The 69,609-nt window shown below is 52.0% G+C and overlaps 3 protein-coding genes and 1 long non-coding RNA gene across 9 annotated transcripts; 2 read left to right on the top strand and 2 right to left on the bottom strand.

The window, feature by feature from the left end:
• The first annotated feature begins 255 nt into the window (after positions 1-255).
• On the top strand, positions 256-5,207 carry PRR15L (proline rich 15 like). The gene is made up of 2 exons (XM_007085743.3): positions 256-509; positions 4,652-5,207. Exon 2 carries the CDS (start codon positions 4,681-4,683, stop codon positions 4,981-4,983), a length of 303 nt encoding a protein of 100 aa, XP_007085805.1. The 5' UTR covers positions 256-509; positions 4,652-4,680; the 3' UTR covers positions 4,984-5,207.
• A 3,555-nt stretch (positions 5,208-8,762) lies between these two features.
• On the bottom strand, positions 8,763-15,064 carry PNPO (pyridoxamine 5'-phosphate oxidase). Its single transcript, XM_007085742.3, is given in 8 exon segments — positions 8,763-10,420; positions 10,652-10,722; positions 11,021-11,149; positions 11,377-11,430; positions 12,289-12,388; positions 13,791-13,915; positions 14,814-14,892; positions 14,894-15,064. Coding segments are annotated over 8 exon segments (783 nt in total). The 5' UTR covers positions 14,950-15,064; the 3' UTR covers positions 8,763-10,251.
• Positions 15,065-15,265: 201 nt separating this feature from the next.
• Positions 15,266-21,025, top strand: LOC122233462. Its single transcript, XR_006210987.1, has 3 exons — positions 15,266-15,380; positions 15,949-16,198; positions 20,324-21,025. It is a non-coding gene; the product is annotated as an uncharacterized LOC122233462 (long non-coding RNA).
• A 448-nt stretch (positions 21,026-21,473) lies between these two features.
• On the bottom strand, positions 21,474-52,274 carry SP2 (Sp2 transcription factor). Of its 6 annotated transcripts, none has more exons than XM_042965644.1 (7): positions 52,121-52,274; positions 35,177-35,256; positions 33,486-34,460; positions 26,386-26,698; positions 24,525-24,699; positions 24,088-24,281; positions 21,474-22,718 (listed from the first exon to the last, which is right to left on the bottom strand). In XM_042965644.1, exons 2-7 carry the CDS (start codon positions 35,237-35,239, stop codon positions 22,618-22,620), a joined length of 1,821 nt encoding a protein of 606 aa, XP_042821578.1. In that variant the 5' UTR covers positions 35,240-35,256; positions 52,121-52,274; the 3' UTR covers positions 21,474-22,617. The 6 variants fall into 6 exon arrangements, with proteins under 6 accessions (XP_042821578.1, XP_042821577.1, XP_007085799.1 ...); XM_042965643.1 differs by having other exon boundaries at positions 35,177-35,253; positions 52,121-52,155; XM_007085737.3 differs by lacking the exon at positions 52,121-52,274 and adding an exon at positions 48,966-49,039.
• Between the last annotated feature and the right edge of the window lie 17,335 nt (positions 52,275-69,609).

Genomic DNA, 69,609 nt, shown 5'->3' on the forward strand with positions numbered 1-69,609 from the left:
CCCTCTTTGGGGCATGAAATGGGTGACGGTGACCTTGGCTACAGCTGGGGGGTGCAGCCAGGCCCACGAGGGTGGGGAAACTGAGGAGAGAGGCTCCCTTGTTCCTCCTGCCCCAGACTTCCCTTGGGGTTTCCTCTTCCTGCCTAGGCGATCCCCGGAGGACCCTGACTTCTGGGTGGGTGCAGGGGCACTGGGATTGGATTTCTGGGGTAATGAATATTCATCAGCCTGATCCGGCCTCTGCTTCTGTTTACTTAGCCGGGAGGGGCTGGGTTTCAGGTTCACCTTGACTCCTGGAGCCGCAGCGGAGCAGGTACCCGCTCCTGCACCTGTTTCTCTTGCACCTGCCATCCAGCTGCTCCTACCCAGCTCTCCTGGCCTGAGCCTTGCCTGGCGCGGCACCCTGGAGGCACCCCTACCTCCTCCAGTCTCCCTCCCGGGCAGCTGCCACGCTCAGCTCCTTCTCTAAGGAAGGTCTCACCTCCAGCCCGGAGCAGCCAGGATTACAGGTACAGGCAGAGGGTGAGGGGGTGGGGAAACCAAGGCACAGAGCCCAGTCAGGGCACTCCGTTCCACTTCCATGGCTGACAAGACTAACTGGGAGGGGGAACCCAGGCGGGCTGGTTCCCATCTCTCCCCTAGGTGGGCAGGCAGCACTCGAGACTCATCCCACTGGCTCTTGGAGTTAATCCAGGCCTCCAGCAGAGCTCTTTCTGGGAAAGTTTCCCTCCAGAGCAGTTCTGTATTAACTCTTACTAAGCTGGAGCCTACCCACCCCCCACCCCCACCACCAGCCTGGAGGATGTTTCTGGCCGTCTGGTAGGAACATCTCTCTGTTCCTATCCAGGGTAGCCCAGTCTTACCCAGAGTGCACAAATGGCATCAGGGGCCCTGCAGAAGGATAGGGTCTGGGGGGTTCTGGGTTTTGTCTTCAAGCATAGAAGCTGACTCACTTCCTCAAGTCCCCTCCACTCCTCCACCCCCAACACTGTCAATGGTTAACTTGTCCCAGCTCAGAAGGGGCCTGGTTCAGTCTGGACAAGGCCCTTGGAACAGTTCATGGAGCTCAGCTAGGGTGGTGGGGCCTGTCCTAGGTGGCCACAGGCCCACCAGGGTGCTGGCTGTCATAGGCAGGGTGGGGGGTGGTGGCAGGCTATCCTGTGAGGCCCTTTGTGGGCTCCAAAGCTGTGCAAACAGCGGAGATGCAGCTAACTCGCGTCCTCAGGGGTTGATTTCTATCATCCCATGGATTGCAGGGCCCCAGGGCGAGGGCCCAGCCCTCAGCTTGGCCAGCTAAGGGCCCTGCGTGCGCAGACCGCATAGCCCCACCACATGTCACCAAATGCTGGGTCTGCTTGAAAACCCAAGGACACCCCCTGCCCCCCGTTTCCTCTGACCTTCTGTGATTAGGCGTGGGCATGTGGCTCTAAGTATATCGCTCTTTCCGATGTTTGATAGCTTTCGATATCACATCATTTTTTTTATGTTTATTTATTTTTGAGAGAGAGAGAGAGAGAGAGACAGAGCATGAGTAGGGGAGGGGCAGAGAGAGAGGGAGACACAGAATCCGAAGCAGGCTCCATCCGGGCTCCGAGCTGTCAGCACAGAGCCCGACGCGGGGCTCGAACTCACAAACCGCGAGATCATGACCTGAGCAGAAGTTGGACGCTCAACCGACTAAGCCACCCAGGCGCCCCATATCACATCACTTTTTTGATTGAAAGCAAATCAGATTTTACACTATCTTGGGGTGACTCACCACTTAAAATAATCTTATAGTTTGGTTATTTTGTAAAATAAACAGTCCTCTAATTTATCTCTTCTGTTTAGATTTTCATACGTCAGTCTTGCTGAAAGGGGCAAACATCTCTTACCAGTGCTTCTATGTCCTCTCGGACAGAAGGGACAGCAAAAGGCATCTTAGCCCAGAGTTCAAGGCCAGCAGACAAGGGCCCTGATGACTTGGTGCCATGGTGGAGGTCCCAGGGCAGGGTCCAAGGTCTATTCCCATCTCTCTGTATGGTTTTCTGATAAGGTTCCTTGTGATCGGTCACTTCCTTCATTCCAGGGAGAGTTAAGCCCCGTGGATGCCGATTTGCAGCACCCGCTAAAGCAGGTGTCTTTTTTTTGTGTTGCTTTAATTTTTATTTTTGAGAGGGAGAGCATGAGTGGGGGAGGGCCAGAGAGAGAGGGAGTCAGAGGATCCAAAGCAGGCTCTGCGCTGACAGCAGTGAGCCCAGTGTGGGGCTTGAGTTCATGAACCAGGAGATCATGACCTGAGCCGAAGTCGGATGCTCAACCGACTGAGCCACCCAGGTGCCCCTAAAAAGCAGGTGTATTTTAGCCGGCACAGGCAGAAGCACTTTCTCTCAAGGGAGTGGGCAGTCAGATGGTTATCGTCGGCTCAGGAGTTGGATTCTCCACCCCTCTCTGAGTTCCTTGGCAACCCCGGATGGGCGGTGGGGGGGGTCACGGGCCTTGCCCCAGACCAGGCAGCGACTGGGCACCCACAGGCCAAGCAATGCCCTCCCCGCAACTCCTTCCGGAAACCCATTCTGGAACACCAAGTTCTGTGCAAGATTGTGCTAAGCCCAGGTGGGGGGCAAGCTGCCAAAGCAAACCTCTCAGGCTGTCCCCTTTGTGCACTCACCTCTCCAGGGTGCCCTGAGAGTATTTATCTGGCCACTCTCACCCCCTTTCACTTTCTAAGTGGGAGCTGCACAAGGTCTCCCCTGGGCTTCTCTTGCTACTTGAGCTCAGCTAGAGGGACAGAGCTGGCCATGTGGGATCTGCTTCCCAAAGAGGTAGCAAGGAATCCATCAGGCATGTGATCTGGGCGGGGGGCTGAGTATATGGCAGGACAGGGGGCACCAGCAGCAAGGGGCCATGGAGGTGGGGACTCAATCCATTCCAAGCCTAGACCAGCATCCCGCTTTTGTTTTTCCCAAATTTGATATGCTCTCCCACTTAAAAAAAAAAAAAAAAAAAAAAAATCCTTGCTCATTAGGGAAGATCTAGAAACCAGAAACAATACAGGGAGAAAACACCCCCCAATTCCTTTTCCATAAAGAAAATCACTATTAATCATTTGTCATACTTCTTTCTGGTCTTTTTAGAAAATGTAGCTAAGACCATTGGTTTTTAAAAGGAGGTAACATACGGGGCACCTGGATGGCTCCGTCAGTTAAGTGTCCGACCCTTGATCTCGGCTCAGGTGATGATCTCACGGTTTGTGAGCTGGAGCCCCTCCTCGGGTTCTGCGCTGACAGTGTCGAGCCTGCTTGGGATTCTTTCTCCTTCTCTCTCTGCCCCTACCCTACTCATGCTCTCTCTCTCTCCCCCTCCTCTCTCTCAAAATAAATAAATAAACTTTAAAAAAAAAAAAAAAAGGAGGTGATAGATTTGCCTGTGCTTGGGCTGCCTGACCATCGAGCTTTCTGGTATATTGTGGCTACTGGCTCCTCCCCAGGACCCTTCACAGCCACATGCAGAGTCCTGAGAACCAGACCACCACCCTCTCCAGGCCCACAGATGCCTTGATCTGTCATCCCTCTGCCTGCCCTTCCATTGCTCTGAATTCCTCCAGTCTGCTGTCTCTTTCTTCCACCTTCCACCCACCATCCCCCACCAGCAACGATGTCCAGGAAACCTCATCTCCCAGAACACGTACTAGCTCAGACAGCATCTGTGTGGAAATTAGTAGAAGATGAGGCCAAGCCAGGACGCATCGCTTGTCAGTGGGGATGCCTGGATTCTAGCCTCCAAGCCCCACCTCTGTCAGGTACCTTATGGAGGGTCCAGCCTGGTCTAAATTGTATCTCATGTGGACCTTGTGGCCTCACCAAACCTTCCAGATTTCCAAGCTTTTGGCTCCCCTGCAAACTCCTGTCCTCATGGAAACTAGGTGGGGAAAGGAACCATTCCTCGATAATTACTACCGTTACCATGTTTTACTTTGCAAAGCATGCCTCCCTCTGTGGGCAGGGATTAACGTTAGAGCTAAATGTTAGGGCTGGAAGGGACAGCTGAGGACTCTGAGGGCCAGAGAAGTAACTTGCTAGAGGTCACAGGCTAGTACAGTCCCCAGGACTTCCCACTCCCGGCCTGAGCTTCCTCCCGCTCAGGAAAAATGCAATAGCTCCTTCACTCCTGCTGGTCCCCACTGGGAAGTCCAAATTACTCTCAAAATTGTAAATCCTATTTATTTTATAATGAATACTAAACAAAATGCACAGGGTGTTTCTACCCATCTGATACCAGCCAACCACCTGCCGGCTCCTGGCGGCAGGGCCTGGTGGCCTAGTGGGAAGAAATTGGGAAGGGTGTCAGTGGCCTGGGTGCTGGGTGACCCAGCCAAGCCGTTCACCTCCCTGCAGCCCTGAGGGGCCTGGAATCTCAAAGCTCCCTACAACCCTGCATGGCAAAAGTATGTGGCTGTCCCACGGCCCCTTGGCCTGTTGGTGTCCACTTGGCTGCCCCTTCCCTAGGCCCCTCTCTCCCCTCTCTTCCTGGGTTCATTCAGCTTCACCTTCAATTCTTTCAGGCCTGGACTATTGAAATAGCCCACGATTAGGAGTTTGGAGAGGGCTTCTCCGAGGTACCCCCCTGCTCCCCCACTGCCTCCTCTCACTGTCCCACCCTGCTCTTGCAGAAAGCCCCACCCTTGGCTCGGGGAACGCCATGACCGAAGTGGGCTGGTGGAAGTTGACCTTCTTGCGGAAAAAGAAATCCACACCCAAGGTGCTCTATGAGATCCCCGACACCTATGCCCAAACAGAGGGCAGCGCAGAGCCCCCTGGGCCTGAGGGCGGAGGCCCCGACGGCAACTTTAACACCCGCCTGGAGAAGATTGTGGACAAGAACACAAAGGGCAAGCATGTCAAAGTCTCCAATTCGGGCCGCTTCAAGGAGAAGAAGAAAGTCCGAGCCACGTTGGCAGAGAACCCCAACCTCTTTGATGACAGGGAAGACAAAGGACAGTGAAGGGGGCCAAGGAGGATGCTAGCACCTCCCCACTCCTGCCGTCAGCCGGATCTGAGACAGGAGCTTGCCACGCTGGCCTCCTTGGCCACAGCTGAAGCCGTGGGGGCAGTTGATGCCTGCTGGCAGGAAATGTCTGGTTTTAGGTTTGTATTTATATACCCCAGCTTTCTGGAAGGCCTGGGAGATCCCAGGGTTCTCCCACGTCCCCCAGCACATACAGAAGCACTCCAGTCCGAGGATGAGAGCCCCACCCAGGAAGGACAGCCCTCCTCGCTGTGGCGGTGCCAGCAGGGAGGTGGGCATGGCAAGAAATGGAGAGAGGGAGCGGACAGACTTCACCTCCTCCAGGGGCACAGGGTCAAGGGTGAGTTTCAGTTGCTCCCTCTACCTTCTCTACCTGTAACTGTTCGCTGGACCAATTCTGAGAGTGAATTTTCCAGAAGCCACATGATGGGGTGGTTTCCTGGAGCTGGAGGAGGTGGAGACCCTGAACTTGAGCTCACTTTCCATCACAAGAGGGAAGCTTCCTGGAACTTGGTGCCCAGGTGTGCGGGGAGAGAAGGACGCTGGGTGGTGCTGCAGAAGGCCAGGCGAGGGACCCCATGGCTCCCCGCACACATCCTCAAAGGGCGCTGCACTTGGGGAGGGGGTAGGGAGCGTTGGTAGGAGCTAAGAGCAGCTCTCTTCTCCCCTTCTCCTACTAGTATTTAAGAGGGACAGGCCCCAGAGATGAGTCCTGGAGCCTTGAATTTTGCTTAAAAAGATAATTGTAGGTTTCTCTTTGTAATAAACGATGATGCAAAAGCAGAGAACCTATTTATGCTTTTGTCTTACATTTACTGAGGCCCGTTTCTAATGCCTTTACTCCCTTCATGTAAGTAAAGTAGAACTTTGTGCTCAAAGTGTTCCTATCAAGCATCAGAAAGGATCCCCAGGGGTCACATAGCTGGTTGGTAGAGCATGTGACTCTTGATCTCCAGGTTGTAAGTTTGAGCCCCAGGTTGGGTGTAGAGATTACTTAAAAATAAAATCTTTTCTTTTTCTTTCTTTCTCTTTTCTTTCTTTCTTTCTCTTTCTTTCTTCCTTCCTTCTCTTTCTTTCTTTCTCTCTCTTTCTTTCTTTCTTTCTTTCTTTTCTTTCTTTTCTTTTCTTTTCTTTCTTTCTTTTCCTCTTTCTTTCAAAGGAAGGGTCCCCAATGTGAAAATATAGCAAAGGGAGGGGCTAGTTTCAACTCAGTGGTCAGTTCCTTCTGGTCAACAGAGAGAGCATCAGGAGCTCTAAGAGAGTGGAGGAGACCTTTGGAGACTGACCCCCAAATCGCAGGGGTTTGGTTTGGGATCACGATTCAAATTCTCACTCCATAGCTTAGTAAAAATGGTGATTTGGGGAAAATTAAAAAAAAAAAAAAGTTCTCTGAACTTCTACCTCAGTTTCCTCTTCTGTAAAAAGGGTTGTTATAGTACCTATTTCATGGGAATGGCCAATATTAAGTGTCCCATAAATAGTCCTATAGTAGGTGCTCAGTTAACATTGGTTTCCCTTTATTAAAGAACTCCACCATAGCCCACAGTTTCTGTTTAAGGAGGAGGAAAGAGTGTGCTCCCTGTGCTATTAGGTCCAGATCTTTCTCAAGCCCCAGGAGCTGGGAACTAGAAAGAATTGGACAAATTTCTGGAGCTCTTGGTGGGAACAGGGAGAAACCAAGGTGGCAACCAAACAATGTGGTCCTGCAGCTTCCAGGTCAGTTCCTTGCAGGCTATTGGGCCACTCCACCCCAGGGAGTGTGGCTCAGGGAAATTTATTACCCAAACAAACAGACCTATACAAGGGGGCCTTTGTTGGGTGGCCTCACCCAGGCCAGGGGGAGTTCTGAGGATGAGTGAGGGACACCAGGAGCCAGAGGAAGGGAAGGAAGGCTGACTCAGGTGCTGCCTTCCCCAAGGCCTTTTCCCCTATCGTTCTCACCACATGGAACTTTCTAGGGTCCATCCAATTACTTAATCCATAAAATGTCCCACGGAGGAACTGACTTCCCCCATACTCTAGCCCTGTCCACTGTGAATAGCCAAGGTTTACAGAGAGCTTACAATGGGCCAGGCCCTGTGGCAAGTACTCCGCGAGGTTCCTCATTCAATCGCCTCATCACCTGAGGCAGGTGCTGTCCTCCCCATTTTCCAGCTGAGTTAGCTGAGGCGGAGAGAAGTGAAGCCATTTGCTTGCAATGGCAGAGCTGAGACTGGAGCCGGGGCTGGCCTGTGCACATGACTGCTGCACACAGCCCCTTCCACTCTTGATTCTCATCCGCTTGGGAGAGGAGGGGGCGATGTCTGGGGTTTGGAATCCTGATTCTGGCACCAATGGGGGAAAGCCTTCAAGCCTTCAAGGCTGAGTGTCTTCTGAGACACCGGACTATAGGAACCTGCCACTTGAGCCCATCTTGAGGTTCCTTGAGGGAGGTGGGGCTTGGGGATGATGCTGGGCCCTGGGGCACCAAGCCCTGCTTCTACCCAATGCTGGCACCGCATTGCCACCATTACCCCTCTTAGGAGAGAGGGTCTACGGCCCCTCTGCCTTGTGCGGGAGACCCTGCTCCAGCCCCAAAGTGATGTCCACAGGAATATTCCAGGGAAGACCCACATATTTCCCTAAGTTGGGGGCAGGTGGTGGGTGCATACTAAAAGCCAAAGGGAAATCTGGCTGGCCAGGGAGTCGGAGGGAGGCAGCTGCAAGCTTTCACGAGGCCGGAGGAGGAGGAGGAACCGAGAGTGCAAATATGTGCAGGAGCTGCAAGAGGCTACGGGTTATCGACCACAGTTTCACTGGGACACGACCCAAGGCGGGGAAGGGGGAGGCAGGAGGGGCTGGCCAGAACTGGCCTGCACTGCCCAGAAGGGGCCAACCCTGGGCGGCGGGCTCCCCCTGCTGGCCGCCCAACCTCTAGGGAGTGGAGGTGTGGCTTAAATTCCCCAACTCCCCTCTTCCCTGGGGTGGTGGGGATGAGGCCAGGCCAGGCTGCATATTCATCTCACACACTGCTGATGAAGTTTTATTACGGACTTAGCACAGTGATTGTCAAAGAACAGGAAAGGAACAGCTGAAACCAGGCCCACACCTAGGGGGTGGGGGTGGGGGGGATACACAGCTTCCGATAACAAGGCAAAGTAGAGAAATGCACCCCAGCGCCCTCTCCTACAGTGGCCACAGGGTTAGCATTGTGCCTGCCTGCACTCAGGCTTCAGAGGGGGACCAGCACTGAGAGGGCCACCCTTGGAGAAGCCGGTTCGTGACCCTGACGCGCGGCACACACCCACACAGTGGAATGAAGCAGTTCACAGAGTTGGCAAGTTCAATGCCAACGTGCACAGATAATAGATCTCTGGTCCTGGCTTAGTCACAGCAAACATTTACCCAGCCTGGCTCCCCTCCACAGCCATTCATTCGGGTTGTCATTGGTCACCATACTTGAGCTCAGGAAAAGTAAATACAGTTCAGCACAGGGCTCAGCCCAGCCTTGATGAAGAATCCAATGGTGAGGATGGGAGGTCGTTGGTTTGGAGGTCAGGGTCACCTGGGGGGGGGGGCGGTCTTGTTAAATGTAGAAAGTGGGGGGGGGGTGGCGCCTGGATGGCTCAGTTGGTTAAGCATCTGACTTCGGCTCAGACCACAATCTCGTGGTTCGTGGGTTCAGGCCCCCAGTTGGACTCTGTGCTGACAGCTCAGAGCCTGGAGCCTGCTTCCGACTCTGTGTCTCCCTCTCTCTCTGCCCCTCCCCCAACCTCTCTCTCTCTCTCTCAAAAATAAATGTCAAAAAAAATTTTTTTTTTTTTAATGTAGAATGGGATCCACGAGTCTGGGGCTCCCAAGTGGTATTGCTGCTGCTGGTCTGTGGACCACACTGCGAGTGGCAAGGATCTAAACCAGAGGCTCTCGACTTTTGGCAACACTGAATTCCCTGGGGAGCTTTTCAATTTCCCAAAGCTCGGACCACACTCGGGCCAGTTAAATCACATCTGATTAAAGCTCCCTGAGTAATTCCAGCATGGAAGAAAACCAGTGTCTAGGAGTCATCATCAGTAGAGTTGGGGGAGGGGGGGGGATAGGTGAAGGGGATGTAGGAGTAGTGAGAAAGGTATAATCCCTATAACAATTTTATATCTGGAAAATGAAATATATATGTGTATGTATATATACACGCAGATATAATTCTCATAAACAAGCATGGAAAGTAAAGCTTGCTTGAAATCTGCCGGGCTGATAGGTACCAGCACATGAATCCCTTCTATAAAACTCCTGACTACCTGGGATTGAATACTTCTAGAGACACTTGCTACCTAACAGGTAGTCCACTCCATCTTAGGCAGTCCTGGCTATTTGAAGTCTCTCCTCACATTGAGATGAAATCTACTTCCGTGCGACTTCCACTTATGGTTCCTTTGGAGCTCCGGAGAATAAATTTAATCTCTTTTCCACATCATGGTGCTTCAGATAATGGGAGGCAGTTATCAGTAGGGTACACAAGTAAATAAGTTAAGTCTCCTTTAGTTGCAAGCAACAGAAATTGATTCTAGCTAGTTTAAGCGCCAAACAACTCCCTTCCTAACTTCCTTCTTCCCTGCCTTCCCTTCCTCTTCCTTTCCTCCTCCCCCCACCCCCACCCCCCACAGGATAGTGGGTGTTTTGAGGTGGGAGGAGGAATTGCACAACCCAGAGGTGGGAGACGGGATCCAAGGTCACTCAGGGAATTTGAAGAGCAGCAGCCGGAGGCTGTATCTTCTTGGCTGCCATTAACGACTTGGCTACAATGCCTCTCAGACTCTGGATCTCTTCATTTCAAATTTCAAATTGTTGACAAGAAAAAAACGATTGGCTAGACTGGCTCAGGTGCTTACGCTGGAATCAATCAGCTTTGGGCAGTATGACTCAGTCACACTGGTAACAGGGCAGCTGGGGGCCCTCTCAGGGTCACCAGAAAAAGGGAGTCACACCAGCTATTACCTCTTGAGGGAGCTCTCCCAATAAATCACATTCAAGGTCAAGAACATAATTGTGGGATTTCTTTTTTTCCCATTTGTAAATGTCTATCTACTCTACTAGACCACCTACTTGAAAGCCAACTGAAAATACAGAATTTGGAGCTTGAACTCTGGAGAGCCTTAAATATAAGGGGTAGGGAGGGAAATGGGTTGAGTTTAGAAGGGTCTGGCTCCAGACCCCACACCCTCTCTTAGCACTCGGCCTCAGCTCTGGTTGGCACGAACAGATTGGAAGTCAGGGTGCAAGTCTCTCGTAGAGCCAGTCTTCCTCCCCAAGGTGGGTCATGGGCCCCAAAGGGCAGTCTCCTGTTGGCAGGCCCCGCCGAAAGATGATCCGGTCATGCAGGCGGTTGGTCTGGCCTTGCCAGAACTCCATCACTTGTGGGTACAGGATGTAGCCACCCCTTCAAGGAGAAGCAGTGGGTTCGTGCTCTGTGCGTTTTTCCAGCAGGTCCCCATCCCAGGAACCCCCCGCCCCGAGTCCCCATCCCAGGGCCCCTTGAAGGAAGTTGCTGGGATGCCTCTGAGGAGGATTACCAGGGGGAAATAGATCTGTAATTCCACAGATAAGGTGGTTGTGAGTAAACATGAGGGTTCTGGTGCCCCTTGCTGAAGGACCAGCAGGTATCACTCACCAGTATTTTGGCTTTGGCACCTCTTGCTCTTGGTAGAGCTGTTCCAGTTCCTCGTTTTTCTTTCTCAGATACTGTCCAGGGGAAGGAAATGGAGGAAGGCCCAGACCACTTACTAACGATTTACTAAGCACGTGCTGTGTGCCAGGCACTGGGGACACAGGTAATCAAGGCAGGCTGGCCTCTGGGAGCACAGTCCCACTGGAGGGTCAGACGAAGGAAGCCAGTTTCCCCACTACTCATCCTTACTTCCCCAGGAAGACCATCTTTTCATTCTGCTAAAGAGGGAGGGCCCTGGCATCCCCGGAGACAGCTGCTGGGGAGGAGCGAAGGCCCCTGCCACCCGGAGAACTAAGGAGGGGCCCAACTCACCTCCCGATCAGGGATCACAGAACTCTGGTGACTGACCACGGCCCCGATCTGGCTGCTCTTGGGGCGGGAGTGGAAGTAGCACTCAGCCTCCTCCTCAGGCAGCTTCTTCACAGAGCCTTCCACACGCACCTGCACAGGCATGGCCCTGGCTAGACAGCATTCAATACCACCCGCCCTGCCTACCAACATAGGCCTCCTTTCTCTCTCTTCTCCTTACCCACTGGCCCATCACTGCTGACCCCAACTAGACCAGCTCCCTGAGAGGTATTTGACAGGTGGGATGTTTGCCTGGCCTGGGGACCTCCACGGGGCTCATCCATCATGAGCCCCAGGCTGTCCTGGGAATGCTCACTCACCTGACGGTTGAGAGGCTCCCAATAGAAGACAAGAGAAGCAAAGGGATTGGAGTCCTGAAAATGAAAGAGAATTCACAGTCAGCCAGCAGAACAGCAGGGAGGACACCTCCGCCATGCAGAAAGAAGGCAGGAAGTCTGTAGCACGCAGGCCCCCAGCGGATGCATTCACTACAGCATCTCATTGAAACCCTCAAAGGTGTGCCTACTTTTACAGGTGTGGAGATAGACTCAGAGAGGTTAAGTAACATGCCCAAGTTCACACAGTAAGTGGTAGAGCTATGCTGAGAACCAAAGCCATGTGGACTCCAAAGTGAGGCTTGCCAGGTCTCTAATCCATAGATTGGCAAGTCCCCAGAAATGCATTTGGGGCTGGCATGGACTCAGGGAGGGCTACTCCTTTGGATTCATGAGTAGAATGCACACAGAGTATCAGCTCTAGGCTTGACGTCAGGAGAGGTGCTGGGGGTGGTGGTGGTGGGAATAACAGAAACAACAGATGCAGCCTCTGTCCCCACAGAGCTTACTGGGGGTTTAGCAGAGGAGACAAATACAAATCACATGACCACATAAATAAACCCACAATTATAAACTGGAAAAAGGGCAGAAAGTAAAGCTACAAGTTATAACGACAGTGAACAGTGACTGATGTAGCACAGGAACTGAGGAGGACTTTCCTGGGTCTGAGAGCCGAAGGGACAGGAGGGACTTAGGTAGTTAGGTAAACAGATGACAGGGATGGTCGGAGGCAGCCCTCATTCCCGGCAAAGAGAAGGACAAGGGCAAAGGCCCGCAGGCAGGACGGTGCCTAACCACAGACAGCACGTGGGTTGGAGCAGGGATGGCATATGAAAGCGACGGAGGAAGCGAGGGCTGGACCCTGCAGGCCCGGGAGGATTTACTGCGAACCCTCACCAGCTCTTTTCCCTTTCGACTCTCGAAGTTAGTGAAGAAACGGAAGCCATCCTTGCCAAAGCCCTTCAGCAGCACCATGCGGGCAGAGGGTTTTCCATCTCTGGGGCAAAGATCAGAGCATGTGATCAGAGCCCATTTCACAGTCCCTGCTACCACCCCTCCCCGCAGATGCTCCCCCGAGCACCCCCCACCTGTGCCCCCTTATTCTGCACTGTCAGGGCACACAGGCTACCCATTCCCACTTGCCCTCGGGGATTTGTCCTAGAGGTGCAAGTATGACATCACTGCCTGGGGCCTGTTATGGACTGAACTGTGTTCCCCTGAGTCCGCCCCATATCCTTAACCCCCAATGTGACTATATTTGCAGATAGGGCTTTGAGGGAGGTAATTAAGGTTAAATGAGGTCATAAAGGGGAGACTCTAATTTCAACAGGACTGGTGTCCTTATGAGAAGAGGAGAAGAGATACCAGAAAGATCTCTCTCTCCCTTCCTTTCCCTGCATGCACAAAGGAAAGGCCATGTGAGGACATGGCAAAAAGGCGGCCATCTACAAGCCAGAGAGGCCTCATTAGGAACCAATTCTGACAGCACCTTGATTTTGGGCTTCTGGCTTTCAGAACTGTGAGAAAATAAAATCTCTGTTGGGTAGGCCTATCAGTCTGTGGTACTTTATCATAGCAGTCCTAGCGGACTCCAGCAATACTACAGTCAGCCAATGCTTAGTGATCACAGAAAGGGTGGTTATACCAGGGTCTCTGCTCAGAGCTCTGGGGGATATCCAGGGGCACAGAACAAGAGCCCTGCCTTTAAGGCCTTACACTTTGATAGAGGGGAGAAAGCAAGAGTTGAATAACAGGCTAATACAAGAGGTGTCTCATGGGGTATATGACCGATTGTTAAATAAATAATACAACCAAGCACTGTGCTAGCTTTCAGAAGAGGGAGGGAGCTTTATGGAGAGGTTCCAGGAGATGTAACTGTTTTGTTTTTTAATGTTTATTTTTGAGAGCGAGCAAACGAGGGAGAGAGTGTGTGCACAGGGCAGAGACAGAGGGGGACAGAGGATCTGAAGTGGGGTCTACGCTGACAGCAGAGAGCCCAATGCGGGACTCAAACTCACAAACCGTGAGATCATGACCTGAGCTGAAGCTGGAAGACTGACTGAGCCCCCCAGGTGCCCCCCAGGAGATGTAGCTCTTAAAGGGCAGATGGGAACTGGGTAAATAGGGATGAGAAAGACAGAGGTGCTGGGGGGAGGTGCGTTAAGAGCAGAGATAAACGAGGCAGTACATTTTATTACCGAAATGGAATTAGGTGAAGTGTGATCTTCGTTTACAGGTAAGGGCACGGAGGCCCAGAGAGGACAAGTAACATGCCTGAGGCCACCCAGCATGCTAATAACGTAGCTATAACATAAACTTGCATTCCATTAAGTTGAGAGTTTCCTAAGTTTCCTACTTCATCTGTACCCACTCACAGATGGGCCCACAGCTATGCCTACCTGGTACAGGTAGCCAGGCACATGGCATTGGCTTCCCCTATGTCAGGACACTCAACAGCCTCCTCAAACCAGGCAGCAAACTGCTTCACGGGGTCCAGGGAGGTCAGCTGAGTCTCCTCAAATGCCTGAGAAAGGAGAGTTTTATTTAATAAACACATACAGCGCTTACTGTGTACCTGGTACTGTTCCAGGCACTTTTCATTAAAACAAAAAACAGCACCCATGTTCTGCTAGTCCTATTTTACAGGTGAGGACAGAGGCATAAACACATGGCATAAGTTGCCAAGTCCCATAGCTAGTGATCGATGAATTAGGGTGTCAAACCTATCACCTGGGGAGCATTAAAAAAAAGCCACATTCCTGGGCTCCGCCCCCCCCCCCCCCCCCCCCCCCCCCCCAATTCTCAGTAGGCCTGAGGTTTAAGGAAAAACTGCATGTTTAACAAGTACTTCTGGAAATACGCACACACAACCAGATTTAGAAACGGTGGCTCTGGCCTCAAATCCTAAACAGTTCTGTTGGATCCTCCTCTCAGGAGGAAAAAGCAAAAGAACTTCTGGAAATGGTAAGGGAAGGGGCTGAATCAGGCAGTGAGTGAGAGCTGGAGCTTTCTCTTCCCCACCTCCTTGAGTCAGTACCCCTCGTCCATGTGTCACTTATCAAATATTTAGAAGCTGATTATCACTGTTCTAAGCACTTTGCAAATATCAAAGTCCACAATATCCCTGAGTAAGGTACTCAATTCCCAGGTGAGGAAATTCTGAGGCCCAGAGGGGTTAAGTTATCGCCCAAGGAGATGCACCTCGTGAATGGCAGGATCCCAGCCAGGGCCGCCTCCAGAGCTCGCGCGCGTACCCACTGTGACCTGCTGCCTCTTTTCATCCTTGTTTCCCCAGAGCCCCTCCCCCTGTTGGTTGTCTTTGAACACCCTTCTCCTACGCGGGTGACCCCAAACTCCCCTCCCCTCGGGGGATGACGCGGGGACCCCTCCCTGCGGGAGGCCCTGCCCGGCGGCGGCCGCACCTCTCGGTCCCCGCGGTAACTCTTGCGCATCGGTCCCAGGTCCATGACGACACCGCCACCGCACAGGTGGTGGAGGTAGGGGCCGCTCGGTAGGTTGCCCGAACGTCGCGGTGACGCCTCGCAGCCCGCACGTCATGAGGCCGCCAGCCACGTGACCCGGCGTCGCCCGGCGCCAGGTTCCGTTGGGTTCGGAACCAATTTCTCAGCCTGGGACTTTACCCGGGGGATGGAAGAATTCTCCAGTTGCCAAGCCCGGCTAACAGGTACTAAGTCCTCAGAGCCAATGGGCGCTCAGGGTCGGAGGAGGGAGACAGGTGCGGAGAGACCATTGGTTGGAGTTTTGCGGGAGCGAGGCCAATTAGAGCGAGAGCAGAAGAACCCAGCAGCCAATGGGCGGCGCCTCCGGGGGCGGGAGCAGAGACACAAGGAAATGCTGTCACCGCCGTTAACATGCACGTGGAGGTTTGTTAAAGGTATAGGGACGGCAGCAGCCCAGGCTGGGAGCGGGGAATGAGTCACTGGGGGCTTAAAGGGAGTGGTCAGTGTTAAATGGCTGGCTCCTAGCAGGTGCCTGGAGGCAAGCCTAGTGCAGGAAGTAGTCCCTGGAGGGAAGCTGGTGGGGCAGGGAAAGGACAAATGGAAAACGGAGTTAGGGGCCACACTCTGAGGCCAGGTGATAGGGAGACACAGGAGGGGCAATTTAGTTAGGAGGAGAAATTGGGTGGGAGAGGTTGAAGTGAGTTGTGGATCGCACAGGATGGATACTGTGTATTGTGCCTGATTGTATTTATGGGGCAGGGAGGGGGGCAGGGGTGGGGTGGGAGTGGGGTTCTCTGGAGTCTGGGGAGATGCAGTGGGGTCAGGAAGAGGCTGTGGGGTGGGAAGGAAGACTGCTGAATGGAAAGGCAGGAAGAGAGACATTTGGGATCAAGCCATCCCAGACCAGAGCCATCTTCCCTGTCCAGCTCTGAACCCTGGGTTCTCCTTTCATGGTGCTCTTGGTTTCTCCTTTCATGCAGTGGAGTTCGCACTAGTCAGTGTTCTGCTAGATGGAAAGGTTACCACAGCCCCACCCCTCCTGGGCGTCCCTCCTCTTAGCCAAGTTTCTCCCTTCTTCACATTTTGCCCTTCCTAGGTAGTTGGAATCTAGTTCCTATGTCAATGCCAGCCATAACTGGGGGCACAGGGGAGCAAGTGACTGTGCAAAGCCACTTCCAGGCTGTGGACACAGGGCTGAGAAATGGAAAAACCTACCAGTACCCATTCCGGCTTTGACCTGGCTGGGGCAGCCTTGGGTCAAGTCTTCTCAGTAGTCCTGGTTTCCACCAACATCAGGAAGGGGAGCTGCCAGAGCCATCTAGGCGGGCACCCCAGGACTGTGCCAGGTAAGGGGAACTTCCTGCCCTACCCAGGTGTCTGCATTACTAAGTGTGATGCTTCATAAAGCCCAACATTAGATACCTATCATCTTTTATTATATGGTTGTAGCTTGAGCCAAATGGAATCTAGAAGACCAATTTACTGCAATGAAATAATACATGTCTCAAAGCCTAATGATGTTGATCTATGGATTCTCCGCTGGTTGGAAATTTTTGCTACATCGTTTTCCTCCATCAACATGACTGAGGGAGTTGACTGGACTTACTTTCTTGTTGAGGTTGTCTTCCCACCTGTGAATGTTGCTGTCTCCGCTCCTTCCAAGTGCATGCACTTGAACTTGTGTAAGCGGTCATTAGCACCCTTCAACTCAGATGGTTTTGTTCATGGGGCCCCACTCTTAGCACTCCTGGGCTATGTTACCCTGGACCTGGGACTCTGGGACAAGACTAGGATCATCTGAATGGTTTGCTTAAGAGCCAAGAGCTCAGTATAGATATTTATTCATTCAGTAGACATTTTGTTAAAGACCTCTTTTGGATCAGGCACTGAGCTAGGTCTGAGAATACTGAGATGAAGAAAGTGACATGCTTCCTGCCCACAGGGGGTTTGTAGTTTATAGGGGGAAGCAGATCTAAAGGCTGATGAGTTATAGGTACTTTAACAGTTATCTCTGTGAGGTAAAGGGGAGCAGAAAGGAGAAAGCGGTCTCCAGGGGTCAGTCAGAAAGGCTTCGTAAAGGGAGCAGACATTTGATTTGTCTTACTGAGTGTTTGCCAGATAGACAATGGAATGGGCATGTCGGGAAGAGAGAACGGTGTGGGTAAAGGCACAGTGTTAGGGAAATGTGGAACAAACAGTGTGATTCTCCTAGAGCAAGATGGTGAGGAACAGGCTGGACAAGTAGGCAGGGCTCGTGCACCTGCTGAAGATCAGGCAGTGGAAAGGGTCAGGCTTTTAGACAACGATTCTTTTTTTTTTTTTAAATCCTTCTTGCTCTTGTTGAACCAGAGTGTCTAATTTCTGTTTTTTAAGACCAGATGGAGAGAAAAAGTACTAGATTCCAGCAGCCTTCTCCCATCCTTGGCGATTAGGCAGGAAGTTTGCAACTGGTTGCCTTTTTAGATTTTCGCTTCTGTCTTGAAAATAACAAGCAGGCTTGTGTTGTGCTTTTCTGCCTGGTGGGATTTGGTGTCTGGATCAGAAAACAGCCCTGCAGCGCAAACTGGAGAGGGGCCGGCCTTGCTGCTATTGCCGAAACCCCAGCAGGGGTTTCGTCTGCGTGGGAGAAATGAATTTTTTATGGTTACTGCTTTTTCTTAAACACTTTGCCACCCTCCTGCCTCCCCCAACTTTGTCAAATTATTAATCTTTCCTCGGGAGAGTCTTAAATGAAAAGAGAACGTATTGTAATATTTCACTGTACGGAGGAGGCACACTGGTTTCTCAATATGAAACAAAGGGCTGGGTACGGGTTTGGGGACTGTGCCTCGCCTGTTTTCTTCCGGGGCTTTTGCGTTTATGTCCTTGTGTCACCTTGTAGTCTAACTGTTTGGTTGAATTATATATTTCACTTGGACCTCAGTGATTGTATTTGGGGATCTGACTCTGGTGACCGAGTGGGTGGTGGGTAAGGGAGGGCGAGGCAGTGACAGGGAGACGTTGAGAGATTCGGCAGTGTTGTCTAAGGAGAAGCTGGGAGCCGGGAGCCTGGTGCCGGAGTCTGGGGCGCCGCCGGAGGGGAGGGAATCCACCCACCATGATAACTTTAGAAAACATAGGTGGTGCTGTTCATTGAAGTGGGGCATGTTGGAGGAGGAGGTTTTGGGGGGGAAATGAAGCCAGTCAGATCCATGGAGCGTGAGGGTATATGGGACACCGATGTTTGGCCAGGTTGGATAATCATGTCTGGAGCTTAGGGGGGAGGTCTAGGCTGATGAGACTGGGTTAGGCGTCATGAGCCGCCGAGGTGGCATCTGAGGCCATGGGGAAGGATGAGAATGTCTGAGAAGGGAAGAGGGCCTGGGAGAATTAAGGAGGATGGCGGGAGGTGGGAGGCCCAAGAAGGTGGCCGTGATGCGGTAAAATGTAGCACCCAGCCTTCCAGGAGGCCGATGGCAGGCCAGATGGGGTGCGCTGGGGGCCCTAAGCTCAGGCACTCTTGGGTCCAGCCTTGGGGTGCACTGAGGACACACAGGAGGGTGGGTACTTGGTACTCAGCCAGCAGATAACCTGAGCCCTGAGTAGTGTGGTCACTGGGGGGCCTAGATGGGAGCCGGGTCGTCAGAGGCTTGCAGTGGGTTGGAGAGGAGGCTGTCCCTTACCCTAGTGTCCTGCCTGTGGTTGTGTGGCTAAGCCCTCACAACCCTTGCGTGTGCTCACGGGTCACTTCCCAAACACGTCCATTCATGGGCAGCCCCAGGCCTCATCAGAAGCACCTTCGTGGGAGGGACCACATCCCTTACTGTCTCTGGCTCCTGCTCAGTCGCAGCCAGGAAATGCTCTTCTGTAATGTTTGTGCATAAACTGCCTTTGTGAAGCTTCTCTGTACCTGGGTGCTAGGCATGGCGGGGGGGGGAGGGGGGACATTGGGGGGTTTTGCGCCTGGTGGGAGCAGGGCCAAGTGCTTTCGTTGCCTGGAGGGATGTTAAGCTTTCCAAGGCTTAGGCTTAGGGCATCAGCCCTGGCTCCCTTGGTCATTGGAGTGTGGGCCACAGGCAGAGGGAGGGGGCATGATGGTGGGTTCCCAGGCAGGCCCAAAGGAATATGACCTGGTGGCTTCTTAGTTTCATTTGAGAAGTCCTGGTTGGTTCTTGCTTTTGGCCTGACCTTTGGTCACTTCTCATTTCCTCCCGCCCAGAATGGCGATGAACAAGTGTTTGACTCTCCTCCTCAAGCCCTGATCCTCTGCCCTGCCCGCTGTGGTTTGCCCGTCCCTGTTCTGGAGTCCATTTTCCCAGGCTCGCTTCCCGCCTCCTCCTTTCCCTCCTCCGCTCCTTCACTAGGAAACCTAGTTGCCACTTGTACTGACATGACTGCACTTCCTTTAGTGACTTCATCCCAACCCCGAAGACCTTGGTCAGGTCACGAGAGGTCTCCCAAGGCAGTGAATCACGGAATTAGGGTTCCTGGAATCCACCACCGTGTAGACCACGGCCGCATTCCATCTGCCATGAGCCCCCAGTGGGTACGGGGACCTGAGAGGCTGCAGGTGGCTCTCGGTCATTCTCCAGCGGGGGGCCTCAAAGGGCCTTCAGAAGGTGATTGTAAAGATGGACTGAGGTTTGAAGAAAGCCTGAGCTCTATTTGCTGGCTTAGTTGGGTTTTTTGTTTTTTGTTTTCTTTGTTTGTTTTTAAGGTATTTTGCCTGGATTTGCCTTTAGGAAGGAGGGTCTCAGAAAGGAGGGACCCAGTCCCCTTTCCTTCCAGGCCTGTAATCCTAGTACCTGGGATCAAAGAGCCCCAGTATTGAGCATCACTGAGCAGAAGGGAGGGGGGCAGTGAGGGGGGGACTTGATGCCAACGACATTGAGGACGGAAGGGGGCAGAGGAGGGAACTCGGGCAGCGTGACCCACACTCTTGAGCTGCTGGGGGTGGCCTGCCCCCAGATTTTCCACCAGGGCCTATCAGGTGCCCTGGGGTGAGCTTGGGCTACATCACGCCATCCAAAGACCCTGCCCCCTGCAACTCTCCAGTAAACTAAGGCAGATGAGGGCTAACTCGCCACCAGGTCCTTCTGTTCTTTCCTTATGCCATCACCCACACTGGGCAGAGAGCACTCTCCCACTCCCCATCTGACTCAGGCATCCCATAGGAAGCAGAGATAGTCAGGCCTGACTGTGGAACCTGAGTATCTCCGTGAAGAAGGGAAATCCTGAGTGCCAAAAGGCAGTTTTGCCCGCCGGGGGCTGGCACCCTCACTTCCAAAGGATGCCCGGGAGTTGGGTCAGTTTCTGCGCATGAAGCATTAAGCCTATGGCTTGGAATCAACTCCCAGGAAAGGAGAATTCTTTGTGACTAAGAGCAAAGCTAAGGGGGGGGGGGGGGGTGTGGCAGAAAGTGGCCACTTTATTAGTAATCCCCTTCTCTCCACCAATCCCAGTTCAGAACACAGCCAGACATTTTTTTCCAGCCTTGTGACCCACACGTGAGTGAGAGAAACCACCCCGCGTCTTCCTCCTGCCAGTGCAGCGATGAGATACAGGAGTGATGGGGGCTGGTCGAGAGGCTTCTGTGCCAGAGCACATTCAGGTCTGGTTTCACCCAAAGGGTTTGTGTACAGTGGTCAGGGGCAGACAACCCATGATCCGTCTGAGATCATATCCTTGTTATTTCTTCCGACGTGAGGGTGGATTGGCTCTGAGTAAAAGCTATCTGCTTGCAAATGCAGGCCACCAGTGACAAAGGAAACAGAGTGAGGGAATGGATAGCTCAAAAAAAAAAAAAAGAGCCTTGCCACTCCTGCAAAACAGCATCCCTGGCTGTGTCCCTTTGAGCGTAAGAGGTGTTGTTGTTGAAAGGAAAGCACATACTGTTGTCTATGTGACTCACCTCTCCCTTCAGCCCGGATGCTCTTCTGGCCCCTGCTAGGTTTAAACATGTGCCCTGCTGTCCTTCTCACAGCTCTGCTCCCCCAAGATCCCCACCAGAATTTCAGAGTTGCAGCACTTGTTAAAACCAAAATCAACCTGCTGTTCTCTCTGGGGTGCTGGGGCGGGGACCAGAGGAAAAATGGAATGTGTGGCCAGGGTCCTCTCTTCAGTAAAGCTGGGGTCCCAGCCCTGGAAAGGGATCTTGGCCCTTAAGAAATTGCCTTTTCTCCAGACTCTTTAGCCTCTGGGAAGGGACTAAGCTCTCTCCCCCAGAGTAACAGTTCCTACTAACTAACAGGTTCTGAGGCCAAAGCCTTCCTCTTGAGACTGGGGAGTGGAAGGAACTCGCCCGCTGATAAGGAAGGCATTGCTGTGACTCGAGTCTGCAGGCAGAGCGTGCCAGCTTTGATTCCCGCAAAGCTGGCTTCTGGAAGCGGGAACACCTACACTAGGCCCTGCCCCGAGGTCCCACCCGGCTGCTGTTGGGCTGCATGCCAATGCTAGGAGGTCCGTGTGGCCGCGGTCCTTTTCAGGCTGCGGCCTGGATTTGCTCAGGCCGGGAGGGCAGGTCCTGCCTGGGTCCCAGCGTGGACTGCCGTGAGAAGCCAGGACTCCCTCCTCTGGAGGCCCCCCCGCCGCCCCTCCAGCTCTCTGTGGTAAAAGATCAAAGAAGCTGCACCTGCCAAGTTGCAGATTTTGCCTCAGGCAACTAAATTTATTAGCAAGAAAAAATTTTTGTCAGCCCAGTGCTGACCAACAAAGTACATCGTTAATAAAGGATAACAAATCTGTCACTTAATTCATAAAACATACCTCAAGCAGTTACAACTAAAAATAAAGTTGGATTTTTGTTTAATTTAAAAGCCTCAAAAATAACAAGCAATATGTTTTTAAACATGTAGTAGACACAATTGTCTATTATACAATATACACTATACACAAGTAGGGCTGGGGCCGGTCAGGGCGGGTTGAGGGCAGAGGATCAGGAGGTGGAGGTGTTTTCATCTGAATCCAGATTTGAGTTGAAATGCTGTGTCCTTTAGAAAAGAAAACTGCTAGAGAGAGAAAAAACCCCGACGCTCCTCATGGCCCCCCAAACCCTCAACTGAAGCAGGCGTGGGGGAGGCAAGTAACGAGGACAGGAAGGAGGGAGCAATTAAATAAAACTTTAAAGCACACACAATACACAGTGTTCATCATCTGAAGTAGAGTATAAGGCAACGTTCTCCATAGAAAAAGAGGGCATCAGTGGATAGCTCGACTTTTTAAATAGAAAGTTGGAATGTGCTGGAGGAGGGCGGTGGCAGGGCTGGGCATGTGGCATGTGGCGTGAGGCAGCCCCGTGAGCCTCCCGGGAGGTGGATGCCGGCCGTGCCCTGGGGACAGGGTCCTGGGGCGTCCTGGGTGGCTGGCGGGGCCGGGGAAGGGAGAGAGAGGGGCATGGCACAATGCGACTCCGGCAGTGTTGGGGGGAGAGGACGGGGTTGGGGGGGGGGGGGCTCACTTTGCTCCTCGACGGAGTGAAATTCATGTTTTTCCTTTGGAAATAAGGGTTCCCATTCGTCCTGGTTTAGAACGTCTCATTGGGCACGGCCACTGTCCACAGTCTGGGCAGGCCGGAGCTCGAGGTGAGAGGGAAGGGCCAGGGCAGAGCCAAGGGGCTTCAGAAGGAGGTGAGCACTGGGCGACGGAGCCCCTTCCTATGGGACCGGTCGCAGAACAGAAGGGAGGGGCTGAGGGTGGCCCAGGGCACCCGGAGCCTCCTTTCCACCAGGGGCCCAGGCAGGACACAGACGGGGGACTGTATCTTCAGGGCCTCCCGCCTCAGTTGGCCTTACAAGTTCTTCGTGACCAGGTGGGTCTTGTAATGCTTGGTGAGATGGTCGCTCCTCATGAAGCGCTTCTGACACTGGGCACACTCGAAGCGTTTGTCCCCTGGGAAGACGAGATGCGAGTCACTCAGAGCCTACGTGCGGACGCTGTCCCAGCCCGGAAGAGGGGGTGCATGTGACGTGTGAGGGGCACCCTGTAAAGCTGGCGTTGCCTTGTCATCATAACCTACCCGCCTCCTGCTTACACGCTTGCTCCCTGTGGTCGACTCACCTAAACCCTCTGGCAGCTCATACTTCTCATATTTCTCTCCACCCCCCACATGATGTCACTTCCCAGTCTACTTTGTTCCCCTCCCTTGTCCCTTGCCTGAAATGCTGTACTTGTGTCCCTGTACCTGCACCCAGGACTCTTCCCAAGTAGGGCTGTCACCTGCTTCCTTCTGATCTTTGTCCCTGTGACTGACCCACTTGCCGAAAAACCCCACTTGCCCACCGACCTGTCAGCTGCCATTCTGAATATTTACTGCTCTTCCCCCCGGGAGGGTGGCTGGCCAGGGGCTGTAGCTTCGGGTCGCGTGCCCCATCCCTAGTCCCAGGCCAGGGGTCTGCTCACTGGAGACACTCGCCCTGGCAGTGGTTCTCAAAGCATGTGCCGCGGGCCACTGGAGATGCCCGCGACAGTGTTAGGTGGTAGCTGGACGAACACTGTTCTACTTTATAGTTTTGCATTTATTTGCCAGTGCATTAAAATAGGTAACTATTACCAAGCCTGTGGTGCCAAAAATATTGCACTAGACTAGACGTAAAGGAGTAAAAACAGTGAAACAATCTGAGGAAAATCATTTGGAAAGTGACAGTAGCAGAGGCAGTGTGGGACAGTGATTTAGACCGTGGACTTGGGGGGCTCAGTCAGTCAAGCGTCCAACTATCTCGGTTCAGGTCATGATGTCACGGGTCGTGAGCTGGAGCCCTATGTTGGGCTCTGCGCTGACAGCTTAGGATTTTCTCTCTCCCTCTCTCTGCCCCTCCCCTGTTCATGCTCTCAAAATAAATAACTTAAAAAAAAAAAAAAGAGATTTTGACCTGGGAACCAGAGGGCCTGGTGACCCGGCCACCTCCCCATGTCTCAGTCAAGTGGGCATAATAAAGAACCCTCCCCACAGAGTCGTTATAAGGATTAAGTTAGTCCATTGGTAACACGCACTGTTCAGTGGCTGGCACGGTACAGCAGGGCTTGTTAAATAAATAACCGTGCGGCTACGGCAGACGTCATCGAGGCTGCGTAACGTGAATGGCATCACTCTGGGAAACGCTACAGTAAAGGACTGGCCTGAAAGAATTTCCTGGGTAGGCCTGGACCCCCCGAGAAGTGAGAGTGTAGCTCTCACTCAGCGCGGCCGGGAATCTGGGCTGAGGGAGAGGCCGGAAGCACCCCGTGCGGCCCGGAGCGTGCCGCAGGGGAGGGGACAGACCTGTGTGGGTGCGGGCGTGCCGCTGGAGCTCGTCGCTCCGTGTGAACCTCTTTCCACAGAAGAACCAGTTGCAGACAAAGGGCCGCTCGCCGGTGTGCAGGCGCACGTGAGCCCGCAGCAAGGACGTCTTGCGGAAGGTCTTGCCACAGTCGGGGATGTGGCACACGTGCTTCTTCTTGCCCTGCTCTCCAGACCTGGGAGTTGGGTTGAGGGTGGGGACGGAAGGGGTGGGAAGCCGAGAAAGGGAGGGGGTAGAAGAGGGAGGCAGGACGGGTCGGAGAGAGGACGAGAGGTCAGGTCGGAGGGCACAGGAAAGGTGAGGGGGACGGGTGGCAGGCAGCTGCTATCTCACCCCCCTCCCACCTGCGTCCCGGAGAAGGGCCGGGGCAACAGGGTCCGTGCCGGGCTGGGGGCGTGGCCCCTCCCCCTCGAATCACCTCTTGTCCCCATCCTTGCAGTTGGGACACGTGCAGGCCATGCGGCGCCGCTTCTCCCCGGGCTGGGCCTCTCCGGCCAGCGCCTGCTCCATCTGTAGCTGGATCTGCGTGGGGCTCAGCCCGCTGATGGTCAGGTTGTTCCCGGAGACGTTCTGCACCGTCAGCTGCTGCTGCCCTGTGGACGAGAGGGGGGCAGCGTTCAGGGTCACGAAGCCTGGCGCCCCTCTTCCCTGCTGCACTCGACACAGATGATCATCGGAGCGGCTCACACTTTTGGGAGGCTGTCAGGTGCCAGAGACCACGTTAGAGACTTTAAAGGTGTTAACTAATCTAACCCTCATAACCCCCTGAGTTAGAGACTGTTATCCCTCTTTTATGGTTGAGGCTGAGGCTCAACGGCATATCAAGGTCATAGGTAATAATTGGTAGAAGCTGCGTCTGAACCCAGGCAGTCGACCTCCGAGGCAGTGTCCTGGACACTACACTACGCAGGCAGAATTCGGTGTCAGACTCTGCCCACGTGACCTCAGTGGGGAAGGGTCCTGTCTTGAGTGGTCCTGGAGTGTTTCTTCAGAAACGCCTCCAACCTCAGGCCCTTGTGAGATACCAACTCTGCTCTCAGGGACATCTCCAGGGATTTTTGTTAATAAGAGTGTGGAAACGGGACAAATCAAGTCCTCTGCAACGTGCATAAAGCCATTCAAAGCATGGGGAGTGTCACTGACCTAACACTGGTGTCTCTCTGAGTGGATTCAATCCTATGCCTCTAAACCAGAGTGACATAAATTCATTTAAGGATGAGAGAACTCCCACTGGCTTGAAAAGTGCTCCTCACCCAGCTGAAGAACACTCAACGAGGGGGCGCCTGGGTGGCTCAGATGGTTAAGCCACTGACTATTGATTTTGGCTCAGGCCGTGATCTCACCATTTGAGTTCGAGCCCCCACGTCAAGCTCTGCATGGACAGCATGGAGCCTGCTTGGGATTCTCTCCCTCTCTCTCTGCCCCTCCCCTACTCACATACTCTCTCTCTCAAAATAAATAAATTTCTAAAAAACTTTAACAAAAAAATTAAGAACACCTAGCTAAAGCACCAGGAACCATTCTGCTAGGTAGCTCCCATGTTCCTTTGATTACGTGCAAGGGCCATGGCGCTGTAAATACTGCCAAGTATTACCACCCAGCTGAAGTGTAGTGCAAGCCATTCCCACTGCCAAAGGCTCCCTCCTTTCCTTCTAACTGTTAACTCAACTCAAGGCTGTCTCCTCTTAGGAGCCTTCTTTCAAGTCCCTTTACCTGGAACCTCCCTCGAACATCCCTCTCTGGTCTGTACCATGCTAATTTGCATGTGTATGTTAGCTGGAGAGCTTTCCTGAGTACATCTTATTTCTCCATCATATTCAAGGTCTTCAGCTGTCAGGTGGGGCCAACACGCGTCTTAAACTATCTCCTAGGGGCGCCTGGGTGGCTCAGTCGGTTGAGCGTCCGACTTCGGCTTGGATCATGATCTCACGGTTCATGACTTCAAGCCCCGCATCGGGCTCTGTGCTGACAGCTCAGAGCCTGGAGCCTGCTTCAGACTCTGTGTCTCCTCCTCTCTCTGCCCCTCCCCTGCTCATGCTGTGTCTCTGTTTCTCAATAACAAACGTTTAAAAAAACAAAAAAACCCAAAAAACAAAAACTATCTCCTAGGACTTCTGTAAGGACCAAGTGGACATGCTCTTAAGCTAGAAGGGACCAGGCAAATGATGGGCGGTATTTTCGCTGTGGTTCCTGGGAACCCCGGGCTGGCCCACGGCTCCCAGGGCTCGTGAGGCGAGCAGGCCTGCTGCCCACACCCTGGCCCAAGGGCCCACTCTCACCTCCGGTATTGGTGATGGTGACAGGCACGCCCTGGACCTGGACACCGTTGATGTTGATGGTCTGCATGGCCTGGGCCGCTGCTGCCAGCTGGGCTGCGTTCAGGCTGATGATGCTCCCAGCGGGGGCGATCTTTGGCAGGGGGCGCTCTTTCCGGAGAATTGCGGCCGAGTGCTTTTTGCTGGTCCCACTCAGATGGGGAGCACGGGACGCAGGGCTGCTACAGGTGGTGGTAGAGGTGGCTGCAGCTGTTGTTGGGGGGCTGTCCTGGACGAGGACCGTCTGCACCTCACCGGAAGGCGTACGGATGTAGACCTGGGAAGGGCCGGAGAAAAAGGGTCAGTGCCCCAGCAGAGACTGGGCCCCTGCACTTTGAACAGTGTTATCCCTCCGCACCCAAGTGAGAAGTGGGGGTGCCTCTTCACCCACCCAAGTCTTCCCCAGCTGGCCCAGACCTACATTCACACACTGTCGATGGCATCCCCACACTAAGGTGGCAAATGCTGACAACTGATTGGAAACCAAACACTGAATTTCCTCAGCATGAAAGATACAACGCCAGCGTCAGAAGTAGAGAATTAGAAGGGAGCTAAATGGGAACTTCACAAAAGATGCACCATGAATGACCGCCAAACGAAAATAGCTCTTAGGAGGCACGATCGATGAGGAACAGTTGTCCTCCACCTCAGATTGGTAAAGACGGAAAAATAAAATATGCTCACTGTTGGTGAGACAGCAGGGAAACGGGCACTCTTACGTCAGGAGCAGGAGTTGTGAGGTGGTCTGGGCCTACTGGAGGGAAATGTGGGAAGGTCTATCAAAAGCCTTAAAAATATGCACGTTAGAGCCTGAGTGGGACGAGGAGGGCATTTGTGGGGCAGTGATGACAGCAGCCTGGCACAGGTGTCGCAGCCCCAGCAGGCACCTGTCCACACGGGAGAGCTGAAATCCAGGGGGCAGTGATCCAGAAAGGGGTATATTAAGGCTAATGGAAGCGAGGGTTCTGTCACAGAAGATGGTTACAAATATGGAAAGGGAGAATCTAGAATAAAGTGTGTGGCACTGGACAGGAATTGGAGGTACTGGTGGAAATTCTTGGGTTTCAATGTAGAGAAACAGAGATAGAAATGTGTGATGATATATGTAGGTATGTGCGTGTCCATATCTTTATCTATGTAGGTATTACATATATGTGTACGTACGTACTTATGTATATTTATGTATACTTCTTGGCTGTGTCCACTGAGAGAGGCTGGGAGCAGCAGTACTCCAGGGATAATGAGCTCACCCAGCACCCAGGTCTCAGCTTCTAAAACTCATGCTCCACTAAAAGGAACCAGGGCTCCTTGGAGAAAGAGCTGATTCTAGGTTTGGGGGCAGGGAAAGTGCAAGACCTTGGAACACCTGTTGTACCAGAAAGTACCAAAGTACAAGAATGGTGGTGTCATGGGAAGAGGACACGGGAGCCAGCCTGAGGGGTCTCCCATTGGCCAAATATGGGAAAACCTGAACATCAAAATAATAATACTAATGGGTTATAACCCACTGGATAAAATGGGGACCTAACAGTCCCTATTGACATAAATAAACAGATGGAGAAGAGAATGACACAATTTCCAATCAGAACCAGGACTCCCGGGAAGAATGATCCACCCCAGGGCCAGGGCTAGGAAAATACAAGGAATGAAGAACCTGCTACAACAGGGATGGACCCTGAAAACATTATTACTAAGTGAAACAAGTCGACTGCAAAAGCTCACCTATTGTAAGGTTCCATTTAATGAAATATCCAGAATAGGCGATTCCATAAAGACACAAAATGGATTAGTGGTCACCAGCGGGGTTGGGGGAAAGGGGAGAGGAGGAGTGGCTACTAAAGGTACAGGGTTTCTTTTGGTGGGGGGTGATGAAAATGTTCTAAAACTAGACAGTGGGGATGGCTGCACAACTCTGTGAACATACTAAAACCTACTGAGTTGTACACTTTAAAAGGGTACATTTCATAGTATGTGAATATTTACAGCTGATTTAAAAGAGAAAAGGATGGGAGTATGTCAGGGGATACAGAGGCCAACCCGAAAGAGCTCCAAATGGCCGAGGGTAGGACCAATGTGAGTAACAAAATAAATAACACAGTCCTGGATTATAACCCAAAGTATAACATAGATATACATGAGTCCCTCTACTGCTAGAAATAAATGATTGAATAAGTAAATAAAGAAGAAAAAGTCATCTTTATAGAAGAATTCCCAATAATATTATGTAGATACTTTCTCTTCCAGGATGCAGAGCTTAATTCTTTTTTTTTTTTTTAATTTTTTTTTTTAACGTTTATTTTTTTTTTTTTTTAATTTTTTTTCAACGTTTTTTATTTATTTTCGGGACAGAGAGAGACAGAGCATGAACGGGGGAGGGGCAGAGAGAGAGGGAGACACAGAATCTGAAGCAGGCTCCAGGCTCTGAGCTGTCAGCACAGAGCCCGACGCGGGGCTCGAACTCACGGACTGCGAGATCATGACCTGAGCCGAAGTCAGACGCTTAACCGACTGAGCCACCCAGGTGCCCCACAGAGCTTAATTCTTAACCCCCACTCTTGCCCATGAATATGGGCAACTCCCATATTAGGACTTAGCAACTCCCTTCCAAAGAACAGAGAGGGGCGCCTGGGTGGCTCAGTCGGTTAAGTGTCTATCTCTCTCTCTCTTTTTTTATGTGTATTTATTTTTGAGAGAGAGAGAGCGTGAGCAGGAAAGGGGCAGAGAGAGAGAAAGAGAGAGAGGGGGAAACACGGAATCTGAAGCAGGCTCCAAGCTGTTAGCACAGAGCCTGATGTGGGGCTCGAACTCATGAACTGTGAGAACTGACCTGAGCTGAAGTCGGAGGCTTAACCAGCTGAGCCACCCAGGTGCCCCAAGTGTCCATCTCTTGATCTTGGTTCAGGTCATGATCTCACAGTTCGTGAGTTCTAGCCCCATGTCAGGCTCTGCATGGACAGTGCAGAGCCTGCTCGGGATTCTCTCTCTCTCTCTGTCCCTCCCCCACTTGTGTGCGTACATGCTCTCTCTCTCTCTCTCTCTCTCTGTCTCTGTCAAAATAAGTAAATCAACTTAAAAACAAAAAAGAACAGAGAATGGGAAAAGTAGTAACTTCAATGAAGAGACCTAGCAAACGCGACCTTAACCAGCGACAGAGGTTAACATCAGGGACATGACATCATCAGGATGGCATATGGACATCATGTACTCCTCATATAATGTGATTAGAGGGCCATCTCACCTCTGTAGTATTCTTTCCAAAAACCTATAACCCCACACTGGGGGCATTCTGTAGGATACCTGACCAATACACCTCAAGACTGTCAAGATCATGGAAAATAACGACCAAGAAGCTATCACCTGAGGGGCCCAGGGAGATGTGCCCGCTAAGTGCAACATGGTATGTGGACTGGATCCTGGAACAGAAGGCGGACATAAATGGCAAGACTGGTGACATCCAAGTCAAGTTTGGAGTTAGGTAACAGTCTTGTACAATGTCGGTTTCTTAGTTTTGACAAACGTACCTGGTAATGTATGATGTTTAACACTGGGGGAAACTCAAGTGAGAGGTAAACAGACACTCTCTGCACTACCTTTACAACGTTTCTGGAAATATAACCTCTTCTAAAATAAAACATTAATTTTAAGAAAATCTCTTCTAATAAAAGATACTAAAGCAAGTGGGCAAAAGTCTGATGAGGAATGGGATATTTACATAATCTCAAAGTATCTTCCTCTTAATACTACTTCACTACAAAGAAAAAAAGGTGCAGAAATCTGGTGAACATATTTGCTACTTTAATTGTCACCAGTAGGGAGACAAATTGAAATCATGTACCCTTTTTAGGATATGGTGAGAACACAGCATCACTTCTGTATTTCTGCAAAAAAAAAAAAAACAAAAGCACAGCCCAGAGGTCATGAGAAAACATCACGCAAACCTAAACTGAGGAACATTCTACAAATAACTGGCCTGTAGCCTTCAAAAGTGTCAAGGTTGTGGCACCTGGGTAGTTCAGTCCGTTGAACATCCGACTTCGGCTCAGGTCATGATCTCGCAGTTTGTGAGTTCGAGCCCTGTGTCAGGTTCTGTGCTGACAGCTCAGAGCCTGGAGCCCGTTTTGGATTCTGTGTCTCCTTCTTTCTCTGCCCCTCCCCCCTCAAAATTAAAAAATATATATATTTTTAAATTAAAATTAGGGGCGCCTGGGTAGCTCAGTCATTTAAACAGCTGACTTCAGCTCAGGCCGTGATCCCATGGTTTGTGAGTTCGAGCCCCACATCAGGCTCTGTGCTGACAGCTCGGAGCCTGGAGCCTACTTCTGATTCTGCATCTCCTCTCTCTCTGTTCCTCCCCCATTTATGCACGCTCTCTCTCCCTCTCTCAAAAATAAATAAACATTAAAAAAAAATATCAAGGTCACGAACATCAAGTTAAGACGGAGAACTGTTCCAGACCGGAGGAGGCTAAGGAGACATGACAACTACATGCATGTAGTTCCCAACTACGTGGGAAGACTCTTTTGCCATAACGGAATTATCGGGACAAGTGCTGAGACCTGAGTGAGGTCTCTAAACTAGATGCTAGCATGTTTCTTTGCTAATTTCCTAGGTGTGATGGTTGTACTGTCGTTATGTAGAATGTCCTTGCATGTAATAATGAGACCCTTTCTATAAAACATTTGGAAGTGACAGGGATTGTGGTGGCAACTCAAATGATTCAGGGGCAAAAAGTTATTTGTTAAAAAAGTCCTGCTGGGATTTTGATTAGTGCTATTTTTAAATTCCTGGGTTATCTGAGACTGTGTTTCTCAGTTAAAAGCAAAGAAACAAACCTTACAGCATCTCTTAATGAATACACAGTTCTCATCCCCAATTTTCTCATATGTGCCCCTTTTGCACATTAATTGCTATTTTCCGTGTATCTGAAGTTTCTGTTACTAGAACAGTTTTTGTTCATAATCTAGAGCAAGGGTCAGCAAACTTTTTCTGTAAAGGGCAGATACTAAATATTTTAAACTCTGTAGGTCATGATGAGGTCTCTGCCTTGTAGTGCAAATGCAGCACAAATGGACATGTCTGCTTTCTAATTAAACTTTATTTATGAAAGCAGATGGGTGGGCCAGATTTGACCGTGAACTGCCCATGTATGAATCAGAATATAATGCCTTTTTAAAAAAATGTCCATATCCTTTGCCCCACTTTTAGGAATTTATTTAGCTAGAAGACTGGAAACTGCCTACATCTACAGTTAACAGAGAATTAGTGGTATAATATACAGCACCTGAGGATACTGGAAAACTATTTTATCTTTAAAATAATGTTGTAGGGACACGCGGGTGGCTCAGTCAGTTAAGCATCCAATTTCGGCTCCGGTCACGATCTCACGGTTTGTGAGTCTGAGCCGCACATTGGGCTCTCTGCTGGCAAAGCAGAGCCCGCTTCAGATCCTCTGTCCCCCTCTCTCTCTCTACCCCTTCCCCACTCATGCTCTCTCGCTCTTTTAAAAATAAATTAAAACTGGGGCGCCTGGGTGGCTCAGTCTGTTAAGCGTCTGACTTCGGTTCAGGTGATGATCTCATGGTTTGTGAGTTCGAGCCCCGTGTCGGTCTCTGTGCTGACAGCTCAGAGCCTGGAGCCTGCTTTGGATTCTGTGTCTCCCTCTCTCTCTGTTCCTCCCTTGCTCATTCTCTGTCTCTCAAAAATAAATAAACGTTAAAAAATTTTTTTTTAATTAAAACTTTAAAAAATATTTTAAAAATAATAAAATATAAAATAATGTTGTAGCTAAATCTACGCACATTTGCATGATTATGTCCTTAGGAACACCTAGGTTTAAGCCCTGCCTCCATCAACCTCAAGATCTGGGACCTCAGGGAACGGAGGGGAGGTACTGCCAAGATGTGTGCACCTGAGCGGGTATCACCTCAGTTCCTCTGTACAGCAGATCTGATGATGAAACCTCATAGATATTATAATACGTAAATTAAACAGTTTAAAGAAAATCACTTGACAATACAGAATGTGCCAGAAGGGAGGAGGCACTCTAAGGCAGACCTCAGATTTCCTCCTGGTGACTCCCATGTCCACAGGTCAAACTCAAGGGCACTCCTTTTCCACCCAGGAAGAGGACACAACTCCCTACTCTCACTGACCGTGATGCCTTGGTTCTCTCTCTCTAGACAACTGCATGATAAATTCCTCGACGGCAGGAGCTGTTTTCTTGTACTAAAAAAAATCCTTGTCCTCAATTTTAATTGTAGCACCTGCCACTGAGACCCAGCAAGTCCAAGTGAAAAGCAGAAAAGAGCGTGGGGTTTGAAGTCAGAACTTCAAGCTGAATCTTGGCTCTTGTCACCTATGCCCCATGAGCTACCGGATACTTCCTAACTTCCCTGAGTTCCAGGTTCTCCATCTGCAGCACAGGCACCATCTCTGGCACTTAGTAGGCATACACAGAGAATAAAACCAACTCACACAGAGCCAAAGAGATTCCAGAGTAATACAACACCTTAATAAAAGCCCCCAATAAGAACATTCTTGAAGTTCTTAGCATCACAGATGAATCTAGCCTAAGAGTTCCTGCCATCGAGCTGGCCTGTGTCTCCCTGTTTTTTTTCTTGTCATTAACAATGACCAGAATTTTCTTGCTTTACATCAAATTCTATGGTTCTGACTGAAATTCGTTTCATTTTTGTACCGTTCTGAGTATGTAGTTCCATAATAAAAAAAAAAAAACGAACTTTACTATTAAAAAGTATATATCTGCCCCCTACCCATCCTCCGAAAGACTCCCTGAAAGAAAAACTGGACCACGATATAGGTATATAGGGACATCTCGGCTTATTTCTAAGGATGAGCTGTATGTAGCCCTATGAACCGAAGAGAGCCCATTTGCCGGCCCAAATGGCCACTTCCTGCCCACCCCAGACGATGCTGAATCCTAGCACTCAGGTCAAAGTGGGAAATGCATCAGCACCATCTTCCAGAGCAAGCCCAGGGGGAACGGAGCGTCAGCCATTCAGTGCGAAGGAGAGGGAGGCAGGTGCAGAGGGTGAGTGCGGTACCTGAGTAGGCGTCGGCTCAGCCGCCTGGATCTGAAAGTTCTGGGAGGGCTTCTGGGGGACGGTGGGGAGGGTGGCAGATGCCGCCTGCACCACCCGCAGGGCCTGCTGGGGGATCTGCACCACCTGCTGCTGCTCGGCCTTGGGGGGCACCACCTGGACCTGCTGGACCACGGCTGGCTGGCCCCCACCAGGGCTCTGAACAATGAGCAGGTTGTTTCCTGCCTGGATGATGTTGTCCGCAGTGGTCTCGATCAGCACCGTCTCCACCTGCTCAGCCACAGCCACGGGGGGCTGGGAGGCAGGCAGACTCTTCTTCCGGGCTTTCTTGTTAGTCTTAGACAGTGGTGTGGGGGGGCTCTCCGTGAGGAGCTGAGCGGTGGCCCCGGAGTCACTGGTGTTCACGAGGTTGTTGACGGGCAGCGTGAGCGTCACATTGCCGCCCCCACCTGTCAGCTTCACCACATTGGCGCTGCTCTGCACAGGAGTGGTAGTCGTACTTGACTTCTGGACGGGGGCTGGCTTGATGGGGACAGGCTTGTGACTGGACGGTGAGGGGGTGATGATGGCTTGGCTGGTGCCGGGGATGATCTGGATCTGGTTGGTGAGACTGGGCTGTACCTGGATGGTCTGGGAATTGCTCGCCTGGATCTGAGGGACCGCCTGGTATTGGATATTGGCATTTGACCGGGTCCCTTTGTTGATCACAGTGGGGTTCTGGATGGCGAACACCAGCTGCCCCCCAGGATAGGATGCACTCAGTTGTGACCCCTGAATCTGAAGGATGTTTCCTTTGGAGGACAAGATTCCAAAGCTATTCTTGCCAGGACTGAGGGGGAGAGGGGCAGGTTTGATGGGGACGAGTTTCCGTGGCGTGGGCTGGGGGGGAGCAGGAGGCGTCACCGCAGCTTCAACAGCTGGAGGGCCAATTTTGCTACATGTTGCAGCAAGCAGGGCTAGAGGAGATGGCTGGGAATCCTGCGAGAGAACAGGCGGAGAGAAAGTGAGGTGTGAACCCACTGCCCAGCCACCCTCTGCCCTTCGTGGCCCTTGGCAGGCTCTTCGCCACCGCTGTGGTAGGCAGGGTGCCAGCATCCTCCCCCTCCCTGCTGGCTCTGCTTTCTCTCAGGGAGAAAGAATGGGCAATGCCTTCCTCAGGAAGGAACTCTCCAGAAGCCCCCATGGCAGGGTAAACTAACACCCTTACTTCCCACTACCCTTGTTTCTTAAGGCTCACGGAGCCATCCTCAGCTCTTAGACAGAAGTCCATGGGCCCATCACAGGGGTGAAGGGGACCCTGATTCCTCAGCTGAGGAAGGGCTGAGGAAGGGAGGCAGGGAAAGAGGAAGGGAGGGCCAACAGGAAGAATAAACACTCTGGTAAAGTGGGGAGGGCTGCTCTTTTGAGGCTACAGGGACAGAGCCTCTGTGTAGGGACACAGCCTCTGTTTCCCTTTTATGGTCAGGGGGTCTGGTGGAAGGGACCTTGAGTTTAACCCTGCTTTTCCCTCGGCTCAACTGTGTCATCTTAGGTAAGCAGCCCTGGCTTCTTAGTTCAGAGAAAGCGGATAACCGAACCTTCCCGGGTCTCGTATCCTAGCCAGTACAGAGCTTTTGGCTGTGGTTTAATGTCGGCTTCCGGGAGTGCTTCCAGGCCGATGCAGCCCCAACCCTCAGAAGCCACTGCCCACTCACCTGGGTGGTGGAGGCGGCGGGCTGCAGGTAGTCACTGGGACTGACAGCGGCAGTGGCAGCCATGCTGGTCTGTGGACCTGCTGGAAGGAAAGAGACAGAACAATGCACAAGATGCCGGAACAGAACCCAAGCCCACTGGCTCAGACACTCTTTTCGCCTCTTTGCTGCTGCTTCTCCAAGAGATGTTAACCTTTCCTCACATCTCCCCACTCAAGATTAGCAACCCTATACCTTTCTTTAAAAAAAAAAAAAAAAACTTTATTAATTTTTGAGAGACAGAGAAAGAGTGTGAGTGGGGAAGGAGCAGAGAGAGGGAGACACACAATCTGAAGCTGGCTCCAGGCTCTGGGCTGTCAGCGCAGAGCCTGACGCGGGGCTCAAAATCACTGACCATGATATCATGACCTGAGCTGAAACTGGATGCTTAAACGACTGAGCCACCCAGGTGCCCGTTAGCAGATGACCTTCTTTCCTCTCCTCCAACTTGGCCATCTGGGGCTGTGAGGACAGCTGGTCCTGTCTCCAGCCATCATAAAGCCTGGGAGAACGTGATGATACAAGACTATACCAAGGGCAGCTTCAGTCACCTAATGGAGCTCTCTCTACAGGGTACTGCTGACTCTCCCTAGCTAGATCGGAATCCCTATTTGGAGGCGCCCTCCCGCCTCCCCCGCAGCTAACTCCCTAGTTCTAACCCAAGCTTCTTGCTCGCTCTTGCTAAAGCTAGGTGCCAAGCCAGCCTGGGAGAGAAGCATCCCTCAGCCAGGATCTCTACAAGGACACACCTGCTCCATGAGGAAACCTTAGGTGCTTTATTCTCAGCCTTTATTACAAAGGCACAACGGCCCAGGTATGGATCTTCAGCACATGGGGAACTGCTTTAAGCAAATTTATATAGGATAGTAGGTATGGCCCCAAAGGTGTCGCCAAGACTAGAACTAATGACTGAATATAACAAAAAGAATGAAAACAGAGTAAACTCTATTTTTGTTAAATGTGTTATATTTCTAAATAGGAGTACAGCAGGAAAAGTCTTTAAAAATGCTGAAATGTTAAAGGCCATTATCCCTTGGTGGTAGAATTTCATTTGACTCAGAATTATTCTCCTTGTTTTCCTGGATTTTCTCATTTTCCCACAATGAATATACTCTATTGTGCTTTTTTAAATTTTAAATAAAGAAAACTAAAGAACGCTGAGGAAGTAACAAAGGGAATCAATACTCTGAACTTAAATCCGATCTAAGAGAAATATAAGTAAAGTGGAAATCATGAGAATTGGGGCAAAGAATCTATGCCATCTTGTAGTTCATAAGTCACTAAGGAGAAGGGCACTGGGCAGTGAGACTTGTACCTTGAACCTCTGGAAAGTAGCTTTCAGGAAGTACAGAAACCAGGTTATTAGTCTGGAGACTGGAGAAGGCAGCGAGCCCCCTGATCTTCTGGGAAGAGGACTGAAGTCATGGAGAGAGGGCAACTACTCAAACCATTCCGTCTAGGCTGGCCTCTGGCGGAGAGTCATTCTTCCACGGGAAAGGTAGGGGGAAGGGAAAGAAAAAGTCAAGGGGAAGGAACTAAGCCCAGAACAGACGATGGGCCAGCAAGACCGATGCCTTCAATGGTTTCCAGGCCCTAGGGCCACACAAACTGCACTCCAGAGTAAGACTTTACAGGCACACTCGCAAAGTATATGAGAAGCCAGAGGGCAGCTCTAGGCAAAATCGTATTAGGAGATCCTGCAATAATACAGACACTGATCCTCGGCAAAATGCTAGAACAGATGACCGCACGCTACAATTACTGCAGTAAGGAAGCAGTGATCGTAAGGAATAAGCACAGGGTTGCAAAAAAAATGAGTCATGCTTGTTTCCTGGGGTTTTGCATGGATACACCAAGAGAAGGGTGTTATGCTGTGTGTTTTAGTTCAACAAGGGATCTGACTGAAATTTTCGTAATATCCTTATAAACGAGAAGGAAAAAAACAAAAACAAAAACAAAAACACAGGCAGGATAGTCTGGGTTGGGGGCTAAGCTGAATGTGCCTCTACCTAAAAGGGCTGAGATCCACACACCCTGGGGAGTTTGCTGCAAGGTCCACCAGGGTGTCTCAAACTCAGGGGTGGGCCCCAGGGCAAGGGTCGGCAGCTTCTCCTGGGAGACCCGTGCTTTTTCTACCAGAATGTTTTATTCCGGTGTTTTCACTGTGATGGTCTTTTAAAAATGAACGCATGCTATAGAGATCACTGGGTGACTGCTGCTTTACCGGGCTTTGCCTGTTTCGGGGCCTGTGTGTGTGTTTTCACAGCAGTACCAGTGCCAAGTGGCGCCGCTCTAACTGCGTGGGCTAATTAAGACAACTTAATTCTGCACATTTAATTCACGTTTGTGCAAAGTGAGGGATGACGGCTCTTAAGAAGCGTGGGAGGGCTGTGTTGCACTAGACGCTGCAGGGTAGGCGTCTGCAGCTCAGGGAGCCTGAGGTGTCGAGGCTGTGGCACGCTGCTGCTGACAGCCGCGATACGGGTTCCATCAAGTGTCATCCTCCCAGAAGGAAGTTGCTGATGTGATTCTTACTGGCTTTTTTGTAGTTAATTAATTTTATAGGAGCTAGATCAATGAGTTGATAAACAGATTTCTGTGCACAATTAAGTAAGGCTGCAGCATTCTAATGAAGACAATCTAAGTTGACTCAAAAACATTTTTCCTTTAGAGCAGTGATGTTCAAAGCATTCTGACCACGAACCACAGTTATAAAAACAATTTACGTAAAGACTGAGTATGCGCGCACCCACACGCCTCCCTGTCCTATGCTCAGGCACTGAGTTTCCTGAAACAAAATCTACGTTACTCTGTGTGATGTGCTTGGGTATTTTTCTACTCTATTTCATTTTTTTTAAATGCTGGCTATGACTCACTAAATTGGTTCTGCGCCCTAGAGGCTGGAAAACGTGGCTTTACAGTAGTCGATTCACCACTGAAGTTTGGAAAACCATGCAAAGACCAAGCAGGCAAGTTCAACTCGCAGATGCCACAAAACTGAGGGTTATAAATACAATGGGTGTCAGTATTAGGGTTCAGAGATCTTTAAAAACTAGTATGTGCAGTGCTTTTAGAGCATGAGGCTCCATCCAGACCTAAATGAGAGCTGGGTCTGTGCTGTCACCTGTGGGGTGGCGGGGGCGTCCCTCTCAGCCTCACTGCGCCGTAAGACAAAGGGCACAGCACCTCCTGGGATTCTAGGAGGCATCAATAATTACTACGGAGAGCAGCGAGCACACAGTGGGTAATAAATAAACAGTGGTTTAAACTTTGTAGTTGAGTACATCTTGCCCTTGGGTTAAAAAAAAAAAAAAAAATCACATGCATGCAGGACAGGAAGACGGAGCTTAACAGTGGCTCTCCTGTGAAAAAGCCCCAGTGGGTTCTTCTCAAAGCTAAACGGGAGGCAATAGAATCTAGATGTGGTTGCCAAAAAAGCTACTGCAATCTTGGACTGAATTTCCAAAAGTTCAATCACAGAAGAATAAGTTAATCGTCCCAGTGCATTCTGCACAACTGGGCCACATCTGGAGTGTCAGCTTTCATTCTGAGGGACATTTTGAAAGGGGCATTTTCAATTGGAGCTTGGTCAGAGGACAGGAGCAATGGTATGACCAGGATGCCAGACTGACTTATATCCACCAGGGGGCTTATCCCATAGGTGGTTCAAGACTTTAGGGTGGTAACTTCAAGAAGGCAGATTTTGGGGATGCCTGGCTGGCTCAGTCAGTTGAGCATGTAACTCTTGATCTCGGGGTCATAAGTTTGAGCCCCACATTGCAGGCAGAGTTTACTTAAAAAAAAAAAAAAAAAAAAGAGGGCAGATTTTGGATTAACAGAAGGGAAAACTTTCAAAAGATAGAATCCATTGCCTTTTCTGGAATCGTTTAGACAGAGGCAGGATGTGTGTCTCTGTCAGAGATGGGATGTCTAGATGGGGTGGGAAGCTGGACTAAACGAACTTTTATAAGACTTTTTCAATTCTCAGGCCATGTTGCGATTAAAAACACAAAATGAGTTACTTGCAGCCAAGGATGGGAAGGGAAGGCAGGGGCTCTCCCAGGAGGCTCCCCTGGGCTCAGGTTCACTTAGCTAAAATTGGTGACTGACTCCCGCAGACATCCTCTGCTCTGAAATAGAAGGACACTAGGATGGGACAGAGTGCAAACAACTTGAAAAAAGGCCTCGAGCTTCTTACTCATCTCCCTTTCTCCCTCTACAGTTGTTGTTACCCTGGACTCAAACTGTTTGGAGACCAGGTTGGGCTCAGAGCGATTCTTCAGTTAGGAAGTTACAGCAGCATTTACCGAAGCAGCCTGCTGGTGCGCGACGACCTTGTACCATTTGGGCTTGGTTTCATTTTCCTCCCCAGTTGGCTCTTGAAATAACCCTCTAGATTTCAAACCAGTGTTTGTAAGTATCTCTCCTAGTGTCACTCAGAGCTTTGTGGCCCCTCGGCTGCAGGCTTGGGCAACCAAAACAGAGACTGATCTCCCTACCACTGGAGAACTATATCCTGGGATTAACCATGAAAGGGAAAAGAGAAGCATTTCCAGTTGGGTGTTTGGAAATGAAAAGTGGTTCAGAAGTAAGCATAGATGTGTAACTGCAAGACGATGATCAAAGGTACTTTAGAACCTCATTAATTTGGAACCTTATATTTAAAATGTGTAATTTGGACATAAATTGTGCTTAACTTTGTCTTCATACTATTCAAAGGGAGGCTAAATAGTGTATGAAGACTGCAAAGGGACTCTTGCGCAAAACCACGTAATTGTTTTATGCCACTTCGACCATTTCAATTGTACTGCGTGCTTTTAACAGCAGTTTAGATCCGGTCACTGAAACCTACACTTAGCAGCACTGGTGAGTGGGATTTCCTAAGTGTTCTTGAAAGAAAAAGCTGCATTCCTTTCAGAGTTGTGCCATTCAGACTTTTCATTAATTCAGGTTAGCTAGAACTTCCCCAACAGTCCCTTGGCTGAAGTTTTACAGTGATTTATTACACAAGCAACAGTAGCTCTCTCAGGCTCCAAGGAATGCCAAGGGCATCAAGGGAGGCTTCCAGACTGGAGGGTTGGGGGGTGGGGCGGGGTGGGGTCTAGGGCCTGATGGCACCACCCCTGACTTTCCTTTCCCCAGACTGGAAGCCAGTCTAGTTCGAACACCAGCTGAGAAGCAGCCCCTGAGTCTCCGGGCTCGTTCTGTACAGGCCTGGTGGAAAAGCTGCCGGCACTTTACTGTTTCCCTCCTTTCTCACTTGCTTATTTCCCTGAGCAGCAGCATCAGCACTTTGACCCTGGCTCTCTGCTCTCCCTGCTCCTGCTTGGGTCACCCAAGACCTCCTCCCTGCTAGATCCAACAGACCCTCGTCAGCAGTTCTTGACCCTGACTATTCCCAACGCCTCAAAATTCCCATGGATCTTCTCCTATCTCTCCAGCCTCCTCTTCCCCTTTCGGGTTCTGTTCCTCAACACCCATCCTTCTCACCCAATACCTGTTCCACAGGTGACCATGCCCACTCACAGGGCTCCAGGTACTGTCCACAGACTGCCCCCTCCTGGATCTGCATGTGGCCCAGCTCTCCTGAGGGGCAGGCGGGTACATCCGGCCCTCTGTGAGCCTTCCACTTGGGTGGGCCACAGGACTTCCCACACCGAGCTGCCAACTCTGCCCATCCTCTCCCCAGCGTTCTCATCCCCGGCCTCCACAGGCCCTCTTCCAGATCCTTGAAGCTTTCATCTCTGCCACTGACCTTTCCTTGCTCAGGGCTCTTTCTTCTCTCTTTACTAGCTAACACCTACTCACCCTTCACGTCTCAGCCTGGTTTTTCCCCAGAAAAATTTATTGAGAGCCCACTATGTACCCAGCTGTCATTTACTCAGACCCCTGAGATGAGGTTAACCCCTCTGGTAACACTCGCCACCCATTAAATAATCACAGGCTTGATATTCGCAGAAGGGTTGGGGGGGAGGGCGGGCTGGTTTTCACTGCACTGCTACACACAACACAGGGGCCCTTCAGTGCCTGTGGGCTCGATGAATAATAGTAGTCTCTGGGGCAACCAACTTCTGTCTGGTATTTCCAATCACAAGGAAACCTGAACATCATCCTCTTTGCCTATGACTCATCAAGCCCTCATGAGTCTATCTCCTAAATATAAACCTCTCTCCAATCCACTCACCACTCTCCATCCCCTTTGCCCCGACCCTGGCACTAACCACCTTCTGCTCGGCCTGGAATACTGCCCAGAGTCTTCAAAATGGCTCCCCAGCCTCTGGCCTGGCCCCCTCTAATCCAGCCTCCACTATCAGTGTCAGAAGAATCTTTAAAATGCAAATCCCATCCAGCCGCCAACCCCCCCCCCCATTATACCTTTCAATAGCTTCAGATGATCTTAGGATAAGCTTATAAAAGCCAAAAACACTCTGCCCCTCCCCCTCTACCTCTCCTTTATCTCTTGCTCTTCAGACTCTCCCCACAGGCACTTCAGTGTTTTCCATTTCTGGAACTACGACACGCCCTCTCTCACTTGGAGCCTAAGCTTGCTCTTTCTGGCATTTGTCTGGCTAACTCCAGTCCTTAGAGCTCGGTTTATAATTCACTTAAGCAGGGAAGATCTTTCCTGACCTCTTCCCTCCCAACCCCCAAGTCGGGGGCAAGAGCCCGTGCTGTATGCCCGTGTAAAGGTCCCACAGGCCCCTTCCCCTATCACAGGGCAATGAGTGGTGTCTGTCCTAGGGGTCTTTCCAATGGCCTGGCTCAGGAAGCACCGGTAACAGGAGGAGGCCTCAGACAGGACCCTGAAGCCCTGGCCATCAGACTGGGGGCCGCTCCACTGGTCTTTCACTTGAGAACATTACTCTTGAGACACAGGGAATGAGAGAGAAGGGGACCTAAGAAATACCACAATAAGCTTTAGGAAGCTCTTTTCCCTCTGGAGAGAACTTGGGTCAAACTCCATAGCCAGGACTTGGCAGTACCTGGCCTTTTTTTTTTTTTTTTTTTTTTTTTCTTTTTTGGCCTCATGGGTTCCTACCATGGCCTTCTTGGCCATCCGCTATGGTATTTCCCCTGGAGGAATTTCACTCTGCACAAACAGTCCTTCTGCAGGCTATTTTGGTCAGCTCAGCTGGGCCAGAAGCCAACAGAACAGTTTCTCCCAGTTGCCTGGCCTGGAAGAATTCAGAGTTGGTAAGGGAAAAGCAAGCCGTGGCTGGTTTTAGAGAACAAAGTTGGACCTTGAAGGGAGTTCATAAATGGGCTGAGAGAACCAGCCTGCACGGAGGGAGCAGCAACACTGGTGGTTGAAAACACCAAACTGCAGACAAGCAAGCCTCCAGCACCACAATAACCATATAAAGGAGCTCAGTAAGGGTAAAAGGAACTTCACTGACTTTCCATAAATGAGAACAACTCTGAGTGGCGGCTTGCTAATGCCTCAGGCTAAAGGCGGCTCAGGCCACGCCTCTTAGTGGGCCCACGATTTCATCAGGAAGTTAAAATTCCCTTCATCAGTTTGAAGCACCTGGGGGCTGAGGGGGTTAAGCTTCTGACTCTTGGGTTTCAGCTCAAGTCATGATCTCATGGTTTGTGAGTTCAAACCCCGTGTCAGTCTCTGTGCTGACACTGCAGAGCCTGCTTGGGATTCTTTCTCTTTCTCTCTGCCCCTTCCTCACCTCTCTCTCTCTCTCTAAAACAACAACAACAAAAATTTAAAAAATTCCCGGGGCACCTGGGTGGCTCAGTTGGTTAAGCATCTGACTCTTAGTTTCAGCTCAGATCATGATCTAACGGTTCACGAGTTCAAGCTCCACGTTGGGCTTTGCACTGACAGTTTGGAGCCTGCTTCAGATTCTCTGTCTCTTTCTCTACCTCTCATCCCCACCCTCAAAAAATAAATAAACATTAAAAAAATCCCTTCAGCAGTTAAAAGCTGTTATTTCTCCCCTTTTCAAACAAAACCCTTTGCAAGAGGTACCCATAAGCGCTGCCCCTAATTCCTCTCCTGCCAGTCTTTCTTGAACCTGCTCCAGGTTTTTGCCCACGCCACAAAGACTGCTTGTGCCACCAGTGACCTCTGCGTTGCTATATCCAACAGTTAATTCTTAGACCTTATTTTATGTGTTGATCTGACAGCTGACCCCTCTTTCTCCTTGAAACACTTTCTACACTTGGCTTCGGGAACACACTTGCCAGGTTGATCTATGTCTCTAGCTACTTTTTCAAAGTATTCCTTTGCCGGGTCCTCCTCTCCTCTCAAATTCTAACTGGTTGAGTTGCCCCAGGGTGCAGTCTCAGCATTTATTTTTCTTCTGTCTATACCTATTTCCTGGGCGGTTTCATCTAGCCTCACAGCATTTTAACAACCAGTAACATATAGGTTCTATATAACGATGACTCCCAAACTTATATCTTGTATATCCGACTGCCTACTGACACCTCCTCTTGGATAGGTCAACAAGCATCTCAGATCTAACCAATGCCTGGTATCGTCCTAATTCTGTGTCTCCTTCAAACTTCCCCGTGCAGTGAATGGAATTCTGTCCTTCCAGCAGCTCGGTGCTAAAACCCTGTACGGCATACTTGACCCTTCTTTTTTTCCACACTCTACATATGACATCCACCAAACAGTGTTTCGGTTCAAGGTAGAAAATGCATTTTGAAAGTACAAAATACATTCAGAATCTGACTGCTTTCACCACCACCTGTTATCACCCAGATTCAGATCCTCATCATCTGTCACTCGGTTAACTGCAAAAGCCTCCTAGCCGGGCTTGTGACCTTGTTCCCGTCAGTCTGCTCTCAACACGCATCCAGAATGAGACCCATCACACTTAAATGAAATCACAGTACTCCTCTGCTCAGAGCCCCCCAAGAGCATCCTGTCTCCCATTCAAAGTAAGAACTGAAGTCCCCACCGTGACACATAAGGACCCTATCTGACCTATCCTGTCCCTCCTCTTCACTACTTCGGCCACGCTGGTCTCCCTGCTGCTTTCCAACATACTAGGTACAGCCCCTTCTCAGGGCCTTTGCACTTGCTGTCCTCCTTGGCTGAGTTCTCAACCTCCCCCGCCCCCCACCCCAGACTGAGCATGGCTCAATCTCTCCCCTCCTTCTGTGGCTTTACTCACATGTCACCTTCTCACTGAAACCTTCCCTGACCACCCTATATAAATTGCACCCTTTCACATTCTTCTGTCTTCTCTTTTTCTTCGTACCACTTCTCATTGTCTAATATCCAGTAGTTACTTATTTATTGTCATCCACTAAGATGTAGGCTTCTTAAAGCAAGGAACTTCTCCTTCCCTTACCCACCCATGTATCCCTCCTACCTGGCACATAGTAGGTGCCTAGTGTATATTTTTTGAATGGATGAGTGAATGAATCCTGGAGACTGCAGAGTGGGAGAGCCTAAATGGAGTTTTAAGAACCACAGGAGAAAACCCACAGATGTGCATGTCCTGGCATGAGGCTGGAATCCACCCGCCAGGTCAGCTCAGCTGATGCTGTCCCAGATGGAACTCCCAAGCCCGCCCACTGCCTCACGCGGGGACAAGTGCCTGTGTGCAGACCCGCACAGTCCAGTCCTGCACCCGGACAAAGATCTCAAAGCACACACCTCATCACCACATACCAGGTACCGATTTTCAATGCTTCTTTCAATGAACCTGCACCAGGGAAGGGGAATTCTTTTCCAAATGAGTTAAGATAATGAGGGCTGGCTATATGAATATGCCTTCTCGAAATGTGACTGTCATTTGCTAGTTTGCATCCTGCCTGGGTCACAGCCAGTGGTACTGGAAGGGACACTGGAGAAGTGTGTGGGGACCCAGGGCAGCTCTTCACCCTGACAGAGCAGTCCCAGGAAATGGTACAAAGAATACTTGGTCCCAGACCGCTCTTAGGGAACAGGAGAGAAAAAGAAACCAAGATACACTTTTTCCCCCTAGAAGACCACTGTGTACAAACACGTGTTTTCTCTGCTTTGGCACATTTACTTGTGAGTCACGCCCACATTCATCCCCAGCTCTGGACCAGTTGTGAAATGAGCACTGACTTCATTTCCCCTGGGAAGAGAGGGCTGGCTTACCATTTACCGTTCGGAAGGCTGGGAAAGGTTTTGGTCTGTCTTTAGGCTAATATGAGAAGCCTTCAGCCCGACACTGGCCAGGGGCAGAAATACTCCACTTTCAATCACACAGCCCTGCCTGCTGTCTCTTAGTCCCTAGTCACACTCTCTGGGAAGCTGCTCCATGATTCCACTGAGCCCCAGGGGAAAGCTAACAAATACGCCAAAGAGGAAGCTCTCGAAAGAGGACGTTTGGCAGTGGGCAGGCCAGAGTCTGCTGTTCGTTCCTGGGCCACTTTTCACCCCGTGGCTGAGGTGAAAGAGGCCACCTAACAGCCTAAGTCATGGCCTAAGGGCAAACCGGCATCTCAGAGCCCTCAGTCTCAAAAACAACAGTCCCCCAAGCTAAACGTTGGCATTATGACGTGGTGAGGCTTCCGGCCAGGTACAGCACACAACTCTGAAGCTGACACCAGCTGCAGCTAAGGAATGAGACGTCCAAAGGAGGGATGCAAACAGCTGGACCTGCACACATGCTCTTCCGGTGACACAAACAGCCTGGACATCTCAACACTGCTCGAAGCCATTCACGGGGACAGACTGAACAGCATCTAACCTGGGCACTCAGCCCTGTTGTGCTCCCTTGCCCCTGAGCAGAGCTCGGCTCCCCAGGGCACGTCCTGATGAGAAGCACACGGTAATGCCCTGTGCCGGTGACAGCCTCGGAGCACCCAGAAAGAGCACCTCCTGGCCGTGTGGGGGAAGCTAAGCAGTGAGTGCTGACTGAGCTTGCTCCTGGGTTCTCTTTCTAGCATCGCATGAGGCAGTGGAAAAATCAGTTTTCCCTTTCAGAATCCTGTCAACTAGGACAAATCTACCAGTACCACCGGGGAACATCTCTTCCAGGGCAATCTCTAATCCTTTCCCGATACTTAGGCTGACGGTGCCCTGGAGTTGGTAATGCCCCATGTTTTTACCCTCCTAATTCGTAGCAAAAAACAAATAAGCAAAAACGTCAACGAATTCATTCCATAATGATGTCCACCTCTCAGTCCAGCATGTGGGTCAAGCGTTCCTCGTTTAGAACTTATGAGAAGTTCCCTAATCCCGTTAAGCTATCCAAACTCATAAGTACTGGCGCTTCTCCAAATACATTTTACTTCAAGTCTTCAGCCCGCAAGGTTTCAGACTAGACCCCATAATTGTTTAAACTCAGAAGAGTTCACATCTCTACAATTTCTAATACTCTGTATACACTTTAATTACTACATTTTTCTATCCTTGGAAGCAAGCCTTCCAATTTGTGGGTAAGCAGAGAACAGAGGGAGTGAAGGTAAGTCACAGAAGAAGATGCTACATTTCCATCATAGAAATGTATGGTGACAAAGGTCTAGAAGATTGCTGAACTCAAGCCAGTACCAGGGTCTACCGACCAGTGGCAACAAGCTTAGGACGTCTTCATGAGGGCCCTGGTTCGGCAATACTCTCTGAAAGCAGAGTCAGGAATTATCACATGCCTATTGTAAAGGACTGTTCAAGCTACAAAGGACCCTGCAACTTCTCCAAAAGGCTGCTAGTAATCAACAAAAGAACGAAGAAGTTCAAGGACAAGATATCAAAATGAACTGCCCTATATGCTATTATGCCACGAAGCTCCTTTACCCAGATATTTGCCAAAATCTTCTTTCAGCTTCTCTCCTCCGACAGGCCTCCGGAGGCCCAAACTTTAATAGAATCTGAGAGAAAAAAGCCGGCCAGTCTATGTGCTGTCAACACTGGTGCCAAACTCTTCCTCCTGGAGCCAGCTCCCCTTACAGGGCAGTGAGGTGAGGATCCAATTATGAACTAATTCCACTTGGGTCTCCTTGGCAAAGACATTGTGTCTTTAGCAGCCTAGCTCAGGGAGTTTATAATTATGTCAGACCGGCTTTTTTTTTTCCTTGTTGTTACTGCTTTTAAATGAAGAGGGGTTAAGCCTCTGTACAACCAAGCGGAAGAACCAGAATTAGAAAACTTACCAATCGCCCCAGCCAATGAGAATCCATTTCCAACAGGTATTAATGCCTGTTGGAAGCCACTGGAACATTGACATCATCAGCCCAACTGATAGGTTGTCTGACAGATTCGCCCCCTTCATCGCACACAAGAATTTAAAACAAAACAAGACACTGCAGTTATATTCATTATTGCAGACAACAGGCTTCTTTGTGTTATTAATCAAAATGACTTCTACGGTGTTGACTTCACCACTGTTCCCTCAACAACCTCTCTGTGAACTGGCCAACACCCTGAACTTTCTAGCCCTAAAAATCTTATCCAAAATACCAACTCAACGCTTAGCCCTCCATTGTGATACTTAAGGCCTTCTGGGGTACAGCATGCCAAGTCGTAGACAGTGCATGCTAATATACCTTGAAACAGTCATCACCCTTTTTTCTGCAATTAAATCAGCGTAATGGGGGACTGTGAGCCAATTCCTTGCTTAAAGCAGATCTACAAGCTCTTCCCTCCCTTTCTCTAGGAAACCACAAATAAGGGAGCAAGAAGTAGCCTCAAGAAGAAACAAACTTTGGGAGAATGTGCACTGAGAAAAGCCAGATGGAGTCCCCCTGGATCAAGTTAATTAAGAAATAAACATGACGGTATACTGGAGTCAAAACCAAGGAATGCGGTGAGGACAGGTTTCTCAATTGCCCAAAGAGAAGACACAGTTCCTTTTCAACTAAAATTAGAAAGCCACTGGGAACATAAGCCAAGAAGCACGGGTAGGAGGCTGAGAACCAAAAGTCAGCAATGGGATGGAGGCAGGGTGGAGAAAAAAAGTAAATATCCGTTTTATTTCTTCTGTCATTCCTTAGGTTTGCACCTGGCTTTTGGGATTCAGCAGTCCCACCGACGGAGCATCAGCTAACAGGCTGGGAGCTTTGTCAGCAAGTTCTTAAACGGCTCATAATTCTGCTAAGAGCTTGCGGGTATCTAGCTGGTGTTCAAGGACCCAAGTGAAAACATTACGAGGTTTATGTCCACGTCGCAGTCTAAGGCAAGAGGTCATCTGCCCTTTGGGGGGGGGGGGGGGGGGGCGGTGCCCTCGTGTCCTGACACACCATCTCTCCATTGGGGTATATCGGGAACCAGGCTGGCTTCCAGGCCCCGCAGTGCCCATGTGGTTGGCGCCGTCTGCATTTTAAGCACTCCCTCGCCCCTCTCTGCACTCGGGAGGGCCCTGAATCGCCGGTAGGTACCGAGTCAGAATGCAGGAGGGTCCCCCAACACAGGGCTAGCGCGAGGAGCGTGGGCCGCCTCCTCGGAGCAGACCCAGGCTATGTCCACAGGCCGGAAGCACTGAGGTGGGTAGGCAACTGGGTGAAGGGGGTGCCAGGCACGCCCGGGTGCCCGCACCTCTCACCAGCCCCCGGAAGCGCCGCCCTCCCGCCCAGCGGGCTCCGAGGGGGCGGGGAGTCGAACGCCCCCTTCCGGGTGCCTCCGCCCGGCTGGCCAGCCCCGCTCCTCCTCCGGGCGGGAATCCTCCCTCCCCCGCCCCTCCCGGAGCCGGGCCCCGGCGCCAGGCCCGGTCCCAGGGGGGAACCCCCGGCCCCGGCTTCCCCTCCCTGCGGCCTCTGCCCGTCTTCCCGACCCTTGGGGGCCGGAAAGACCCCGCCGGCAGCGGTCAGGACCCACCGCTCATTACGACATCTTCCTCCCTGGCCTCCGCCGCCTCCGCCGCCACCGAGAGCCTGACACCGCCCGCCCAGCACCCGCCAATCCCGGAGCCCGCCACCGCCCGAGCGACGGCAGCGTTCACCAATAAGAGTTCAGTACATTGGGGACCGACAGCACTAGTATCCAATCAGAGAGAGGCGCCTAGAGCGACGTTGGTTTGGCCAATAGACTTGTGAAATGTCACTGATGGACAGTAGAGGGCACCAACCGGAAACTTACTGAACAGTGAACGACATGTTCGCCAGCCAATTGGCGGGACGTGAAGTCCCGCCTACGAGGTGGTTGATGGACAGCAACAGGAAGCTAGGTGGGGAGGGGCTTAGCTGAGGAGTGGTTTTGTATTGGTCGTGGTTGACCTTCCACCCACCTCGAACCCAAAAGATGAGTGATAGATCTACCCCAAAGCCAATCAGAAGTCCTTAGGGTGAGGCCCAGAAATGCCCTATAAATAGTACACACTTTACACCTCAATCTAGTGTCGCCCTGGAGTGGCGGGAGCCACCTGCTTTTCGGCTACTCAAAGCCCTTGGCTGGTGAGTGGGAAGCCACCAGCCTTTTTTTTTTTTTAATTTCCCTCGCCTTTATCGCTTCGGGAGAGGGAAATGAGCCCTCAGGTGACTTTGTACCGCGAGGCATCGGAGTTCAACACAATAGCGGGAGTTGGGCTACGTGACACTTCTGAGAGAAGGGATTATTTCGCCATCTCAGTTCAAGCCCCTGTTCATCCTCACCTAGTTATTGCAGCGACCCGCCCCTCCCCTCCCGCCACAACGGGCGGTCCACCCAGAGTCACCTGAAGCTCTCTAAAAGGAGATTCCCGGGGCTGCCGCTCATAATCCGATTCTGTGCGTCTAGGGCACTCTTGGAATATACATTCTGTCCAGCACCTTGGGCGGACAGAGAGTTGGGCCTTTCCGATTTACCTCCTTGAATGAGGTGCTGTGTGAGTACATACAGCCCTTGGGAGGCGCTACCTGGGTACGTTTTTTCCCAGGTCTGCTGTACATGCGTAACTTGGGCAAGTTGCCTGGCATTACTGAGCAGGAATCCACGCTGGCTTCAGACCAGCCTGGGTTTGAAATTTACATCCCACTTACAGAGGGGCAGGGTACTGAAACTCCCTGCGCCTTATGTCCTCACCTGCAAAATAAGGCTAGTCACACCTACACCTTACAGCAGCGGCTTCTCGTTCTTTTTTAAAACACCATAAGCCGCAGTGAGAAATAACATTTGAATCCCGACACAGTACCCTAAAACTCAGGTGAAAATGTGTAGCAAAATTTCCAAAAACAATACTAAACCTTTCTACCCGCGACACCCTGATAATTTCTATGCTGTTATTCTCCCTTCCCCCCTCCCTCCCTTCCTTTTTTTCCGTTCCTTTTCTTGATCTTGACTGGCAGCTTGAAAAAAGCTATCATAAAGGGTTGGAGTGACCAAATAAAATACAGAGCCCAATGCCCAGTACACAGTAATTGATGAATAAGTGTTAATTTTCTCTTCCAGTCTACCCCTCTCAGCCTTCGCCTTTGAAAAACAAGACTCTAAAAGCAAGACTCCTTCGGGGTGCCTGGGTGGCTCAGTCAGTTGAGCATCTCACTCTTGGTTTTGTAGGGTTGTAGGATCAAGCCCCGAGTTGGGCTTGGTGCTCCACACTCAGTACTCAGAGCTCATTTGAGATTCTCTCTCTCCCTTCCTCTGCCCCTCTCCCCCCGCTTGATCTCTCTCTCAAAATTAAAAAAAAAAAAAAAAAAAAAAGCTATCACTCCTCTAGTTAAGAACCTTCATTGGCTCCCTATGCCGTTCTGGATGAAAAGCCCAAACTCCTTTTTTAGGGGGCAAAGAATGTCCTTCACACACACTTGCGTATCTTTCCTCCCCCACCCTATTCCCTTTCTACAGATCCTACCCTTTTGCCTCAAGGAAATATTTTACATTTCTTAAACACTTACTCTTCTGTTTCCCTTCCTGCTTTATCCTTCCTGTCTCCTGGTAAACTCCTGAACATCCTTCAAGACCCTGCTCAAACTCTGAACACCTAACTCCCACTGAACCACAGTTTTTTTCCTTCTCTAGACTGCAGAGGGCTTCACTCGCTAACACTACACTTTTATTTTCACGTCTGTCCCCTGCTACATACACTGTGAGCTGCAGTGGAAGGTTTGAAACCTGTACAAGAGGACTGGCAGGAAGTGTATGTTGAGTTAAAGAATAAATATTTGCATACAATTACATCTACATAGGACTTGTTTATATAAACCATACATTCTGTTCCCAGGCCATTTTTCAAGTTCAGATTGCTTCACTGTCAAGCAGAGGACTCCACCCGGGTTCAGTGACTCAGCTATATTAGGGTGCAGGCAGTTTGGGGGGGGGTGCGGTTGAATATCCTGCTGGGCCACTGCCAAACCTTTTGTGGCAGCTGTGCCTCTCTCATCCCCAGAGGCCCCATCATGAAGACTGCAGAGGGGGTGGGGGGAAGTGTGCATGTGTGTGGGTGGGGGAGCAGGGTGCAACAACAGAGAATTCGGCAGGTCTGAGTTACTTGAATTGTTCTTCCCTTTTAAAGACCGCCATTGCCTTGTTTTCTCTTTCTTTCCAGGCTATCTTGCTCCTTTCTTACCAGAGGCATAGCCGAGGAAGGGGGCACTTTCTCAGGAGCCCCTTATCCTTTTGTCAGAACCACTGGAGTCTTTGAGCCTCATTTACAACCCCCTCAAAGCACCGTACAACTTCCCTTCCTTCCCACAGGTCGCTTCTTTCAAGATGGCCCCCATTCTCACCAGAGAGGAAGGAGGCCAGGCAGCCAGCTTCTAATGCTCGCTTTCTCCCTGGCTGCATTTTAGACTCATTGGAGAGCTATTAATAAATTCTGAAGTCCAGGTGCCATCCCAGGGCCAGAAAATCAGAATCTCTGGGGGTGGGACCCTGGTGATGGTGTTTGGAAGTTCCTCGGGTGACTCCCCAACGGGCAGCCAAATGTTGAGAACCACTCGTAGCACAGACATCTTTCCACTGTGGGTGCCCGAGTGAAAAACTGTGAACAGTCTGACCCTCCACCCCCACCCACTCCTGTCCCTCCCCTTCCTGAATTTCTCCCCTGCCCAGCTTACCTGCCTCGGTCTTCACGGAGCCAGGGCCGACAGGTGGTTCTGGCTGTGTCTCACCCAATGATGGGCCTGGAGGCAGGTTCTCTCTCTCGCTCTGTCTCTCTCTCTCTCTCTCTCTCTCTCTCTCTGTGATATTTCCCTTCTTGTTTCCAACTATGCTTAGCCTCTTCTTGCTCTAAGTGGCCAATTTCTCCCCCTTTCTCACTTGCAAACTCCCCATCCGCCACCCCTTAAAGCCCATTTTGTCTTATTCACCACTGCACCTTCCACTCCCAGCACATTGTGTGATATGTGATAGGTGCAGAGTGTTTGTTGACTGACTAAACGACTGCATCCTTTTAACACTTTTCATGGACTTCCCTTCTCTTCCAGGCCCAGCTTCCTCCACCTCCATTTCGCCTCTCCCTCCCTGTCTGCCTCTTCACCCCCTTCCCTCTTCATTCTCCCCTGCTTTTCCTGCTTCCTGACATTCTCCTTGTCCTTCCCTTTGGCATGCAGCTGCTCCCTTTCATTCATCAGTACCAGAGAATGCATCTGTCCCCAAGGATGGGTGAGAGAGCACCAGAGGGAGGGAGAAAGGGACGCAGAGCCACAGTCTCTGCCCTTAGGAAGCTCCAGATTCCTTCTGGAGCCTCGTGGGAAAGGTGTGGTGCAGCAGGTGCTGGGTGTTTGGAAGCCAGAAGAATATCAGTGTCTGCCCTTGACTTATCTGCTGGTCCTCACTCATAGCTACAACCCAAGCTTGATTGCTTTATTTTTGAAGAGTTCCAGCCAATTCAGCCTTCTAAAGCCTGCTCATCCTCCCTTAAGGATTTTCCCAGTAGCCTCTGCTTCTCCCATTGACCTCCTCTGCTTTTCCACGTTCTCATGTCTTCCCTTTCCACCTACAGAGAAATCAGATTTGCCGACTTTGCGAATGACCCCTGACACTCTTAAGCACCCAGGCAAAAACACCTAGTTTAAGTGAATCCTGATTTTTTTTTTTTCCTCCCAGGCCCATCTATGGTTTCAACGATCTACATTTCCTTAGTCTTCCATGAGCACAAAACAGTGACAGAGGCTGTAAAATGTGTCTCCCTATTACCCGTTGGCAGCTACCCCACCCCGTACCCCGGGTGCACACACACAGCCACCCCTCTTTCTCCACTGCCATGGGATGCCACTCCTGACCCATGCCCTGACTTGTCAACTCCTTCTGTCCTCTGGTTGCCCTGCCAGACCGATGACTGTCCACCAACTGCCATGGAATCTTCCAGCAAGAACATTCCGCCTTTCCTTCCCCACAGGATTCTTCCTTCTTACCTGGTTCTTTCCATCCCTTAGTCCCCTTGGGATGAGATCTGTGAAGCCTTAGGAAAAAAGGGCAGGCCCCTCCTTCCCCCCTGCTCCCCACTCCCCTCCCAGGGAGAAGCCCTTTAGGTAGAAGGCACCTCTCACCCCTCTCAGCCTTCTTTGTTGCCACTAGGGGGCATCCAAGGCATTTCTAAAAGCAGATGCCGGGTGGTTGGTTGGTTGGTTGGTTGGTTCGTTTTAACCTTACTGCAAGGGAAAGACAAGCACAGAAATTGAGTTTTAACAAGCATGCATTGAGTGCCTACTGTTTGCCAGGGTTGTGCCCTGCTTCAACTGGAAACAGTATGTTCTAGCCACTACAAAACTCCTTGAAGAGCCATTTGCCTCTTTAAGGAATCCTTTCCTACCAATCAGCCCATCTTACCATGTCTGGTAACATTTTCCTCTCTCTGCCTCAGCCTCTCCCCTGCCCTCAGCCTCTCTCCACCCCTGCGGACCCCGAGAACCACAGTTCTGTGTCGGCTTCTCTGAGTCCAGGCTTCCCACGGCAGACTGGAAACATACCTAGGGACAAAGTGAATTTCCCCAGGTGGGCCCTGTCTCCCTCTCTCTTCTGGGTTCCTGACCCTCTCCTGTCAAAGCCCCATCTTGGTCACCATCACTAGCCTCCTGAAGGTTCCCCAGACACCCTGAGTGCGGAGGATGAGGGTTCAGTGAGGCCATTGGCTGGGATGCTGGGCTCAGGAGCATAACTTCGTCACCTGGGAGCCCCGACCCAGCTGGCAGAGACTCGGGAAGTGGGTGACAGTGGCGATAACAATAACAGTAATAATAGTAATAATACACTGGGGCCCACAAAATGGCTGTGAAATACCCTTTAATGACCACTTGTATTTATAGATCTCCTTCTCTTCCTAGACACTTCAGAGCCATTGCCCAATTAACCCTCCTAGCTTCCCTAGGAGGGACAATTAACCCCCTATTTTACAGCCGGGGGAAACCGAGGCTCTGAGAAGGTGATGGAGTGGGCTGAGGTCACACAGTGCATTAGTGAGAGCAGAATGTGGCACTCTCTCCTTGCTTTCCTCTATATCCAGACCCACCTGAGTGTGTGTGGCCCCCATACACACTCACGCACACATGTGCATGTGTCCCTGTCTATCAATCTACCCTGCCATGGACCTCAGCATCTGGGAGAAGCTGGAACCGGGGCAAAGGATTGCTGCCTGGGGTAACAAGGAGGGAATCCCAGTTACCATGGAGGAGGGCTTCTCGGGGCCAGTCAAGGCTCTGGGGAGATCTTTCTCTATTCTGTTGAATACACCTCATGTCTGACAGGGTACCAGTCAGGATCGAACCTCCCCAGACTTCAAGACTCATGGGAGAAGAAATGGGGGGGGGTGTCTAGGTCCCCACACAACATGTCTTCGTGATAGTGCCAGACATGTGTTCACCCTAAGAACGAGTGTGGATGAGGAACCCCACTAACGCCTTCTGGTCTCGATACTGGGGATGGCAACGTGATTCCAGAGAAGAGATGTGACCACCCTAGAGAGGAAGAAGGTCTCCCCGAACCAGAATGGCAGTTTATTTTTTAAATTAAAAAAAAAAAAATTTTTTAATGTTTATTTTTGAAAGACAGCGTGAGCAGGGGAGGGGCAGAGAGAGAGAGGGAGACACAGAATCGGAAGCAGGTTCCAGGCTCTGAGCTGTCAGCACAGAGCCCAACGCGGGGCTCGAACCCACGAACCGCGAGATCATGACCTGAGCCGAAGTCCGACGCTTAACCGACTGAGCGCCCCAGGCGCCCCCAGAATGGCAGTTTATTTGGCCTCCATGAGAAGACACAAGACAGGAACAAGGGGAGGAGGGGAGAGATGGAGCTGGGCCCGGGAACGATTCTCGGTTTCAAGACTTCACCGAGAAAGTAGAAAAGAAAGGAGACACTTCTTCTCTAGTCTGAACTCAGGCACAGAAAGGGGGAACGTGCTTTTTGTGCAGCAGGAGGGAACATGGTTATCTAATCTAAGAGCTTCCTGGCTACACAAGATAACGCCCTGGAGCAGGTGACAGAAGACTGGATGACATTTGGCTAATATGAACACCGTTCCAGTTGGCTTGGATGCTGGGATTGGAGTTCTCCATACGTGGGTGGGTCCCTGCTTAGAGACAGCAGCAGTGGAAAGCAGGCTGACTGCAGCCTTGCCTGGGTTCTTCAAGTCATGGATCCTTCCTGACTGGCCCCCACCTACCAGCTCCACTCCTGACTCCCGTCTCGCCCCCGTGACCCCTGCAGCCAGGGCCTGGGCCCGTCCCTCCCACAGCTCCTGGTTCCTGGGCTGAAACTCTCTGGCTCCACATTGCTGAGATTTTACTAGGGCTCCCAGCTGGGTCCCACCTTTGATCTGGCTTCAAAAAATAAAAAGCAGTACCAGGAGAGCAATTTTCCCCCGACCTGCTGGGGAGGAAGGCAGGCTGGAGGCAGGTCCTGACCAGCCCGGCCCACTCCTCCTTGAGCCTGTAGTCTGAAGCTGGTGGCAGGGGGGGCGGGGGGGTTGGGGACCAAAGGAGCAAAGCCGTTTTCCTCTCTGACTTCCTCTACCTCCCTGCTAGAGCACTGACCTCGGGTTAGTCTCCCTTCCCTTCCCTTCGCTGCCTGCCAATTGGCAGAAAGAAGGACCCAAGGAAAGTACAGCTGCTCCCTCCCACCCCACCTGCTACCCAGCACTGGGCTCCCCACCCCAACCTCTTCCCTATGGGGCTGGATTAGAGCAGTGCCCCGCGTGGAAGGGCAGTGCCTCTGTCCTCTCCCCACTTGTGCCCCTGGCCTGTTCCTGGGGAGTGCCGGCCGACCACTCAGGGCGGGGCCTGGCAACGGGCAAGTCTGTGCCCACCTGGCTGGGCACCCGAGACATTACTCAGTTGGCTGTCTCCGCGCCAGCTCTGGTCTTGGGAGGCTGGACTAAGGAATGGGGAGGGGAAGGCCAGGCTGGAAAGAGGGTGGGTCAGCCTTTTATGGAGCTTCCTCCGCATCCCTTTGCCTATGATACCGCAAGACCTGGCCGAGGATTTCCATCTTCTGGCAGCCCCCACCCTCTGGCCAAGTTCAAAGGCTCTAGCTCCTCACCTGTCCCAGGATGCTTACCCGGGGCCCTTTTAAGTGGTTAGCAGCACCCCTCCTCCACCCAGCCGAGGTTCAGGGCTTCGCCGTGAGGGTGCAGGGGACGTGGGGGATTAGGGTGATGGGGTGCAGAGTCCAGAGTTGGAGAGGAAGCAGCAACACACCCCTAAAACAGTTGAGCTGCCTGCCCCCAGTCATGTCAAGCCCTAGACACAGGGCCATTACTACTAGATAATTCCTTCAGGGACCAGGAAGGAGCCTGGGGTCAGGCCCAAGGGCAAACTGGCAGCTGAGAACAGAGGGTAGGGGCTGCTGCCCTGGACATCTTTTTCAGCTCAGCCTCTTGGGTCATTGGTTTAAATAAAAAATGGCCATCAAGCCCAGGGCGACCAAGCTTTCAGTGTTTTTGTGTCCTTATTGTTCCATTCTTGTCTCCTTCAGGGAAGACTCCTACCCCACAATCATACTCTGAAAGTGTTCCCTAAGTCTTGGGACTCTTCCAGAATTGGCCAGAACCCACCCATCCCTTCCTGCCTCCACTTCCTGGGAAAACGAGCCATGGGACCAAGAGCGCCCCTACCTCCAGAGGGAAGCACCTTCTGGAAGTCGCCCCGTCAGTCCCCCTCCTCTGGCCCCAGGCACCTCTCCCTGACCTGCGGAAAGAAAGGAGAGTCCAGGGTGGGGGAGGAAGTTGGGAGTCACCTAGTCTCCAAGTGGGGCGGGGTCCCCACAGCGATAACCATCTTTCTGGCAGCTCCAACCTGTTCTATTGGTGAGTAATTTTTTTTTCCTAGAGGAGAAAGGTGAAGGCCTTGGTGGGGAGTTATTCTGGCTCTGAAGTGTCCTCGCAGCTCCCCAGGCCCCCTCCAGGCCTTGTGCAAGAGCTGTAAATCTCTCACCACCCACGGGCCTGGGGGTGCCTCCTGCCTGGCTTTCATGTCGGGAGGTTTTTATGCTCCTCTCTTGGGCTCCACAGCTCCTGCCTGGGGCCTCTCCCCAGCCTGTAAAAATCCAGTCCCATAAATCTCAGCTGCCCCCCTAGGGGCCAAGCAGCGTTCCTCCTACTCCACCCCCCACCCAGAAGGATCCCACCCCCCCGCCCCCCAAGAGATGGCAGACAGCAGATCAGGGAAGAGAGGCTTAAGGAGTCCTGAGAGGGGCAGCAGTTGGGCGAGGGGTTTTCTGGAGCCTCCTTCTACTTTGCCCCTCAGCATCAGCCACTGCCTGGCTGGGTTTGGACCCTGTAACCGAATGGTCTGTTTTGACAGCATCCAGCACTGGAGGGGCTTCTGCGTGTCTCTGATGGGGAAGCCTCTTGGCCTCCACTGCCTGCCCGCATCCACCTGAGCCTTCTGAGACAGGTGGCTGTCTGTCTGCCAAGCCCCCAGGTGCAGTCGGAGGTGGCAGGCAGCCCAGTGACTGTGCCACTTTCCTGGATCAAAACGGGGAGCCCGAGGAATGGGAAAGGGGGTAACAGCGCCTGAGACAGACATGGAGGGTCACAGATGACTTACGTGATCCAGTGGATTCGGTAGTAAAACACAGTTCTGAACTTCCCTGTCTGATCGGGGAGACTGGACACTCAGCCGGACAGGGCAGAGATGAGGGCCTCGGGTTGCAGGGCCTGGGCCGGGGGTGGGGGTGGGGGTGGGGGGTGGAGGGTGGTGGGGGAGGGGGTCTCAGGGCTGGAGCAGGTGGAGGAGGGAAGGGCTTGTGCCTGGGAATTGGTGGCTGGGGAAGGGGCTACAGGATGGTCTGGGGAAGGAGGACAAGGTGAGAGCTGCCAAGGAAGCGGGGCGGGTGGTTCCAGTGGAGGGAACAGTCTGTTCAAAGGTTCCCTAGGGGAGAGGATGCGGCCTGGGCGGGGGACACAGCAAGTTTGCCAGGAAGGTGAGGAGCCTGTGCCTGGCTCTGCCCTTCCTGGAATGAGACCTGGGAAGAGAAGAGTGGCCCAGCCCTCCCACTGAAGATTGGGAGAGGAAAGGGGGAGGTGAGGAGAGGGCTCTGCGAGGGGCAGAGGACTTCCCACCCCAGGGTCTCACTGAGCCTCCTAACTTGCCGGGATCTCCGTGCCAGAAGAGAAGGCCATTGGGAGACCGTGTTCTCGGCCCCAGGAAGTCATCTCACACCATCCTCCCAATTCCCACCATGTCCAGACTCAGTCTGGCTTGGGTGCATCTCCCCACCCCACGGCCAGGCCAAGACACTGCTAGTGGCTGACAGTTTTTACTGAACACTCACTACGAGCCAGGCACTGCCCTAAGCACCTCGCGTGTACTTCGCCCCACTTTGCAGACAAGAGAGCTGAGGCACAGCGAGTCTAAGGGCTCAGCAGGATCACCCAGCTGAATAATGGCACGGTCAGGATTCCAACCCAGGCAGTGCAGCTCCAGAGCCAGAGTTCTCCATTTCTGCCCTTTGATGCAGAAGTGGAGGGAGGGCACTACCCCCCCAGGCCCGGGTACCTCCTCCCGCCTCCCCACACAGGCCAACAGGGATGTTGTCCTCTTTGCTGAGGGCAAGAGGGGTTCTGGCCCTCTGCCTCCTGGGGTGCACCACCTCGGAAGCAGCATCGGGGACTAGCTACCAACCCCCACTGGATGCCCTGCTTCCGCTAGCACCCAGCAACAATCAGGAAACTGGGCAATAGCAAAAGTGAAACTGACACGGCCGGTTTCCCGCCCCCGCGGAGGGAACTGGGGAGCGGCCTCGGCTGGACAACAACCAATTAGGCACTTTTTATTGCCCACACTGTCATAATACCCAGAGCTTGGCCGGGATGGGGAGGAAGTGGGATAGGATGGAGTTTCAGGATGCCTTCAGAGTTCATTCCAGCCATCCCCCTGCTTCCAGGTGGGAGAGCCCAGATGCCATCAGGAGAACGTGCCTCCAGGTGAGGCCCTCGGCCCTGGAAGTCAGCAGGCCTTTGCGACCAACAAGAGTCCCTTAGCCCCAGAAAGGGGCTTTCTCTTGTCCTTTGCTCCAGCAACTCAGAAAAGAGGAGTCCCTTCCTGTTTATCCCCAGGACAGGGTCGGCAAGGCCGGGCTCATACCTAGGACACAGATGTGGCGGTGGAGGCCTCTGGTTGGTGTCACCCTGAATGTTGGCATCAGGGGTCAGGGGAATCGTTGATTGTATTTATTTATTATTTATTTATTTAAAAAAATTTTAATGTTTATTTTTGAGAAACAGAGTGTGAGCAGGGGAAGGGCAGAGAGAGAGAGGGAGACCCAGAGTCCGAAGCAGGCTCCTGGCTCTGAGCTGTCAGCACAGAGCCCAATCTGGGACTCGAACCCACAAACTGTGAGATCATGACCTGAGCCCAAGTCAGACGCTTAACCGACGGAGCCCCCCACTCCCACCCCGGGCACCCCTACTGTTTGTTTGTTTGTTTGTTGTTTTTTATTTTTTTTATTTTTTTTATTTTTTTTAATTTTTTTTTAAGTTTATTTATTATTGAGGGACAGAGAGACAGAGCATGAGCAGGGGAGGGGCAGAGAGAGGAGGAGACACAGAATCCAAAGCAGTCTCTAGGCTCCCAGCTGTCAGCACAGAGCCTGACGTGGGGCTCGAACTCACAAACCGCGAGATCATGACCTGAGCCGAAGTCGGACGCTCAACCGACTGAGCCACACAGGCGCCCCTGTTTGTTGTTTTTTAGTACAATCAGACTCCTCTCTCAGACTGGCAGCTCCCAGAGGGCAGTGGTCTTGTCTCTTCCATCAGACTGAAAAGTCCTCAAGAAGCTGTCTTCCCAAGAGAGAGCCATGCCTCCCTGGTAGTCTGCCCCTTCCCTCAGTTGCCCAGGGCAGGGGTTTGTCCACAGGCAGGCCACTCTTGCTGTGAATACAATAATGACTCTGGTTCTGGCCCAAAGTGGGCTGCCTTCTGGATGGGAAGTGCAACCATAGTGTGTCATAGCCTTCATTTCTTCATCTGTAAAATGGGGGTGACAATAGGACCCACCTCAGCGGTTGTTGTAAAGGTTAAGTAAGAAAACGTGTGTGCCCGGCCCATCTCGAGGGCCCAGTAAATGAGAGCTCTTGTTAGCTTTGGGGGCAGCTGGCACAAAGGAAGACCACAGCTTTCCATCCATCAGAAGTCAGGATGGAACCCCGTAGCCCAGGCTTAAAATGGGAAGGCCAGAAGCTGGCCGGCCTGGCAGCTCTGTGGGGATCTCTGGCTGAGACCTCAGTGGACAGGGCAAGTCCGTCATCTCCCGGAGAGAGCAAGGAGAGTCGCGATCAGCATGGGCAGCCTCAGGGACCCAGCAATGAAGATGGACGTCAACTCAAGACCCAACTGTCAAGGCCAAGTGTAGAGGACGGACTGTGTGTTTCATGGCTTCAGGAGCCCGTTGTAGCATCTTCGCCAGGGCGGTGGTGGTCTCAAACCAACAGAGATGTTTATCCAGCATGGTGGAGGGTTGGGCCGGGGGATGGACACAATGACCTCTCCCAGACCATGGATCCCAGAGTCTGGGAGGGGAGGGGACCGAAGGAGGTGAAACCATATCCGAGCGAGCGGAGCACACATCCATCTTCCCTGTTGTGGGTAGAGACACATCCCTGAGTTCAGAGTGGTCCGCAAGCTGCTTCACGTGTTGACATTGCCTCTCCTCAGGGACCAGGGGTCGAGTTTGGCAGCTGCTTTGAGAAATTGGAGGCATTGCCTCCCCAGCAGGTTCTGCCTTGAGTAAGGACCCTGGGTGGGGCTGAGCAGTCTGACACTTGGCGGGGAGCCAGCGCCCTCAGGCTGGCAGGGCAGGCAAGGGGGGAGGAGGAGGGAGTGCGGTGCCAGTTCGGAAGACATGGGACAGACCCTTCTGTCCCCTGTCTTGGGCCTCAAGGGGGAAGCAAGTGAAATAGGGAGGTGGGGCTGGAGGAAGGCTCAGAATCTCTGGGGAAAATCTCAGGGGAAAACGTACTCTCTTCTCCCTTTCTTCTTTTCAGTTTCAGCTTAAAAGTTGCCAAAGTGGGAAGCTTTTCCCCTTTACTCCCTGGGCTTATCTTTGCAGGGACCCGTCTAATGAGTAGAGAAATCAAGTTTCTCCCGTCTCCCCACCGCCCTTCCTCACTGCTTCGGCTCCCCCCACCTGGGGCAGGGGCCTGTGCCCAGTGCTGGAAGTAGGTCCAGAAGGCGACCCCTTCAGGGAGCTGTTGGCCGGATAGGAGAGACATGGTTCTTGACCACAAAGATTTCCCAGACTGACGGGGGAGACAGAGCACGTCCCTGACTCATCAAGAGTCCAGAAACAAGGGCAGACAACAAATGGATGGGATTCTTGAGGTGGTGGCTTGGAAACTGGGAAGACGCTCTAGGGAGCAGGCTGAGTGGAGCCAGTGGAGAGAAGCTCCTAGAAGAGAATGCAGAGTGGATTTAGGGGGAGAGTCCAGCGAATGCCATTTATCCTTAAAAAAAAAAAGTTTATTTATTTTGAGAGAGAGAGCGAGAGCACGAGTATGAGCAGGGGAGGGGCAGAGAGAAAGAGAGAGAAAGAGAGAGAGAGAGAGAGAGGGAGAGAGAGAATCACAAGCAGGCTCCATGCCCAGCGCAGAGCCTGACTCGGGGCTCGATCTCACAGTTCGTGAGCCAAAATCAGGAGTCATATGCTTAATCAACTGAGCCATCCAGGCGCCCTGACCATTTATCTTCAAGCCAGGCCCATTTATCCAAAACAGAAACTGCCTGGGACTTCACAGTAAATCAGTATCTCAGAGCTGGGATTCTAAGTCACCCCTTTGCCCTGGGCGGGGTGCAGGGGGGTGGTGGCTGGGCTCTAGGACGAAGTGCAGAGAAATGGGGGAGGTGGAGAGGGCTGGAAGACAGGCTGGGGGTGGCTGAAATGAGAGGGGGATGGGAAGCTTGTCATTTTGGTGAAGTGCCTCCCCAGCCTCCAGAGGAACCAAAGTCCCTTAAATGACAAAGAAAGAGAGGCGAGTTGAACAGGTCCCTGTCTGGCCGCTCTGAGTCAGGGAGCCGGGCGTCTGATCCTATGAGCCAAATCCCCGAATCTCTGGGGCTTTAAAGGCTCCTTCTGTCCAGGCTCAAAGTCACCACTGCCAGGTAGGGATCTGTCCCCTCCCTGACCTCCTTCTTTTCCTGCCCTTTCTCTGCTCTCTGACCTCTGACCCTGGAGTCTCCCTGCAAGGCTGAGTTACTTCTCCCCCTACCCAGATTTGGGGCAGGCCTGGATAAAAGGTACAGAACAAAGGAGCTGTACAGCCAAGCGCAGGGCAAGGGGCCAGAGAAATCATGTTTCTCAGCTGATGGGGAGGCCTGGCCACTGCTGGATCCTACTTTGATAGCCACATGGGAATTAACCCATAGTAAGAAAGTGCCTGGGTGTGTGCGTCAGGGTGGGTGGGGAGAAGGTAAAGGTGGTGAGAAGGAGGAATGAACGTGATCCGTCCCTGGAGCCTCCTTTGTGTGGGTGCAAACTGGCATTAGAGGGGAACACTGCAGGGGCACAGGAACCTTCAGCTCTGGGTCCGACCCTATAGGGACATCAGGGAATCCCCCATCAGTCCCTGTTCCGGATAAGCCCACAAGGGGCCAGCCCAGAGGTTCTCCTCAGACATCTCCCAAGTCAAGACACTTGAACTGCCCAACCTCTCAGTGGGAAGGGCCCTCTGAAATGGCACCTAGGCCATCCACCTGTCCTTAGGCACATTCATGGGGGTGGGTTTCCTTGCAGAGCCAATGGCCCATTGAGACGGGGTGGTGCAGGTGGGGGAGGGCAAGGAGTGGGATGTGCATCCCCGTATTGTTGGGGGACAGCCCCTGGACACTCTCTCCCAGCCCACAGGAGCTGGCACGCAGACCTGTGCCTGACTGGCTGGGGGAAGGCTGAGCCTGGCTGAGCCCCAGTCTCAGGAGGGAGGGAAGAGGGTAGCGAGGGGGTGGGATGCCTCTTCCGGGCCTGGTAGATTAGGGACTCTGAGACAGGAGAGGGCCTGTCACCAGGCCCATAAATAAAGCAGCTGAGTCTCTCCCTCCATCTGTGTTTATCTGTCTGGCCTCGGGTTTCCGGGTTTCCGGGAGAGGAGATGTCTCAGCACCCCCAGCATCAAACGCCAGGCGCTGGGGGGGCGGGGGGGGGAGGGGCAGCCTGCCTCCCTCCCTTTGCCTGGCTCTCACCCTCTGTTTCTCTTCCTCAAATCCCTTCCTCTTGGCCCCTCTGTCTATAGCCTGGACAGTGAGAACAGGCAGGTAGGGTCGGGGGATGGGGGGTGGGCAGAGTATGGTAGGGGTGTCTGCCAGACTCTGATGGCTCTGTCTTCCCTCCCCATTGGTGCTCACCCTTCACGGACTGCGGAGAAGGTGCTCTGGGACCCCCAGAGAGGTGAAGGGTAGGAATCAGCTGGGGGGGGGTCTGAGTGTGCCAGCTCCTAGTCTGTGAGGGGTGGCATCGGAAGAGGGAGGCGGGCCTGCTCCTTAGTGATGACGGGAGACCCTGCATCTCCCCTCCTACCCCAGCTGACTCCCCCCCACCTCTGCTTCGCTGGGGAGCTGTGAGAGGTCCAGGTTCTTCTCACTACCCAGGGCATGCCACCAGGGTTTTTAATTTAATTTAATTTAATTATTTTTCAAATGTTTATTTATTTATTTTTGAGAGAGAGAGAAAGAAAGAAGTAGAGGGCAAGTTGGGGGGGGGGCAGAGAGAGAGGGAGACAGAAGCCCAAGCGGGCTCTGTGCCGACGCAGGGCTCGAACTCACGAACGATGAGATCATGGTTCTCAGCCAAAACCAAGAGTCGGACGCTTAACTGAGCCACCCAGGCGCCCCACACCAGGGCTTTTTTTAAAGCGTGGTCCCCAGACCACTTGCATCAACACCACTGGGAAAGAGAAGGGGAAATGCTTGTCTAAATGCACATTCCCGGGCATCACAGACTTGCTGAATGAAGAGGGACCTTTCATTTTAATGAGCATCTCAGGTGACGCTGGCATAGCTCACGCTTGAGAACTGCCCCCCTGGTGCTACCTGAGGGCAGGCTTTCTTGTTTTTTTCCACCACATCCCCAGGACCCTGCTCCATGACGGGAACATAGTAAGTGGTCAATAAACATCCGATGATTGACTGCATTTCTAGACAGTGACCACCCCTCTTTCCACTTTAGACCTTCTTCTCTGGCCGCTCCAACAATCCCAAATCTACCTGGTGGTGTCGAGGAGGGGTCCCAGCTTCCTGCTCTCTGCTGAGATGATAATGTCGGAATATGTCAGCCAGGGCCCCAAGCGCCACATGTCTTTAAGCAGAAGACATCTGTATACATCACTGGCACTCACAGAAACCCTCTATTTTTTTTTATTAAAAAAATTTTTTTTAACGTTTATTTATTTTTGAGACAGAGAGAGACAGAGCATGAACAGGGGAGGGGCAGAGAGAGAGGGAGACACAGAATCCGAAACAGGCTCCAGGCTCTGAGCGGTCAGCACAGAGCCCAACGCGGGGCTCGAACTCACGGACCGCGAGATCATGACCTGAGCCGAAGTCGGACGCTTAACCGACTGAGCCACCCAGGCGCCCCTATTTTTTTTAATGTTTATTTATTTTGAGAGAGACAGCGTGCACGTGTGAGAGAGCACACGAGTGGGGGAAGGGCAGAGAGAAAGAGAACAAGAGAGACACCCAAGCAGGCTCCGTGCTGTCAGCGCAGAGCCTGACGCGGGGCTCGATCTCACGAACCGCGAAATCATGACCTGAGATCAAGAGTCAGACACTTAACCGACTGAGCCACCCAGGCGCCCCAGAAATGGCCCATCCTCGGGGAGCAACAGTGGAGTGAGGGCAGCAAGTGGCAGGAGCCAGGGAAGGGGAAAATCCTAGAGAAGGAAAACTATTGAAACTGTGTAAAAGAAAAGCCACAGCTAAATGAGGTCTGGGGAGGGCGGGGGGCGGCGAAAGGGGAGCGCGCCTGTTGCACAACTCAGGTCCCTGGCTCCGGGAATTTTCCAAAGGACTAGGCATCCCAACCAGGAATGCATGGATAAGTCACCTCTCCTCTCTAAGCCTCAGTTTCCCTGACTGTCAAATTACCATCTCTGGAAAGAAAGGCAGGGCTCTTCCAGATGAGTCCTCTCTTTGGGTCAGGGCTGCTCCCATGTTGCTGCCTCTCTGCACCTGGTTTGCATTGCATTTGCATTCATTTGCTTGGGCTGGACCAATAAATGTAGTGTGCGCGTTAATACAACAGTGGTGGGGTTCCAAGGGAAGGAGGCTCCCTGAGGTGGAGACAGAGATGTGGGGGGAGGGAGGCACAGACAGATGCCTGCAGCTAGGATGGGGCCCTTGGGCTTACCCGGACAGCCTCTCCAGCTCCCGAGGGGAGGGGGCAGTCCTGGACTTTGGGATCCCCAGCACTGCAGACCCCAGGAAGTCTGGGAGGGGAGCGAGCTAGGGACCCAGGCATTCCAGGGGAGTAGTGATGGCAGCCCTGATGGGGTGAAGGGCAGCTGAGCAGGGTTCTCAGGCCTCCCAGGGAGCCTGGAGCCAGCCCCTGGGATGCACCAGTGTGGCAAATGGGGAACACTCGCCCTGAGGCCCTAGAGAGGGATGAGGGAGGCAAGAAGCCCTAGAGGAGGAGGAGGAGGGAAGGGACGAGGCAGAATCATTCCTACACAGGAGAGGCAGATGGCAAAAACTGCTACCCTGGCTGTTGTCTGGGGTTGGAGGGGAAGCTAAGAAATGAGAAATCAGCCAATGAAGAGGAGGGAGACGCAGGCTGTCCGGGTCCCTCCTCACTATCGAAAGGCTCCTGCCAAATCCAGGCTGGGGCAGATAGAGGAGGCAGAAAAGTCCTAATCTGATGGCAGAGACACAGTCCCACTCCGATGAGGGCTCTCTTTCCCCAAGACACAACCCAGGTCCTTGGGAAGCCCCTAGTCTCGTAGGGGGGGAACACAATCCTTGCCTCCACCCTGGAGTGAGGGGGAGGGCACAATGGGACATCACACATATTCTCAAAATTACTTAGGAGCTCTTTCAGCAACGTACGAATGAGGGTAAACATAGAGGACAGCTGTGAATGCCTAGCCCTTCATAGATGGAGGGGGCCCCAGCAGAAAGGAGCGATTAGTTCAGCAGAATTAATCAGGGGAGGCTCCCTCAAGTGGATTTTGAGTGAGATGTGGAAGACAGAGAAAGACAGGGGTTAGGGGTTCATCCTTGGTTGGCCTGGGGCAGTGCGGGTAATACTGGGGAGGACAAGGAAGAGGACAGTTGGCTCAGAGGCCTCTTAGCAGCAACATCGGATGGCCCCGGTGCAAAAAAGAGACTCCATGCCCGGGAGAGCCTTTTTGTCCAGAGATGGTCATTTGACATTCAGGGAAACTGAGGCTTAGAGGAGTGACAGGGTTGAGATGAGCCAGCAAGTTAGGGGCAGAGCAGAGACCAGGGAGCAGATTTTAGGGCTCCTAGTCCTGTACTTTCTCCTCCCCCAGCTGGCATGCTGATAACCTAGGGTTGTTGTCAGAAGGTTCCAGGAGCCCTGCCATCCTCCAGGTGTTTTGTTAGAACCGGGGAAAGTACCTGAATCTCTTAAGGCCTCTTTTTCTCCATCTGTACTCTGGGCTTTTTCATCAAGGAGGGGAAAGTCCTTTGCAGGAAGGTCCCACATGAATCCAAGGTATTGGTAGGAGTTGCTGACAGCTTTCCTGTAGCAAACATGGGGGGACTGGAGAGGGAGGCCGGCAAGAGGCCGGGGTACCCTCAGCTGATCAGGCAAGCTCTGCTTCCACCGGGGCCTGATCTGCTGACTTTTGGGGGAGGGGTGGTGGTGGAAAGAGGACAAATTTGCGTTTGATTTGCATATCAATTGTGTGAATTCCAGGACTGGCCACGTGCTCTGGAATCTCCCTGGCTCCTGCTCCCTCCTCTGTGGTTTCCCCACCTGCCCCAGAGCCTCCTGGTTGCCAGTTGTGTGGCCACAGCTGGGGAAGGGAGTGGGGGTTCAGATACTGGCCACTGGCCTCCCCAGGACCAACAAAACGCCTCGTGCGCTCCAGCCTCCAGACGGGGCCCCCAGGCTCTCCTGGCCTCACCCCTGTGGGGTGCCCAGGAGGCCTCCCTGAGGCCTTGTGGGAGTCTCCTGGCTGGCTGAGGGATGGCTCTAATCATGCCCAGGGCCTCCCACCGCTCTGCCTTCCTAAACCCGGACCCCCTCTGAGGGTGACCCAGCAGGAGTCCCTCGGGGCCCTCCCCAGCTCACAGGGGGCTGGTGAGAGGGGCCCCTACACCCCCACCCCAGCGCCCTCAGCGGCAGTGGGCCGGCGAAGGGCTGTCCCCTCCCACTGGAGCCAAATAATTGCCTCCTGCTTTGTTGTGTGGTGTCTGGGGCCCGGGGCCTCTCATTTGTGGGGACGTGCTGTGGCGAGAGCCTCCCTGCGTAATTACCCTCCTCCCCATCACCGCCGCCGCCGCCACTGAGCCTCCTGCGTCCGCTGGGCCTTACTCACCCCGCCGGCCTGCAGCTCCCCCCACGGCCCAGACGCAGGGAACTCCCCTCCCGGGTCCCAAACTGGCCTCTTCCGGCAAGCCACCTCTCGGCCTTCCCCTATGGCCCCCTGCAACCCCGCAAGGCCGGGTGGGGAGGGGCACACCCGGCGGGGGTCTGTCTCTCAAACAGGGACCTGAAAGGATATTTCTGGTCTGAATGCACACCCCCCACCCACCCACCCCCGTCCTCAGCCCGGGAACCAGACCCAGGATGGGGCTCCGGGCACGCGCCTAGCATTGCACAACATCTGGACAGGAGTTGCACCTGTCGGGACTTGTTCCCAGTTAGGGTTGGAGCTACCTGCGACCCTGATACCTGGGAGAAAACACTCCACTCCAGCTTCTTTTTTTTTCCTTTGCTTATTTCTCAGTCACCTGTTTACCTATCTGTTGTAAAGGAAACGGAGAAGGAGAAGAGAGAGCCAGCCAGAGAGTTAGCAGACACACCCACACACCGAAGAAGAAACAGCGATACTCCCCCAAGATAAAGGGAGAGACTCCCTCAAAGAAACAGAGACATGGGCCACAGAGAAGGCTACGCAGTGAGCCCGAGGCACACAGCGAGGAAAGGACAGAGGAATGAAGTTTTCATTTCTCTTACATGGAGACAAAAAAAAAAAAAAAGACAAGAAAAGAAAAGAAAAGAAAAATAGAATGAGCAAATACAGCAAGCCTCTTGTCTCTTGTTATATTTTATTAAATCTTGGGTAAGTCTTGTAGAATAGACCACTACAGTTGCATAAAGGCTGAACTTGAAGGGGAGGCGGCAGGACACACAGTAAGAGGCATTGGATGAGCCAAGACAAATTATGAAGAGAGTCACATATCACAAAGGCTTGCGCACAGTAGGCGCTCAATCATAATTGATGGTGGATGACCCCTGTCTTCTGAGGGCAGGACAACTGACAGTTTAGAAAAATTTTTATTCTTGAGGGAGACACACACACACACACACACACACACACACACACGGAGGGTGAGTGGGGGAGGGGAAGAGAGACAGGGAGACACAGACTCCCAAGCAGGCTCCAGGCTCTGAGCTCTGAGCTGGCAGCACAGAGCATGACGCAGGGCTTGAACCCACGAACTGTAAGATCATGACCTGAGCCGAAGTCAGCTGCTTAACCAACTGAGCCACCCAGGCACCCCGATAACTGACAATTTAAATGGCAGCAATAGGGGGCACATGGCTGGCTCAGTCAGAAGAGCATGCATTTCTTGATTTCTGAGTCGTGAGTTGGAGACCCAGGTTGGTGTAGAGATTACTTACACAAACAAACAAACAAACAAACAAATAAACTTTTAAAAAATGGCAGCAATAGGGATGCAGGATGGGCTTTTGGAGGAGGGGCTTTCCAAGCGTAAGAACCACTCGTCAAACATTAAATGTGTTAGAGCTCCTACTATGTGCCAGGCACTGTTCTGGATGCTTCTGATTCAATTAATGAATAAAACGAACACAGATCCTTGAGAATACTTAAGAAGGTTATGGACTCTGCCTGTTAGAAGGAAGATCAGAAGAGTACAAATCCCTCTTCTCGGCACGTTGTAGGGGAGCTACTTCAAGAAGACAAGTTC

Source organism: Panthera tigris, chromosome E1 (assembly GCF_018350195.1).
Source record: "Panthera tigris isolate Pti1 chromosome E1, P.tigris_Pti1_mat1.1, whole genome shotgun sequence".
NCBI classification, from domain to species: Eukaryota; Metazoa; Chordata; class Mammalia; order Carnivora; family Felidae; genus Panthera; species Panthera tigris.

Coding starts and splice junctions, on each gene's coding strand:
- PRR15L (XM_007085743.3), top strand. CDS start 4,681: ATGACCGAAGTGGGCTGGTGGAAGTTGACCTTCTTGCGGAAAAAGAAA.
- SP2 (XM_007085737.3), bottom strand. Junction 24,700..26,385: donor CACCATCACCAATACCGGAG/GTGAGAGTGGGC, acceptor TCTCGTCCACAG/GGCAGCAGCAGCTGACGGTG. Junction 24,282..24,524: donor TGCAAGGATGGGGACAAGAG/GTGATTCGAGGG, acceptor CCCAACTCCCAG/GTCTGGAGAGCAGGGCAAGA.